The sequence below is a fragment of the Natator depressus genome, chromosome 2 (genome assembly GCF_965152275.1).
Source record: "Natator depressus isolate rNatDep1 chromosome 2, rNatDep2.hap1, whole genome shotgun sequence".
NCBI lineage: Eukaryota > Metazoa > Chordata > Testudines > Cheloniidae > Natator > Natator depressus.
Window position 1 is genome coordinate 113,421,941 of NC_134235.1, and position 72,089 is coordinate 113,494,029.

Here is a 72,089-nt window from a genome sequence, read left to right on the forward strand (position 1 = left end):
TACCTACAGATATAAGACAATGGGTGGCACCCTAATATGTCAGAGGGTAGTACCCTGATACGTCAAGGGTGATACGTAACTTGTTTGTATTGGTGTATAAAGATGTATCTCAGAAGGAGTGTCTTTGTCCAGCTGAAGGGGTAGTGGAAAGTCCCGCCACTGACTGAGCTGCATCCTTTGTCACGGGCATACATGTGCTAGTGTAATTGTAGACATTGATCCAGGGAGCTAGGACCGTGCATTGCTGACAATAAACCTGAACAATCACCTTCGCACCTTAACAGATTTTATGGTCATTGGGCGGTTTGCTCAAGGTCTGCTGTGCCAGCTGTCTGCGCAGAGCTGGGGCAGCACATGGAGAACACGCGGGCAGCTGAACATCTGACAATAACTCCCACTCCCAAAGGGCCAGTCACTTACCTCAGGTCAGTTGCACCTTAGATCTCCCACCAGATATAATGCTTGTAGCTAATACTATAATAAACTGTCTAAAGATTTATTAATTGGGAAAAGGGAATAAGTTATTTGCAAGGTTAAAGCAAGTAAACACATACACAGAAATGAGTTCCAGTTTTAAGTTTCAAAAGGTAATAGAAGCTTCTATAATAAGCTAGCACTATATGTCCTTTAGGGTTTACCCTGGCCAAGTACTGAGGATCTCTTGCTTATGCTTAGTAATCCTTGCCCCCCAGAGTCCAAGCAACACAAAGATAGTTAATCTTTGGTAGGGCCTTTTATTCCTTCCTCCCTTCTGCTTCAAGATGCAAGTTCAGCTGTTGGGAGGAATTCAGTTGCACCTTTCTTCATGAGGGGGGTGGGAGTGAGGGAGAAACAATCAACAGTCTTTTGTCCTCTGTTCCACAGTGGTTGTCTGGTGTTGATGGGCTGCCTTTTGTTGGGCAGGGGAGAAAAACCTATGTCAAATTAGTATTTCACACTTGTAATGCTTCTCTCCTGACTGGTGATTTACAGTTACAGAGCAAACACTTACATATTACCTTGTAACATGGGATACAAATATTTTAAGTGAGATTAATGTATGTATCAACTTACAAGCATTCCATAAAGTCTAAATGCATTTGTAGAACTCTAATACCAATTTTAACAATACTAACATATGTGAGCCAGACTGGTTCCACCTATGTATGTCAGTGTTCACTTGAGACCCAGGGGCCTTGACATGAGCTGGCACCTTGTCTGTCAGAATCACACGCACTATTATTTTTTCTACACATCTCCTAACCCTCACCTCCCTAAGGAATTTGAGACCAGTTATAGTCAAGAGTCTCCCTGGTGCAATCCCAGTGGAGCAAAACTACCAAGAATGCAGGATGAGGGGAGGCCTGAGGAACACGGTCCCAAGTGAATGTCTGGCATCCTGTAGATCCCCTAGGATCAGCAGTGGGCCCCTGTGGCCTTTTCGAAGTGGGAGGAAGCGGACTCCTACAGAATGATGTGGGGTGAACTGAGAGATCCTCACAGGGATTTGGAAAATTCCTCCTCTTGCTGATTTTATCACAGAACAGGATGATGAAGCTCATTATTAATTATAGGTGGCATAGTTTGCAACATCTATAACAAAGATTACACAGCACTTCCCAGTATAGGACCCTGTTTTCAATTGCTCAGAGCTTTGCCAAATTCAAACTGTTTGGGCTGAAATTATCCATGTTTGGATGTCTGCCTCTGGCTAATTTTTTTTAGGAAAGTTTCAGGTAAAATGGTTCATCCCTTTCCAAGAATAGAGTTAGGGAAAAATACATTGTATTTGCTCTTTTAAGAAAAATAATTCTTCCAACAGTTTAATTGGGAAACACTTAGCACTCCTATGGTTTGGATCAGGAACATGGAATTTGGCAGTGTTCTTCCTGCTGTCAGGGATGTGCCTGTCTTTTGCTATGTCTGAAAGAACTGCAGAAGAGGGGACAGACAGAAGATGCGATGGGAGCTAAATTCCTCTAAACTGTGCAGAGGCACAGCAGCCTATTAAGTGCCGCACAGGTGCTCAGGCTGTGGCGGGGAGAGATGCCTCTCCCCCCCCAGCCCCGGACCTGCCGCAGCTGTGGAAGAGCCAGCCCTGACCTGTCGGAGCTGGGGGAGACGCACGTCTCCCTGCCAGCCCAGGTGCTGCTGTGGGGGCAGAGAGCTGGGGGAGTCCTCTCTCCCTGCCGTAGCCCCAGGGCAGCCTGCACCCCAAACTCCTCATCCCCATCCCTAGCCCTGCCCCAGAGCCCCCAGCTCCAGCCAGAGCCCTCAGCCCCTCTGCACCCCAACCCTCTGCCCCAGCCCTGAGCCCCCTCCCACAATCCGAAGCTCTTGGCCCCACCCCTGCCACATTAATTTTATGTGCACCAATATGGGGGTGATGTGGAAAAAAGTACAGGGTGGAAACAGGAACAAGATGGGATTGGGGAGGAAGGGGCAGGACCCATAGAACATAGGAACAGGTGGGGGGATGGGGTCAGAAGCTGGGGTGGGGATAGGGAGAAACAGGACAGAAGTAGGAGCAGGGAGGGGGACTGAGTGGGGATGCCACTGTGGAAGAGAACAAAAAATGGGAAATGGGTGTAGAAGCTGGGGTATGGAGAGAAGGATATGAACAAAAGGGTCAGGGAGAGGCTGAGAGGAACCGGATTAGAAAGGTCTAACTACTTGAGCACATTCTCCTGTAAAACTTGGACTGGAACCCATTATTCCTGAGTCTCAACATTCTTTCACTGTCTTGCAAATAGCTGAGAAACCCCTCTAGTGGGTGGTCCACAAAGAAATCCGTGTTCTACTGCTACCAGTTATTCTGTTAGCTAAAGTGGTAGACAACTGTGTGGTGGATCTAAAGAGCCCAACCCTCCTAATAACCCATTTAGGGAGTCAGTGTGATTCCACATGATGGAAATGTTTACAAACTTAAAAAATTATTTAAAAAAAAAGAAAGGTTGCAAAAAGTCAAGCATTCAATAGTTAGGAAATGCCAGATGTAAAGATGCCCCTGTGACCTTAATTGAGCCCCTTTGTATACATGCATTATCACAGTCTTTAATTACATGACCACTTTTTTTTTCCACAGGACCCCTGCCTTACTCAGTGCATGGGACCGACCTGCTGTGGGGAATGAATCAGAGTTGTGTAGTGAAGACTGTTGTCTGTAGGACCCATTTCATTTGTTGCAGAAGTTGGAAGAGGTATAGTGAATAAGGCAGGGGAGAAGAGATAGTCTCATAGTTAAAGCAGTTGAATGCCACCCTGAAGAGTTGGATTCTATCTCTGCCTCTGTCACAGTCCTACATTATGCTGGGGGAGTGACTTACACCAACATTTTCACAGGTGGACACAGTTTTCCTCAATCTATATATATGCTCCCCATTACCATAGTATCTGAGCACCTCACAATCTTTGTGTATATCTTCACAACGCCTTTGTGAGGTAGGGATGTACTGTTGTCCCCATTTTGTAGTACTCAGCTTGAGACACCTAGGGTCTGACTGTAGAAGTGCTGAGCATGCACAACCGCCACTGAGGTCAGTGGGGGTTCTGCTCTAAACAAAATGCCATCAAATGCTAAGTACTCTGAAGAATCAAGCCTTGTGTTTTCAAACTGGAAGCACAATTAGTTGACTCTTCACCATTTCTGTGCCTGTTTCCCAAATGTAAAATGAGGATAATAATGCCACCTCACCTCAGAACTGAGACTATGATGAAAGCATTATAGAAAAGCTCACGAGGAAAAGAAATAACTTTGTATTTAGTGCAGAGTTTGGATGATATGGTGTAAATAATGCAGAGGGCCACATTGAATGCAGAGACTAAAACACAATATTGAATAGCTGTCCATTCAGTGAGCACTGTCCCTCCTCAGCACTAAATGAGGCAAGGGTCCTGTGAAAAAGAATAGTATGTGATCATGTATCATATTGCATGCACAAAAGGGGGCTGAAATAAGGTTGCATGGGCAATTCTGTCATTTCTAAACTTTTCAATGCTTGACTTTGCAATTTGGATGTTCTTTGGTATTTTAATGTAATTTATTATAAAGCACTAGTGTGCACAGTATTTATTTATATTTTTAGAACCCTAAAACAAATTCCTGCCGCAAGAATCTTCTTACTCAGGCAAAATTCCCATTGAAGTCTTTAAAGGAGTTTTACCTATTTCAGAAGTGCAGTATTGGGCCCTAACTCTGATTTTATATAAATAAAAATAGAACAGATGTAGTATAGTTGCCTTTGGCTGAAAGCCTACATACCAGATTGCTTTTTCTATTGAATTGCTAGTGTCTCCCTAGTACATTTCTCTTCCATAATCTACATCTGTTAATTCCCGATTATCCTAATATATTTGTCACCCAAACAATTTGGCTAAGTGGCATTCTTTCTTTATCATTCATGTAGGGATAAGAGCAAATATCAGTGAGATAAGAATGAAAAATGGTCAGTCATGGGAGCTGTAGGGGCAAGGTTGCAGAAGATTAGCAAAAAGCTAAGTGGTGGACTGAGTATGTAACTAAATGTAAGTAAAAAATGCAAGCAATTTCAATAAACTTTGTCCAACAAACCCTGCCAAAAAATATTGTAGCATAGGTCAGAATATTTTTGCCTGTAAACAAGTCAGTTTGTGTAATAAACATAAATCATACATGTAAAAATGTAACCGGCTGTTAATCCCATGTAACCCCAAAATAAGTGCAGAGAATATAGTGCCACAGAGGACTCCCCCCTGGCAAAGTCCTGCCTGGTCAGCTGTCCCAAACGGCCAGAGTCCCCTGCAGCCCCTCCACACGTGCTAGGGGCTCCCCGTGCAAATTGAAGCGTAAGTTCGTCCTTCCTTCAATAAAGCATAGTTTATTATTCTTTGGCCTAAGTGTCCTCCCTTCACTGGTATCTTCCCCCCCCCCAGCCCTTGCGGGCACAGGAGCGTGTTGCCAAAGTAGGGTGCTTTTTAAAAACCAAGCTAGAAAAATCAACACTGTGGGTTAGGATCCAGGAAAGTCTGAGTTTCCCCATGTAGACTTTCCTTAATATGCTCCCATCAGATGTGGGAGCGGTTTATACTGCAAAGGAGATGTGGGTGTAGGCCTTAACCAATAGATTCCAGGTTTCCGCAAAAACCTGACCCTCCAAATTACAGAACCTCTAGCCTGCTCTCCACCACACCGCATTTTGTGCTGGAGCCCCTTCACCCAGCTCACCCTATGACTAGAGCCCTGCCAAATTCAGGGGCCATTTTGGTCACTTTCACAGTCATAGGATTTTTAAAATTGTAAATTTCATGATTTCAAATATTTAAATCTGAAATTTCACAGTGTTGTAACTGAAAGGGACCTGACCCAAAAGGCAGGTCTGGGAGGGTCGCGGTACTGCCACCCTTGTTTCTGAGCGGCTGCTGGCAGCAGCTCTGCCTTCAGAATTAGGTGGCTGGAAAGCGGCAGTAGCTGTCTGGGAGCCCAGCTCTGAAGGCAGAGCTGCCACCAGCAGCAGCGCAGAGGTAAGGATGGCATGGTATGGTATTGCCACCCTTACTTCTGCGCTGCTGCCTTCAGAGCTGGGCCCTCAGTCAGCAGCTGCCACTCTCCAGCTGCCCAGCTCAGAAAGCAGCAATGCAGAAGTAAACATGGAGTGGTATGGTATTGCCACCCTTACTTCTGTGCTGCGGCTGGCAGGGTGCTGCCTTCAGAGCTGAGCACCTGGCCAGCAGCTGCTGCTTTCTGGCCACCCAACTTTGAAGGCAGCGCAGAAGTAAGGATGGCAATACCGCAATCCCCTACAATAACTTTGTGACACCCCCCCCCCCCCCCCGCACAACTCCCTTTTGGGTCAGGAAAGGCTGATCTCCCCCATGAAATCTATATAGTATAGGGTAAAAGTACACAAAAGATCAGATTTCACAGTCTGTGATGTGTTTTTCACGGCCATGAATTTGGTAGGGCCCTACCTATGACTGTCTAGTAGCAGCTGCAGAAACAAACCAGAGGAGTTAATGCTGCTTGGAGCAATATTAATGCCCATTCAGATATTTGGAGGAGAACATGCTACAGAATTGTGGCTCTTTTCCATCTCCATCCACTCTTATTCTGAAATTTCCCTGGATCCCCAAAGAGGCTTCCACATCATCTTGAACATCTTGACTGCATCGCATGGATCCAGCACTCTCCCACCATCCTACACCTTCCAACATGTGTTGTCGGTTTTAGTTCCTCTCAGCTAATAGAAATGGAGAAGATTCAACCATCATACTGAATAAAAGATTAAAAATATCACAAATATTACCAGAAAACTAATACAGTAAATAAAGGTGATTATGTATCATACTATTGCCACTCTGTCTTAAAAATGTGCCTAGAAATGTGGAATTAGAAGGGATTTAGTAAAGTGAACGTTATTCCCAATGGCTGGAAAGGCATTTGCTCAAGCAGCATATATTCTAACTTCAACATTACAAACACTGTTAAAATACTTGATTAATTTTATTCTCCACTTAGGATTTTTTTCAGAATGGAGTGAAAAAGGATGGGTTAGTAGTACTTTTTGCCTTAAGAAAAAGCTGATAGAATTAGATCATATTGATTTATTTTCTATATTTATTTATATTTTAGATTGTTAGAGGCAATTAGGCTTATAAGAGAATGTTGAGAAAACATGATGAATAGTGCAGCTTGGCTTTAAGGTTGTTTGGGGTGCATTTTTAAAGATAAAATTAACCTTCACATGATGTACAACTGATGCTTATTTATTAATGTAGATGATCTCTGTGAAGTTGACATTCTGATAATTCTGTAAAGAATGCAGATGGATAAATGCTCCTCTCTTTAAAGACAGTTACTCCTTGTCTTTCTGCTTCTGATTTGTAATAGTTCATTATACACTCACTAAACCTCAATAAAAGTGCTGTAGTTTTTCCTTTTCCCCTCCCCTTTCCCTTTCTTAAACTTCTGTTCACTTAAGGGTGCAATAAATATTGTGATGGTATTTTACTTTGTTTTGTTGCTTCACAAACTGATGATTATGATGATGACCATAATGATGTGATGAATTTATTTTCATAGCATTTCATGAACAATGACGCTCTTGTTTAATGCATCTCATCATTGCTTATTATTATTATTATTGCATAATTGTTTGATCCAATTTAGTCAAGGGCCTGACATGTTATGGTCTTTTAAGTATGTGCCTCTGGGATTTAAGGTTGCTGCCATATGATGTGATAGCACTGCACGAAAACCTTTCAATAATTGAATAATTCAGTAGAAGAATAAATGTGATCATTGTTAGTGTGCACTTAAACCTCCATTTATCGTGCTGACTTGACATACTGTACTTCTGATTCCCAGTGGACCAAAATCAGGCTGATGATCACCACTTTCAGACAAAGTTGAAATTAGTAACCAGATACCCCATTGGTATATTAGAAATACATAATTATATAAGATTTACTTCCTTAGTCTTTACATGTAATTTAATTTTTGTAGGGGTAGTCAGACCAGATCCTACTTTTGGGAGCCTCAAAACCTCTGAGTGAGGAGTTTCTTCATTCCAATCTATAGGCCAAACCAAATTAAACATGTGAATGTGTAATCTGTGTAGGGAAGGAAAGAAGAGACTTGAGGAGATGAGTGGGAAGGAGAGATGTGAGAGGATGGAGGACTCCACATAATTATGAAACCAGTCTAGGTTTTTTGTTCAGGAAACAGCATCGTCTAACAGTCATGACCACATTCACACAGACACAATGGTCATCAACAGGGATCAAAATATGGGTTCTTTGGCACCAAAGCATGAGCTAAGAAGAACTCAGTTGCTGTGTGTAAATAATAAACTGTCATAGTCACTGGGGCAGCAACTAGAGGGGCACATAATCTCAAGCATTAAGTCACAGTAGTGGTATAACATGCTCACTTTTCATGATTTCCTTCCTTCCTTCATCATTCTCCATTTTCTTTCTGTCGTGTTCCACCTCCCCAAGAGCCAGTAGCTATGTCAATGGGGGAGTTCTCCCATCAATCTAGCGCTGTCTACATTGGGGATTAGATGGGTTTAACTGCATCAGTCAGGAGTGTGCATTTTTCACATCTCTGAGCGATGAAGCTATACCAGAGGTGGGCAAACTACGGGCCACGGGCCACATCCGGCCCGCGGGACCATCCTGCCCGGTGCTTGAGCTCCTGGCCGGGGAGGCTAGCCCCTGGCCACTCCCCTGCTGTCCCCCCTGCCCCGCAGTTATGCCACCACGCGGGCAGCAGGGCTGTGAGCTCCTGCCACTCTGAGCAGCATGGTAAGTGGGCGGCGGCGGCGCGCACGCAGCAGTTAGGGGGTTGGGTATGGGGTCCCGGGGGGCAGTCAGGGGACAGGGAGCAGTTGGATGGGGCAGAGGTTCTGGGGCGGTTGAGGACGGAGAACGGGGGGGTTGGATGGCAGTCCGGGGGGGAGGGCCGTCAGGGGGCGGGGGGGTGGATAGGGGCCGGGAGGCAGTCAGGGGACAGAGAGATGGGGGGGTTTGGATAGGGGGTGGGATCCTGGGGGGGGCGGTTTGGGGTGGGGGCGGTCAGGGGACAAGGAGCAGGGAGGATTGGATGGGTCAGGGGTTCTGAGGGGGCCAGTCAGGAGGCGGGAAGTGGGAGGGGGCAGATAGGGGGTGGGGGCCAGGCTGTTTGGGGTGCACAGCCTTCCCTACCTGGCCCTCCATACAGTTTCGCACCCCGATGTGGCCCTTGGGCTAAAAAGTTTGCCCAACCCTGAGCTATACCAACCTAATTTCCTCGTGTAGACCTGGCCTCTGAAAGGAACAACATGCACAAAAGGGGCATGTAAGGAAGAGGGTTCTGGAACTGGGTCACTCCCCCTTGTCTTTGTCGAAAGGGTCTGCTCCCCACAGCTGCGAATTGCAAAAAAATAAGGCAAGTAACGCACAAGAGTGTTAGCAGAGAGAACTACCAGAGAAAGTTGGAAGTAGTCCCATAGATAATAATGATTGATAGGAAAGTCTTCAGATGCATCAAAGACTTCACCTAGGTCAGCCATCCCAGTTCAAAGGGGTCAAGTTATGTCTCTACCTATACAGGTCTCTGGGGCCACTAGCATCTTTTCTCTCCTCTGTGCTTTCCAGTTTCCTGCAGCTGAATTATGGTTATTTGCTGCATGGATGTGCTACTGGAAGGAGAGGGCTTGCTATGCCCTTCCCACAACTACATGTGCACTAGTCTGGCCATAATTTGTTCTTATACATGTGTATACGTAAACTAATAAGTAAATAAAATTGTGCTATTTTTTTGATACTGTTAAAATGAGACATAATGTATATACCTATTCATTTTCCCTTCTACTTTTCCATTTCATCATTTATTTATTTATTTTAAACTCAGGTATATTTCATGGTCTTTATCGACAATATAAAAGTTGTGGAGATGTGCCTGTTTGATAAATTAGTACACTCGTCTTTTGCCCCCAAAGACCAATATTTCTTAGCACCCACATTTAGCTCATCTTACTGCTTCTCTTCTGGAGATCTAAGTTTCATATTCTCCATACATCTGAGCACACTTCTATGTATTAGGCAATCTTCATTTTATTCTTGATTTATTGAAACTGAATTATACTCCTTTCCCTTCTTTGAGCTCAGGGTGAATTTTATTGCAATGGGCGTAAAGTTGCATCATGTATTTCCTGGCTGATTAAAGTTTTTGGATCTGCACAGGGGCTTCATGTCTTGTGTACTGGATTTATAACACTGTGGGTCCCACCTCTAGTGTAATAAACAGGGGTATCATAGCTAACAAAGAGAATTTGATTGTGCAGTAAAAATTACTTGTTGCTTCTGTGCTCACATTCCTGCAGACTTTGCCTTTATTTCATGTACTGGTAGTGACTATAATATTTCCTGTTGTTGCAGAACACAGCCAGGGTCATCTTTACTGTGCAGGGAGGAGGGAAGTTAGTATTTTTTTATTGTTACATCTTAAGGATTCCCCTTTCCCCTCCCACATTACCTTGGCCCCTTTAGGAAGATTTTGATCTATTAAACTTTCTCTTCTCTATTGGAAGAACTAATCTTTTTCAGCGTTTCCAGCCTGGTGATCTAATTTGACAGCTCGTCGGTGATGTCTATTCCACTTCAAAGAGGCAGGTAGCCTAAGGCTAGCCAGCTGTATTATGGATTCTGCAGATTTGGCTTGCTGTTCCTGCTGGGTGTCATCTGTCTTCTTAGTCTTACAGGGGATAATTTTTGTCCTCCCTAACATCATCTGCCTGAGCAGTTTCTGCCTGGCAGGCCTGTCTGTCCAGGTTGAGCATCAAATACAGTAGCCATACAGCTAATCTGACAAGGCACTACTCCAAACAGTACAGCCCCGGGCCTGCTTTGACCAGGATCAGCATCACGGCCCACAAACTTCCAACTATCATGACTGCAGTCTCAGTCTTCCATCACAGATGCAGCCCATGGACTTATTCTGCTCATATACAGTATGTCCCCCACCCCCTTCTCTTAAGGGATGTCATTTCAATTCCTTGTATCTCAGGAGAAGTCTGCCTCAACAGGTTTGGGTTTCCCTGCCTGTTGCCAGCATTTGACTTGGACACCGCCACTTGGATGAAACAATCCTTTAGTGCATTATTATTGCTAGACAGCCTGTGGGAAAAATGACAGGATTCAGCATGTTAATCTGAAGATTTTGTAATCCAGAATGCTGCTAACACTAATAGCAAATGGCACAATGATCCCTAAAAGAGAAAGCGGGTTCTATTGCAAGGCAAAAGTGACAGAGTTTGTATAGTAAATCTTCCAAAAAATACATGATGACTACATATGTTGATTTTCATGCTCCGAGCCATAGATATTTCCATATTTTTAAGACTTGATGACTACTTCTTATAAACTGACAGGTAATGGCTCCACAAATATTGTCTTTTTATAGTAATCACCTTCCGCAGTCTCCCTTAATTTTTTTAAATATGCTTTGCGAATAAGTTAGACAAGGCTGTCTGAGCAAGCCGGGAAAGGGGGAGGAGGAACCTGGAGCAGCAACTAAAGCATTTTTTAAGAAAAAAGCAAAACAAAGAACAGGGATAATTTCAGGATCGTAGCTCTGAAGATTTACGCACTTATCTGTCACCATATTTGCCTTTGGTTCAATCCTATAATTCAGAACCTGACATTGTTCATGATACAAAAATTCTGTCCTAGAAATTAAATGGTTCTAAACTCTTGGTCTTTCAACTACAGGATTTTCCCATTAGCAAATAAGGGGAAAGCTGGATTCTAATGCTTGGAAGCAAGGAGGGGCAGAATTTGCCTGGGACACACAGAATACATGTACACTGAAAACAAAAAAAACAACAACCCAAAAAACCCTGGAAAAGCGAGTCTCAGAGCCTGGGTCAACTGACTTGAGCTCACGGGACTTGGGCTATGGGGCTAAAAGTAGCAGTGTAAATACAAGAAGGGTGAGCGGGATGACCCCAGCAACTGGAGGCCCATCTCCCTCTGCTCCACGATGTACAAGCTCTATGCCAGCTGCCTGGCATCGAGGATCACGGAGTAGTTGGTGAGCGGGGAAGCCATCAGCTCCATCCAGAAAGGCTTCATGTCCTGCGAGGGCTGCTATGAACACAACTTTATCCTCCAAACCATCAGCGAAACGGCCAGAAGGGCGCAGAGGCAGAACACGGTAGCATGGCTTGACCTGGCTAACGCCTTTGGGTCCATGGCCCACCACCACATCTTTGCCATGCTCCAGGAGTTTGGGATGCCAGGGAATTTCCTCCATGTGATCCGAGAGGTGTACGAGGGATGCAGCACCACCATTCGCTTGGTCGAAGGGGAGACCGCCGAGATCCCGATCCGGAGCAGAGTTAAGCAGGGCTGTCTCCTCAGCCCCATCATCTTTAACCTCGCCATGGAGCCGTTGCTGCGAGCGATCTCAAATGGCACAGATGGCTTCAACCTCCACGGTGAGAGGGTGAGCGTCCTGGCTTACGCGGATGACCTGGTCCTGACCGCGGACGACCCAGAGAACCTCCAACGTATGCTAGATGCCACCGGTCGAGCTGCCGATTGGATGGGGCTGCGCTTCAATGCAAAGAAGTGCGCAACTCTCCACATCAAAGGCAGCAAAAGGGACTCGATGCAGACGACAAGGTTCCAGATCCAGGGCGAGCCCGTCATCCCCCTGGCAGAGGGGCAGGTGTACCAGCACCTCTGCATGCTGACGAGTTTTTGTGTCCGGCAGACACCCGAGGACACCATCCAGGAGATCTTGCAGGATGCCGCCAAGATCGACACCTCCCTGCTAGCACCGTGGCAGAAGATAAACACCCTGAACACCTTCCTGATCCCCCGCATCTCGTTCGTCCTAAGGAGATCTGCCGTGACGAAGGTACCCCTCAACAAGGCAGACAAGATCGTCCGGCAGCTGGTGAAGAAGTGACTGTTCCTTCCCCAGAGAGCCAGCAATGAGCTGGTCTATATGGCCCACAGGCATGGCGGTGCCAATGTCCCCCGCATGGGTGACCTGTGTGACATCACGTTGATCACCCACGCCTTCCGCCTGCTGACGTGTCCCGATGCCATGGTAAGGAACATTGCAGCAAACGCCCTCCATGACGCAACAAAGAAGCGGATCGGCAGAGCCCCCTCCAACCAAGACACCGCCAGCTTCCTGAGCGGTTCCCTGGCTGGCGAATTCGGACGGGACGGGTGCGACATCGCTTCACTGTGGTCCCGCGCTTGCAATGCCACACGTCGCCTGGGGAAGCGCATCAGCTGCCGCTGGGAGTGGTGTGAGGAGCGCCAGGAGCTGGGAGTCCTGGGGCCGCAGATCAGGTCCTACGACAACACCATCGTCACCCCGAGTGCCTGGGGCATGCTGGAGAGGACCCTGAACGCAGCCATCCACTCACTGTTCATAGAAACCCTGAAGCGTAAACCGGACCAGGGTAAAGCCTTCGAACTGACCAGCAAGTGGGATGCCAGCAACCACTTCCTTGCCGGGGGCGGCTTCACCCGTTTTGCAGACTGGCGGTTCATCCACCGCGCCCGGCTCAACTGCGTCCCGCTCAACGGAGCCGTCCGCCACGGGAACCAAGACAAGCGTTGCAGGAAGTGCGGCAACTCCAACGAGACCCTGCCCCAAGTCCTGTGCAGCTGCAAGCCCCACTCCAGAGCCTGGCAGCTGTGCCACAACGCCATCCAGAACCGCCTGGTGAAAGCCATCGCACTGCGCCTGGGGGAGGTCGCCGTGAACTGCGCCATCCCCGGTACTGACAGCCAGTTGCGACCTGACGTGGTAGTCACTGACGACATCTAGAAAAAGATCGTCCTTGTTGACATCACGGTCTCCTTCGAGAACACGACCCCAGCCTTCCACGAAGCCCGAGCTCGTAAGTGGGAAAAATACGCCCCCCTGGCCGACACCCTGAGAGCAAAGGGCTATGAGGTGCAGATGGATGCCCTGATCGTCAGAGCCCTGGGCGCTTGGGACCCCTGCAACGAGTGTGTGCTGCAGACCTGTGGGATCGGTCGATGTTACGCACGGCTCATGCGGCACCTCATGGTCTCGGACACCATCCGATGGTCCAGGGACATCTACATCTAACACATCACTGGCCACCGACAGTACCAGGAGGTGTGAGCCGGTACAACATCATGCATCAAATATGGGAAAGGGACTGAGAGACTTTTTCCATTGGACAATATGAACTGGAATCATAAACTCACTGAACATTAAATCCCACTAAATGAGGGTAGATCCATCCTCATCATCGTATCCACTCACTATACTCCACACCTGAACATAGCCATTATATGGACAACATACCCCCATATCTCAATGTCTGTACTTTGACCCGATAAACTTTTATCCCCAATTGGGGAGATCGCAGATTATGTATTCCTTACGCCACCCGTTCCTAAACCGAATTTTGCACTCCTTGGTAATCTGTACCTTATTCCCTGATAACCAGACACTTCTATGCTTAAACTCTGTACCGTTTTCTTTTTACTTCAACATTATCTTAATAAAATTTTTATTCCTGTTTGGGTTGACCACTGTCCCCAGGCTTTGAAACCGTGGGAGGGGAGAGGGTCTCAGAGCCTGGGCTCCAGACTGGGCAGGAATGTCAACACTGCTATTTTTAGCCCAGTAGTGTGAGCCCGAGTCACTTGACCTGGACTCTGAGACTTGCTGCCCTGGGGCTTTTTTGCAGTAGAGATGTAAAGAATGTGGAACCTTGAGATGATTTCTGCTAGGGTTGAGCAGGGAGAAAATCAGTTGAGCAGCTTTGTCCATTATCAGTAGAACAAATAGAATATCCTCTAGATGTTAATAATGCACTCACAATAATAATTTAATCAATTAATGATTGTAATGTGCTTTGGGATCTTTGGATGAAAGTGCAAAGTAGCAGTGGTTATTATTACTTGTGAAACCCCTGTAACTTCCTAGGACTTTAAGTGAGGAGAGATTTTTTGCTTATAATATTTTATCTCTGGCAAGAATAATCCGGCAATAGCCTTTGGCATATAATATTTATGGAGCATGCAATACTTAGAGAATAAAGAACAACATTTTTAAATTGCACATTATAGGAGAGCTTTTAAATTGCACATATTATAGGTGAGCACCACCTATCCTTAAGGTTGCCTGACCTTTCCAATTATAAGACCTTGTTTTTAGATGCTTATAACTTTGCCAAACTAACCATTCTGAATGAAACTTCCCATGCTGTCAATTGTCAACTGTCAATTTTTTTTGAAGTTTCAGCAAAAATATTTCAGCTACTTCTGAGAGCAAAACACAGAAAAAAAATGTTATTGTGCCCACGTTTACAAAAAAATTTCTTAAAAGCATTCCACTGGGAAGCTCTAACACCCCCATGCTTTGATGCAAGGACATGACATTTGGCAGGGTGACTTTTGTGTCAGGAATGTGCCTTCTGTTGTTCCTGTGAAAAACTACACAAATTTGACCAAGTTCCAAGTCTCTGGAAAATTGCAGTTACAATTCTGTATACAGAGTAGGATTTGATCACTGTACAGTAAATAAGGCGTGAAGCATCACATGGAACAATGAGGAGAAAACAAAATATTGCATAGCTGCTCATTAAATGAGCACTGGCCACCCTGGCCACAGAATGAGGCATGGTATGTGATCATGTAATTAAAGACTGTATATCATGATGCATACACACAAGGGGGCTGAATTAAGGTAATACAGGCATCCTTAATTCTGGCATCTAACTGTTGAGAGCTTGACTTTGCAACCATAACAATCTCTGAATGATTGTCCATATGCACATTCCATTTGTAGTGCACCCCACACTCATAAATTCAGAGTCTTTTAGCCAGCGATGTCTGTGGCAGCCACACATGGACCTTGAGTTTACTTGTGCCCCGTACAAGGGCATAAAAGGGCAGAGCGGACTAACTACCATTCAGTTCCTCTCACTGCTTCCTGGCTTCAAGATGGACCTGCTTGCTAACCATTGTTCAACAAACTGCTGGCTCTTTCTTCAATTTGTGAATAGTATAGTTAGTTGTTGCCCACTGGCATTTTGTTAATTTTTATTACAAATGGGTTTAATTTTATCAGAAATAGCTATTTGTTTCTGGTATTAGGATGACTTCTTCAAAATCCCCTTATGAGCACTTAAAATGTTTGCTTTGTTTGGGACAGTAGCACGTCCCTGGAAAATGTTCCATTTGAAAGTCCTAACTCATCTGATCCACAAATTAGGGAAGATCATCTCCAGATCTACTTAATGCACAAATCAATGAGGCCAGCTTTGGATCCTGGGTCATGTGACCATAGGTATGTGTTTGTTTGTTTGTTTGGAGGGTTTAATGTTCCTAAAAATGCTAATACTGGGTCTGTAACTTCCCAGGCCTCCTCAGGATCATCTCCTGCTTCAAAATCTGTCAGGTCAACAAGAAACTCTGCAAGAGAGACACAGAGCAAGGGAGAGTCCAGAGTAGGTCGCTGACTATGATCTCCTTGAAGACAAGGGTGGCTTCTGCACACCACTGTAAGACATCATGGTCTAGTATGGTTACTTCTGAAGTTTGACCTCAGCATGGTATCAAAGCTTAGGTACTACAGTTGTACTATTTACGGTCTTCTTTCACCAGAGACTGACCAACCCCCATCCCAAAACCAGGCAACATTTCCACAGGAAAAGACTGATGGCTTCTGTTGCTCGTTCTTTGCAATCTACGTCTGGACCAAAACACTCATTTTGATGGGACAGTTGAAATGTCAAGGCATTTCCAGGGATTCAGAAACCTCAGCCCTTCCTTTTAGGGACCATTTGACTTTCTTCCGGCACACATCGTCCTCCAATGTCCTCCCCCCTCAGACCATTGTGTTATGGACACAATTACTGTGGGATATTCTATCCAGTATAACACTGTGCCAAATCCCACCACCATTCCCCAAGCCTCTTCAAGGACCCATCTCCTAGGACCTACAACTCCAAGAAGTTTTCTTGCTTCTTTCCCCTAGAGCCCCAAAAAGGGTTCCCCCTCAGTACCAAGGAAAAGAATTTTACAACAAATACTTCCTGATCCCAAAAAGAAAGGAGGATGGGAGCCCATCTTGGACTTAAGAAGGCTCAACACCATCATGCACAGGTTGAAGTTCAGGATGGCCCTGCTAGCACCCATAATTCCCTATCTGGATCCCAGGGGCTGGTTTGCCTATCTCAGCCTTCAAGGATGGATGCCTAATTCTTGGGGTGGAGAGCTCACATGGATGGTCTACAGGCTCAGGATTTTTGGACCACATGGGAAGTACAGATGCACATTGCTCTGCTAGACATCAGGGCAGTGCTCAGAGCTTGCAAGTCCTTTCTCCATCACATCCAGAGCTATCTGTCTAAATAACAATGGACAACACACCACCCTGATTTATATCAACAAAGGGGGGAAGTGAGATCTTCCCCATTATGGCAAGGAACAGTCACGTTATGGAATTGGTGCATCAGGCATCAGATCTCCCTCTCAGCAGTACCCTTACTTGACCTGCAGAAAAGCCTGCTAGACAAACTGAGAAGGCTGTTCTTGAATCATGAGTTGGAGATCAAAGACTGGACCCTTCAGGATTTGTTTTCAGATTGGGGCCATCCTCTTGTGCCTATTCACAACTCACAAGTGTCAGGCTGTCTATCTGAGAGGCTAGCATGCCTTTTTAATCTCTTGATCGGGGAGCCCTCATCTATGCTTACGCACCAGTCTTAATGATTCCAAGAGTGCTGCACAAGATAACTGATATTGATAGCTCCAAAGAGGCCAGGGCAGTTCTGGTTCCTCAATATTCTGAACTTTTCAGTGTGCCAGTCAAAGACTTTGCTTCCACTTCCAGAATTGCTTTCACAGTTAGAAAGAAAGGTCTTTCATCCAGATCTGAAGTCTTTTCATATCATAGCTTGGCAACTGGATAGATGTTAAACTTAGAGAAGTCCTGCTCATCTCCTATGTGAACTATTGTATTAACCAGTAGGAAAGATTCTTCAAGACGGACTTGCCTGGTGAAATGGACAAGGTTTTCTTCCTGGTGTTTCCAGAGGTCTTTGAATCCACAAGAAACTTCTGTGCTTGATATTTTGGAATAACTACTTGATTTGAAACATTAAAACCTGTCGCTTAGCTCAGTCCGGGTTCATCTGACTGCTATTTCTGCACACCATCCTCCAGAGGTTGGACATTTTTTTCTCATCCAACTGTAGTGAGACATTTGAAGGGTCTTATTGAAGTGTTATCCCAGATAGAGAACTGATCTCTCCATGGGACCTCAATTTAGTGTTTTCTGCTCTACTGGGTCCAACCTTTGGATGGATGGCAACATGTTCATTATTACATTTGTGTATGAAAACATCATTTTTAGTCACCTTTCTGGACACAGTGTTTCTTAGGAACATCCTAAGTTCCTACTGAAAGTTCTCACAGACTTCCATCTGAATCAGCAGCTTCACTTGCCTATATTTTTCCATAACCCACATACTTCTAAAGCAAAGGCTTTGCTTCATACATTAGATGTCAGATGTGCTTTGGCATTTTATTTGCAAATAACAAAATCTTTACGATCTTCACCCAGATGTTTCATCTCCATTGGAGAGAGGATAAAAAGTGAACCGCTCTCATCTCAGAGACTGTCCAGATGGATATCTGACTGTGTGAGGACCTGTTATGAAGTGGCTAAAATGGACCTTCATGCTTCTCTCAGGGTTCACTCCGTCAGAGCTTAGGAAGCCTTGTCAACATTGTTGAGAAATGTTTCTGTTGCAGACATATGTAAAGCAACTACTTGAGGATCTATTCACACATTTATGAAGCACTACAGTATCAGTGAAACCTGGAGATCAGATGGTGTGTTTGGAAAGGCGGTTACAATCTATAATTTCTTAAGACTCCAAGCTCCCATCTTGATTACATTGGTCCACTGGCTGGGAGTCACCATAAATGGAATGTGCATGGACAGTCACTTGAAGGAGAAAGGAAAGTTACTTGTACAGTAACCTGAGTTCTTTGAGATGTTGTGCATATGCACATTCCACAACTTGCCCTCTATCCTCTTTATCTCAGTCCTACACCACCAACCAAGATTCTACAGTGGAGAGGAAACTGAGTGGCGGTTGGCCCATTCTACCTTTTTATGCTTTTGGTGTGGGGCATGAGGACACTCAGTGCTCATACACAGCTGGCCAAAAGACTCTTGAACTTAGAGTCATGGGGCACACATGCACTGTGAATGGAATGTGCATGAAGTAATCTTGCTTTCTTTTAATGTACTTTGCAGTCTGTAATATCTCAGAGTAGTTTTTGAAGATTTGAACTCTTATTTCATCTTTCTTCACTGTCAAAAATAGTTAAAAGGGGTTGTAATGGAAGGGGTAAAAATGGGCCTAAAATAATACTATTATATTTATTACCTTTTTGCCAGGCAGAGAGGGTGTTATTTGTGAAGCCACAAATTAATTTTCTAATGAGGGAACACAAAACCATTACGCTTCATCCCTCCGCTATTGTAACAGTAGCTGCTTCAGCTACTTTGACAGGTCTCTGGTGTTCCTAGTACAATTAGTGCTGCTGCTGGTGCTGCTCTGGCAGTGTTATGGGCTAGCTCTATAGAATACTGTATTTAGTTATTAATTTGGCATACTGTATGGTGTTTTATCTGGTGCAAATAACAAAAATGTATTATTATTTATTTGTACTGCCGTAGTATGTAAAAGCCCAAGCAGGGATTTCGGCCCATTCTACTAGCCACTGTACACACATGCAAAAAAGACAGTCTCTGAAAAAGTTAACAAGATACAAGTAGAATTAAACGTGAAAAAGTTTATTGAAAATAGTATCACACTGATAGTCTCAAATTGCTTTAAAATACCACAGTTGGAGACCTTTTCCTTTTGTTGTTTATTAAATGTCACCCACATTTTTATATATATAGCTACCGGATATGCCAGGGGTGGGCAAAATACAGTCCGCAGGCCGCATCCGGCCCCTCAGACCTTTTAATCCGGCCCTCGAGCTCCTGCCAGGCAGTGGGGTTGGGGGCTTGCCCCGCTCTGCACGGCTCCCAGAAGCAGCGGCATGTCCCCCCTCCGCTCCTATGCGTAGGGGTAGCCAGGGGGCTCCGAATGCTGCCCCCGCCACAAGCGCTGGCTCTTCAGCTCCCATTGGCTGGGAACCGCGGCCAATGGGAGCTGCAGGAACGGCACCCGCAGACAGGGCAGCGCGCAGAGCTGCCTGGCCACGCCTCCATGTTAGAGCCGGAGAGGGGATATGCTGCTGCTTCCAGGAGCTGCTTGAGGTAAGCACTGCCCGGAGCCTGTACCCCATCCTCCTCCCATGCCTCAACCCCTTTCCCCTGCCCAGAGCCCCCTCCTGCACCTTGAACCCCTCATTTCTGGCCCCACCCTGGAACTCACACCCCCAGCCCAGAGCCCATACCCCCTCCCACACCCCAACCCCCTGCCTCAGCCTGGAGCCCCCTCCTGCACCCTGAACTCCTCATCCCTGGCCCCACCCCAGAGCCTGCACTTCCAGCCGGAGCCCTCACCCTCTCCCACACCCCATCCCCCAATTTCGTTAGCCTTCATGGCCCACCATCAGTTTCCATACCCAGAAGTGGCCCACAGGCCAAAAAGTTTGCCCACCCCTGAGATACGCTTTCTGTTTTGCTAGACCATGCATCTACTTGTTTGTCGCTATGAGTGTTTCTGGAAAAATACTTCACATTGTATGAAAGCACTGATTATAGTCAAAAAAGAGATAATGTTAACACGACATTTTGAGATTCCATACTTAATTCTCTCACACTGTGAAATTCCCTGTTCAGTACTCCTCATCAAATTTACTTAGTTTACAAGTTAATTGACTGTTATTCTTTCTGCATAAGGTGTTATCGTATGGTAGAGTTGGGATTATTGGCTATTTTCTGTGCATTTTGACCATTGTTGTCTGTGAGGATCACAGAGCGAAAAGGGGGTGATATGCAGACTGTACCTCTCCCAAGAAACTCGTAGCTCACCTAAGAGGGTGTTCTTCATTCCTTTAGCGACTCAGGCAATGATATGGTATTGTAAAAAGGGGAAATTAGGACTTATTATAAAGGGATGTACGTAAAAACCCTGTGAACCTCATATAGACAAGTAACCATATATCTTATATCCATTTTCATTCACTTTTTGTCTGCATGGTGAATGAAGAGAAGATTTGTTTGAAAAAATATCGAAGTATGGATTTTGAAAATAGCTGGTATTCAACCTTCTAGGCTGTCTTTCTAGTAAGCGAACAAAGAAAGGGACAATCAGCAGAAAAATGGAAGTAAACAAATTCATTAAAGAAAAGAGAGGAGTAAGAGGATAGGGGAGCTCAGTGCCATCGAGTCACAATAGTGGGGGTGTTTACTCTCCATTGCTCTGCTAAATCCTACATGGTGATACTAATTACCATCGCACCATTGAGAGCTGCTCGCCGAATGTACAGACCATGGACCATGCAACGCAGGAGACCTAGATTCTATTCCTGTCTTTGCCATTGGCCTGCTGGGTGAGTCACTTTGCCTCTCCGTACCTCAGTTTCCCTATGTGTAAAATAAGGATAATGATACTGACCTCCATTGTAAAGCTCTTTGAGACCTACTGATGACAAGTGCTTTATAAGAGGTAGGTATTCTTATGTTTGTTTATTGTTGAAAGACAATACATAAAGAACCTATCAGCTGATTTATCTACACTTCCTCTTACCGAGGCAGGAAAAGCAGACATATTTCTGAGTACTTCTCAGAATAACTTCCTGAACCAGCACTCCTTCCTAAATAAGAGAAAATTCACCCAGTTGAGGGCTGTTTGTGAGTGGCACACCCATGGCACTATAGCACAAACCCAGTCAGCATGTTACACAGTATTAATTATTTTAGTTTCCTGACCTTCAAAAAGATGTATCAAAGTGAGAGGCTCAGAAGCTTTACACTTGTTTCCCTGAATCACCCTATCAAAAATGTGATGAGCAGCCTTCTATCCCATTTCATATCTGATGAAAATTGTCCCATTTTTTCCTTTAAAAAAACTACTCTTACCTTAATGTAAAATCATATGTATTTCCTTACAAGACTCCAGACTACTGCAACAGAGGCTATTTAGTAAACAGCACAATACAAAAAACCCTATATGTACTTTAAAAAAAAAAAAAACTCTGGCAGTGCCTGATAAAGGTCCATTTGTAATGCATAGGCGCAAGAAGGCAGAGTTAACGTTGGTGGGGGGAACTGTACGCTGAATTTCCTCATTTTGGTACAGTTTTCGATGGCCCTGTTTAAATTTCAAGCTGCACCCAGCTGTTGTACAGAAAAACCCTCTCGCCCTCGATTGGTCTGTGTCCGCTGCACGGAGCGGGTGAGGGACGATCCCCGCCGCCTGCAGGGAGTGAACTAGTCTGGGGTGGGAAAGCCTCGCCAGGAAGAGCAGCTGTTGTCAGCAGGCCCGGTTCCTGCCGGCGGCCGGGCTACAGGGCCTTGGGAGAGGCGTCACCTCCCGGCCAGCGCGGGACGGGGTTGGCCCGGCGGCGGGGCGCTGCTGTGGCACGGGGAGGACCAGGTGCTGGGGCCAGAAGCCGCAGCTCAGCACCAAGGGCCGCCGCGGTGGGATGCAGCGAGGGCGGGGCCTACGCAATCGTGCCCAGCTTAGCCACTGGGGTGCTGCCACCGTCACAGTCGTGGGGGCGTGTACTCTCCACGGCTCCGCCGCATCGAACAGGGTGACCACCGTAGCAGCGCGAGTCACCCCCCTCCTAACGAACTTCCAGCCCGAGAGCGGTGGCTCGGGTTTAAGTTCTGAGGCCAAAGTTCGGCGCAGCCCAGTGACGTTATACCGAGGCGTTGGGAAGGAGGCGGAAGCCAAGAACCAAAGCGGGCTGCAGAGAGCTACGTAAAACCGCCGGGACGCCGCAGCGCGAGAGCCGCGCTCCTGCTAAGCCCTCTGTCCGCGGCGCGCGCATGTGGTAGCTCGGTGGCCGCCGCCCGGGTGCGGCCGGAGCTGGAAGTGCGGCAACATGAGCAGCGGCCCCAACGCCCCGGGGAAAGCTGCGGGATCCGCGCTCCCCGCCGGCCGGAAACGGGATTCGGGCAGGGCGCCGGCCCACCCCATTATCAAGGGTAAGGAGGGGGCCCGGCCCCGCCCTCCCTGAGACCTCCCGCTCCAACGGTCCGAGCCCCGCCCCCGGCCCGGCCCGGCCCAGCCCAGGGCGGAGCCGCCGCGCTCAGCCTCTGCTGTCTCCCCCGGCCAGCGGGGCCGTGTGTGCCGCGCGCGGGCCCGCTGAGCGCCGCGCAACGGCCGCTGGGTGAGCGTGAGGGGCGGTGCCCGAGTGCCCCCGGCCACCCCCCGAGTAGCGCCTCGGACGCTGGCGGCGGGAGAGTCGCTCCGTCCCCTGTAGCCCAGTTCGCCGCTGGAGCTCGCGGCACGAGGTGGCGAGAGGCTGAGAGCTCAGCAAGATCGAGGGGAGGGTTGGAGGTGTGCGGCTAAAGCGCACTACGGGGGGGGGCGAGGGGCACGAATTTAACAGCGCTATATATACTCAGGTGTCAAGCCAGAAAGCCAGTGCTAATCGCCCGGTGTTAGGCAGAGCTTCCCTTACGGACAAGTCATTGCCTAACTTCTCAGTACAGCGTGTCTTGTACCTTCCTCTGGATTAGCTCATACTTGATTGGTGGTCATCTAGTCCTGTAGCCTGCCTCTTACAGCAGTGTAATCTGGGACGCCAGTTTTTATTTATTTTTTTTTTTATAACCTTTGTTTTCTACCTCTTCCTCCTGGTGTCACTCTCCATTTCTGAGGTTGTCCTAGCAAGAATAGCATTGTTAATCACTGGCTGGCAATGCTTTTCATTTCCTTTGTATCTTCTGCAGCTCAAATGCTACCAATTCATAGACCTGCTTCTTGCATAGTAGCAAAACCGCTGTGATGGATGGTCTGATCTGTGTCTGCTCTCACCTTCATGCCTTTCCTTGTATTGCTTTCACCACCTGAAATGACATCCTGTTTCTGTGTAGTAAAGCCAACGTTTTCAGATTTAGGAGTCTAACTTTAAAGCCCTTAATAGTTGTCCTGATCTTCAGAGGAGCTGGACACTCACATTTGCTTTGAGTAAGTCAATGGGAATCTTGGGAGCTCTACAATTGGAAAATTGAGCCACTTATTTAGACCCCTAACTTTAAGCACCCATATCTTCAAAATGTTTGACTTAGGGATCCTTGCTCCTCTTGTTTAAATTTCTCCTTGGAAGCCACTTACTTTGTCTTCCTCTACCATGCTGTCCACTATTCTGATTTTTGTTCTACTTCAATTTCTATTTAAAAATATCTGAACTTACATGAGTTGTTCAGTGATACTATTTAGCATTTTACCATACACTCTATTTGTTGCAAACTTTGTCCATCTTTTCCATTTTCTCAAACTTGAATTAATGTACTTATCTGTGGCAGGTAGGAAGTTTTTGTAGGTGAGTTCCATCAACTGCTGAATCTAAGCTTACATTTAAAAATATATATATTTTTAGGTATTATAGTTGCGAAGAAAACTTTCCAGACTAGTTCTAAACTGATCTAGTACTGTCTTCTAGAGTTGCGGATGTGCTTTCACTGACGCTTACAGCTTTCCCAAACTGTGGCCGAGTGGAAACTGACAAGAATCAAGTTAGTTTCACTCTGCTCTGCTTCTTGTCCCTTATAAGGAGCAGCAAAGGCAAATGCTGCTGCTGTCCTTTGGGGATGAGGCCTCCAATAGTGGGTGATAGGTGGGGGAATGGAACCCCTGCATGCACCCTCATAGGAGCCAGGAACCTCTGGGATGGCAGAATATTCTTTTTTTGTGGCATTTGTTTTAAGATGGTGGGTTTGTTGAATTAGCCAGGAAGGCCATCTGATACTATCGTAGCATTAGTCTTTTTACTTTTCCTCCTTTTGAAATACTCTATGCTTCACTGTGTTGTTTTTTCCTAGGATGGATTGTGTCTTTAGAAAATTAAAACTTTGGATTTCATTACTCTTCTAGACATTGGAGAAATTCATTCCCGACTGCTGGATCACAGGCCAGTTATTCAAGGAGAAATACGTTACTTTATTAAGGAATTTGAAGTAAGTATTTGTTTTAAAAGAGAAGATCTAGTATAATTATGAAACTTCATTTAACATGCTTTTATATTACCTGTGGCCTGTTTTATTTTTACACACACTGAGATTTGAAACAGTTTTAGCGCATTCTTAGAGAATCTTGTTTAACATGCATTTCCTGCCCAGAATAGATGTATCCTACTACTTCGAGTGATGTCCCTATGGGTGCACCACTTTTAGGTACGGCAGCACCCCTTGCACCTGGGATCAGCGATCTTCATCAGCAGTGCCTGTCAAACTGCACATGCACATCTCCCTGCTTTTGCACTGTGAGCAGGACGTATATAGAGAGCTGTGTGGTCCAGCTGCCCTCACTTGCTTCTCTACCGCCTTTGGTCTGGGATGGAATCCACAGCCGAGCCCACTTTTCCTGTTCCCTCAGTAAATAGTGCCTTAGCTGTTAGTTGTAGCATAGTTAGTATTTTCTTCTCGTTTTCCTTTCTTCTCTCTTAAAAAGAAAATGTTTTTGTATGTATGTTTGTTTTTGTTTTTTTTAACTTTACCTTTACAATTATTTCATAGCTTAGTTTTTTCTTTCCCCCTCTTCGTGCCCTTCCAGACCGAGAAGCTATTTTCCCGTCACCCTTATGCTCAGATCCCCTGGGTTTAAGAGGTGCATCTCTCGTGGGCCACCTTGCTGGTAATGGATGGCTACTCGCAGTGTATTCACTGTCTGGGAGAAGGACACGTCCCACAAAAGTGTTCCCACTGCCACGGCCTGACAGCCAGAGCCAGAAAAGACCGGGACAGTGGGTTAAAATTTCTCCTCATGGGGAAATCATTATGACCTGCATCGGACCTGAGCCTGGACTCTCCTCCTGTGAGTCCCTCATGCTCTGCCAGGTTGTCTGCCAATCCTCATTCCCCGCATCCCTTGAAGAGAAAGTCCTTTCTTTCTCACTAGGACTAAAAGAAACGGACTCCCTCCTCAAACTTTGAGGCACAGCCCGTCAGAACATAATTCCCTGCAAGGTCAGTAGCCTCAGCATCAGGAGGACAGGAGACATAGCTCCAAGACCCGTCCAAGTACTACAGGTAGTGATACGAAGAAGTTGTCCAAAGACCATTACTGGGCAGACCTACGGTTTCAGCCCTGTTTCTCAGCTCTGGCCGACTTCAGGAGCTGTGGCACTGCCAAAATTGCCGGCACTGGCGTCCTTTTTGACACCGGCCAATTCCTCAGGACCGGCCACATTGGCGCCGACCAAATCTCTTGTTCCATCTACTGTATTTGTTGCTATATAAAGAACAAAATAACTTAATTTTCAGACACCTGCAAATGTAAAAGTGTATTAGAGGGTATTATAGGTGAAGTACAAATATTTTATTTATTTGGAAACGTACACTGGCACTTATCACCAATGCATCTTGGTCACTTATATCAATACAAGCAATCAATTAAAAATGAACAAAATATAATAACTGCTTGTTTACAAACACGCACTTTCACTGTTATTACAAAGGTTTCTCAAAAGCTTTGGCTGGAGTACAGTGCAGTAATCTAGTTTAATGTTACAAAGTTACTGATGTGAATGAATCATCAGAGGAATGGTTGCAGCCTCCTGGTTGGCTGTAGATGGAAAGGCTCTGTATTGCAGCAAATATCTGCGATTTCAGGAGAGCAGTGGATCCATACTGACTCTGAATGCTGTAAATGAAGAACTTTTTTTAAGATCCAGAAAGTGTGTAGCAAATATATACAGTACTATCATGTTTATCTGAAACTTTTGGATAACTGGGCATTCAGATAAATAGAAGTACTACACTGGACCCTCGCTAGAACGCGCATCTATATAGCGCGAATTCGCATATAACGTGGTCATGGCCATGGATCCCAAATTTAATTACTTTAATTGGAATTCATTTTAATACAGTCCCTGTGTTAACATAGTACTGCACATGGATCCCAAATCCCGCGTTCTAGTGAGGGTCCAGTGTATTTTGAGCTGGGTTCTAGCTGTAGGCTGGGAGGCAGTAAACTGTTGGGAGTGGCAGCCTGAAAAATCACTTGGGCTTTGCTTTACCCTCAGTGATGACTGCAACATCAGTGACATCCCCACTGCACTTTTTACTCGGAAGGGCCATGACCCAGGCTGCAAGGCTCTGTGATGGAAGAGGAACACTGACTGGAGATGCAGTTGTGGATACAGCTGGTTACAGGGGCTGTGCTTTGAACTGCACACAATTTTTTGTCATGGAACCACTTTGTGAGTGGATACATTGTTATACTGGTGTAGCATGAATTACACATCATGTTTTCTTTAAACGGAAAGATATGTATATCTATCCTTAAGAATGTATTGCTTGTGATTGATAGTGATACATGGAGGACACGTGGATTCGGATAACTAGGCTTTTCGGATAAAGGGAATTCAGGTAACTGGGAGTGTAGCGTACCTGTTTAAAAAATGTGATTAGTTCTTCTTTCTCTTCCGTCACCCCCCCCCCCCCCAAAAAAAAAAAAAGTTTTGAGAGAGTTGGTGAGTGAATCAGTGAGTTTTCCTTGATAGTTTGTGCTCACAACTCCCAAACAAACTTAAAGCAATCAAATATTATTTGGCAGATAAAGGGCTATTCTCTTAATGTGTGTGTCAAGGTTCCTTCCCCACTCTGAACTCTAGGGTAAAGATGTGGGGACCTGCATGAAAACCTCCTAAGCTTACTTTTACCAGCTTAGGTTAAAACTTCCCCAAGGTACAAACTATTTTACCCTTTGCCTTTGGACTTCCACTGCCACCACCAAACGTTTATCTGGGTTTATTGGGAAAACGTTGTTTGGAAACATCTTTCCCCCCCAAAAATCCTCCCAACCCTTGCACCTCACTTCCTGGGGAAGGTTTGGTAAAAATCCTCACCAGTTTGCATAGGTGATCACAGACCCAAACCCTTGGATCTTAGAACAATGAAAAAAGCTTTCAGTTCTTGAAAAGAAACATTTTAATAGAAGAAACAGTAAAAAGAATCACCTCTGTAAAATCAGGATGGTAAATACCTTACAGGGTAATTAGATTCAAAACATAGAGAATCCCTCTAGGCAAAACCTTAAGTTACAAAAAGACACACAGACAGGAATATTCATTATGTTCAGCACAACTTAATTTCTCAGCCATTTAAAGAAATCATAATCTAACACATATCTAGCTAGATTACTTACTAAGTTCTAAGACTCCATTCCTGTTCTGTCCCCGGCAAAAGCATCACACAAGCAGACACAGACCCTTTGTTTTTCTCCCTCCTCCCAGCTTTTGAAAGTATCTTGTCTCCTCATTGGTCATTTTGGTCAGGTGCCAGCGAGGTTATCCTAGCTTCTTAACCCTTTACAGGTGACAGGATTTTTCCTCTGACCAGGAGGAATTTTAAAGGTGTTTACCCTTCCCTTTATATTTGACAGTGTGTATCTACTTATGTGCTGATTACATCCACCTAGTTATTCATTTGGTGTAATGGCTATTTAAAAATATCTTTGCACTGGAGTGTGCTATAGTTAACCTATGCATAACCCGTCATGCTGTTGTCTTACTGGATCTCAAGCGAAGCAGGGTCTGACTGGGTCATTAGTTCAATGGGAGAGACATCAGTGAATGTATTGCTAGATAAGATGCAGTATACAACAACCTTATTCATAGCATAATTTTATAGGGATCATTATGAGAACTGAGGTGTTGAGCCTTAAAAATAACATGAGCATTTGTGGATATAAGTGCTACAGGATCTTTCAATATTGATGAAGGTGTTAGCCCAAGTATCCTGGCGGAAGTCCAACCTGGTTAACTGCTTCTGTACACATATTAAACTTACCCTGCAGTTTTCAAAGAGTACAGTATTCTTTACTTCCAATCATATTCTGTTGTATAGGTGCTGATGGTTGTTTTTAAACAGCTACTAGTTTCATTGGTGGGTGACATTATCTTGGTTATACTAAGACTTATTTTGCAACTGGATCTTTGTGGGAGGATCTCTGCATCTATTGGGGCTATGTGCTTGTGTGGAGCCCTGTTGGCGTCAGTGGAGCTCTCCATGAGTGCAGGGGTCTCTCTGTATGGAGCAGTTTGCAGGTTCAGTGCATGAATATATTTATGAATCTTTCATCATGAAGGATTCCTGACATGCTTTACAGATGTATTGTGTGTGGAAACTGGAACAGAGTCCTGCCTGAATTATGACATTCTAACCAGGGCTTTTAGTCATAATTTGACTGGCCATCAAATTTATCTGCATTTAAAAGAAGAATCTGTTGAAGAATGTATATTTATTTATTTGCTTTATGGATGTCCACAATATGATTAACTTCTTGCAGAATATTCAGTTGTTGATCTTTTATATTTTACAAAAGGTAAGAGAACAGTTAAAGAATGATGAATGGTATCCAAATGACTAAGAACAAGGTTGATATATTGGTGAAGGAGAAAATTTTAGACAAGCTCAATTTTGAATGAGTGAAAAATAATTGCCACAAGATGGCAGCAAAATTTAAGAAAAGTAAATAGTATTCTGTATTTCTAAAAGATTAATTCTAAGAATAATTGTTTTCACATACATTTACATTTTGAAGGAAAAGAGTATGGCATTGAAAGCTTAAGATCAACATCTGATCAGGCTGATATAATATGCAGACTTTCTTTAATATTTTTGCTCAATTTTTCTTTTTACAAACATTGTTTAATACAATAATGAGGTTGTCAAGCTGTCTAGAGTAGCTCACAAGCGTAAGTGCCACCCTCAGGGGAGACTGTCAAGGATCAGGGCACAAACCCCAAACTGGTTGTGTATGTTCTATAATTAGATTTCTCCAACCAGTTAACAAGTGTGAACTCATGCACTATAACAGCCTTAACGTGGAGTCACAGACAGTCCCCTTTGGCAGTCCAGTCTATCTTGCCACCCACGCAAGCCTACCTTTGTGATAGATGGTCAAAAATCCCAACAATATTAAGGTTGCTTCCAGTCCCAAAGGACCAGTCACTTGCCCCAGGTCAACTGAACTTCAGATCTCAAATCAAAGACAAGGTTTGTAGACAACCCTATAATATTAACTAAAGATGTATTGAAAAAGAAATGAGTTATTTTACTTCTGGGGTAATTCTATGCCAAAAAATTAAAAATTCTGTGCACGATATTTTAAAATTCTGCAAATTTTATTTGTCAAAATAACACTACGTAATCGTGCCAGTTTCAATTATTTTGGTAATTTATTTCAGAATATCTGTCAGCAAGTATGTTTGTAATAATACAGAGACACACACAAATTCCACCAGGAGTGGAGAATTAAAACAAACCCCTGTGACAACTCAGTTCCTGTTTCTCTACCCCACCACCCCTCCAAGCCCAGCCAGGGGACCAGACACCCACACCCCCTTCTCCCCAGAGCCCAGCCTTGCCCCGCCCCCCACCCCAACCCACATACCTGTGCGCACACACCTAGAGCCCAGCTGCAGGGCTTCCCCTTGCCCAGATACCTGCATCCCTTCACCCCGCAGAGCCCAGGGATCCAGAGACAGAAACAGCCTGAAACTTGGTCCCAGGCTTGTGTGGAGTTTCCTGCGCACCACCATCTCCTTCCCTCAGGGTGTACGGAACTGCAGCTGCCAGGAACCCTCTAGCTGTCTCCCCTGGCAGTGTCTTCTATGTTTGAGCTGGGCTCTGCCAGGTCCAGCAGCTGTTAGTGGTGGCCAGCAGCACTGCAGCCCATTTCCGTGGGGGAAAGGAAATTCTGTGCGCACAACATTTTCTGCAAAATCCTGCATTGAGCAGTGGTGCAGAATTCCTGCAGGAGTATTATTTAAACAGTCGAAGCAGGTAAACATACACACAAATGAGATACAGTCTTAGGTTCTAAAGGGCAACAGTAGCTGCCATAATATGCAAGCTCTGTATGTCCTTTAGGGCTAACCCAAGCCAAGCAGCTTGGGGATCTCTTTCTTATATTTAAAAATATTACCCTCTCCAAATTCTTAGCAGTACAGGGATGAAAAATTATCTCCTTCCCATAGACCTCAAACTGATGTGACTAGGGTTTATGCACATCTCCACTTCCTGGGGCGGGGGGGGGCGGCAAATCAGCCTTTTTTTTTTTTTGTCCACTGATGTTCCACAATACCTTGTCTGATGTCTATTGGCCTTCTTTTGTTGGGGAGGAGATGATACCTCTTGTGATAAACAAGTATTTCATACTTGGTAATGCTTCTCCCCTGACTGTATGGTTTTACAGTTTTTGCAAACTTTCATAGTTACAAAGCAAACATGGAAATATTACCTTATAACATAGGATACAGATATTATAAGTAAGACTAATATATGCAGCATCCTACAAGCATTTCATAAAGTCTAAACATGTTCTTATAACTCCAATATCTATTTTAGAATACTAAAACAAATGCGAGGGAGACTGGTTTCCAGCTATGCCTTTGTCAATGTTCAGTGAAGTTGAGGGGCCTTGGCATGAGCTGGCACCTGGTCTGCCAGCATCACAGAGGTGGTATGCCCTTTAACTTTTATACTCTTAAATTCTAATAGAAAAAGTAGCTATAAATCTAAACACGCAGGATGCAGATCTGATGGGAAAAACAAGGTGCCATTTTTTAGTTACATTTTAAGTGGATTTAATTTGTCTCCATGCTAGTTTGACCAGATAAATCTAGAAATGTATATCCATTTTTCCTGCCAGGAGAAGCCCACTTTGCTCCATACACACATTTTAAAATTGCTTTTCACCAAAGTTAACTAATAACTGTTGTGTCTAATACATAAATGTCCTGTGTAGCTCTTCAGAGGATTTATCACTTCAATTTAAGTTAGGGACTACAAGGATAGGGTGGACTTTCCAGCTTTAGGGTTTGGTCAGAAGCAGAGTAAATTAACATAGCTGTCAGATTACATCTAAGGTTTAATTGTGCTAATTTCAAGTATCCTTAAATTCTTGCTGGAAAGCTGATTTTCCATCATTCTTATCCTTCTAGTAAGAACCACCCTTTCTTTTATCAAAGCAAAGGATAGTTTACACTTTCACTTTTACTTAAAGCAGAAAGGCTTGGACGTAGGCTATGTCTACACTAGCTCTTTTGTTGGTATAAGTTATGTCGCTCAGGTGTAAAAAAACCATACCCCTGAGTGACCTAAATTTTGCCAGCATAAGCACCGGTGTGGACCGTGCTGTATCGGTAGGAGATGCTTTTCCGCTGACATAGCTACTGCTGCTCGTTGAGGTAGTTTAAGTATGTCAACGGGAGAGCTCTCTCTCATCAGCATAGAGCGGCTACATGAGTGAGTTTACAACTGCGCAGCTGCATTGCTACAGCTGTGCCGCTGTAAATTCACTAGTGTAAACATGGCCTTAGTTTAGAGTTTCTCCTCAAAAGCTGACTCTTATCTCTAGTTTGCGGAGTGGTCTAGTGCTTCAGGTGTGAGGGGTGTTTTCTTTAAGTGATAAACTAGCATACATTAAATAGTGACCTTTGGTGAGAACACTAACATCCCTCACTGATAAGAGCTTCATATTTGGAGGGATTGTAATCTATTGAATATTGGACTAAAGATTAGGAAATCTGGTTTCTATTCTATTCTACACACAGATGGAATACAAGCTGTCAGGAACAGTATACCTGATGATGCCACAGCACAACTGGTTGCTGAACTATGTGACTTTATCCTCAAGCACAATTACTTCAAATTTGGTGACAATATTTACCTCCAGACCAGTGGCACCGCTATGGGCACCTGCATGGCCCCACAATATGCCAACATTTTATGGCTGACCTGGAACAACGCTTCCTCAGCAATCGTCCACTCACGCCCCTTCTCCGCCTACGCTGCATTGATGACATCTTCATCATCTGGACCCATGGGAAGGAAACCCTGGAAGAATTCCACCAAGATTTCAACAGCTTCCAACCCACCATCAACCTCAGCCTGGATCAGTCTACATGGGAGGTCCACTTCCTAGATACCACAGTGCAAATAAGTGATGGTCACGTTAACACCACCCTATACCGAAAACCCACCGACCGCTATGCCTATCTTCATGCCTCCAGCTTCCATCCCAGACACACCATACGATCCATTGTCTACAGCCAAGCGCTGAGGTACACCCGCATTTGCTCCAACCCCTCAGACAGACCAACACCTACAAGATCTTCACCAAGCATTCTCAAAACTATGATACTCACATGAGGAAATAAGGAAATAGATCAACAGAGCCAGACGTGTACCCAGAAACCTCCTGCTGTGAGACAAGCCCAAGAAAGAAACCAACAGAACTCCACTGGCCATCGCATACAGTCCTCAGCTAAAACCTCTCCAACGCATCATCAGTGATCTACAACCCATCCTGGACAATGATCACTCACTTTCACAGGCCTTGGGAGGCAGGCCAGTCCTTGCCCACAGACAACCCGCCAACCTGAAGCATATTTTCACCACCAACAACACACCGCACCATAGTAACTCTAACTCAGGAACCAATCGATGCAACAAACCTCGATGCCAGCTCTGCCCACATATGTACACCAGCGACACCATCACAGGACCTAATCAGATCAGCCACACCATCACCGGTTCATTCACCTGCATGTCCACCAATGTAATACGCCATCATGTGCCAGCAATGCCCCTCTGCTATGTACATCGGCCAAACTGGACAGTCCCTATGTAAAAGGATAAATGGACACAAATCAGATATTAGGAATGGCAATATACAAAAACGTGTAGGAGAACACTTCAATCTCCCTGGACGCACAATAGCAGATTTAAAGGTAGCCATCCTGCAGCAAAAAAACTTCAGGACCAGACTTCAAAGAGAAACTGCTGAGCTTCCGTTCATTTGCAAATTTGACACCATCAGCTCAGGATTAAGCAAAGACTGTGAATGGCTAGCCATCTACAAAATCAGTTTCTCCTCTCTTGGTGTTCACACCTCTACTGCTAGAAAAGGGCCTCATCCTCCCTGATTGAGCTAACCTCGTTATCCCTAGCCTGCTACTTGCTTGCATATTTATACCTGCCTCTGGAAATTTCCACTACATGCACCTGACGAAATGGGTATTCACCCACGAAAGCTTATGCTCCAATACGTCTGTTAGTCTATAAGGTGCCACGGGACTCTTTGCTGGTTTCTATTTGTGACTCTTAAAGCAAGTCATGTAACTTGTCTGCATTTCTGCTTCCCCATCTTTAAAATGGTAATAATGATGCTTGACCACATTTATGAAGTATTATGTAAGAGTATTATTAGTTACTGTATTATACGTTATTGTATAGGCTGGCGATTGGCAAATTACAATACAGGAATGGTTACTTGCAGCTCTACCTGCCAAAATGTAAAGACCAACCCAGAACAAAATCCAGGATAACTTTATGTATTTTTGATTTCTTGGGATAGTCCTGTGTTGCAGATCAAGCATAATTAAAAAGAGCAAAATGCCATTGGAAACACAAGGTGATAGGATGCTTTGTTTCCGGAAGCTTTATTTTAAAAAGCCTAAGCAGTAGAGCCTAGGCAGCTCCTCTAGTAAAATGCCACTAGCACTGGGTTTGCTGATCAGCAATGAGTTCAGAAGGGATGCTACCTGTTTAGTTATTAGCATTACGTTATCCTTTAGTTTTGATTTCATCACTATACTTCCATGTAAAAATCTTATTTGCCTTGATTTTGGCCCTGGATCTTTGTCAGTTCATGTATGCTGCCAGTATTATCATATTGCTATAGTAAAAGTGAAAGCTATCAAAAGGTAGAACTATTATCATTTAATTGGTCTGTAATCTTTTATTAATCAAATCCATAAGAGTATGATGATTTCAGTTCTCGTGCCCTTATCTTGTCATTCCCAACCCTTATTATAAATCTCAGATATCTAAATTACTCTGTTTTCTCAATCCATCATATGTTATGTTATAAATAACTTCAACGTTTTTCACAGAGAACAGCAGTGTTGCTACATTGCACAAGAAAGAAGGGGACTTTCATGTTTGTTAATAAAGCTTGTTTCATCTGTAATATAACAGTGGTAAATAAGCAGATGTGATGTTTTAAGTGGCAGTGATCTCTTCCATTCACTGGGATGAACTGTGTTCAACTTAATAGTTTATTAACCTGGGAACCACATTATACCTACAAAATGGATTTTCATATTAACCCATGATTGCCCCTTAATTATCCATTTGATTCCTGTTTGTTAAGCTAGTGTGGTCTCCAGCTGTTGTTTACTCCCAGTAGATAAAATGTTTGAGACATATTATAGCTATTTAAGAACAGTGTGATATGTTGTTACAAACCTTAAAAAGCCCCATTAGAGCTAAATAATTACAGATGGGTATGAGTACAGTATCAGCTAATGAAAACATATGTAACACATGAAGAACTTTCTTTTTTCACTTTCCTAACAGGAAAAACGTGGCCTCCGAGAAGTGAGAGTTCTTGAAAACCTAAACACCATGATCTACGAGACAAATGACCAAACTCTCCCTAAATGTGAGCAGGTGATGCATGACGATCTGAATGAAGTGTTGAAGAGATGTAAGCAAGAAGCTATTGGTTTTTTTTGTGATGCAGTATTTTTAAAGGAATAATTTCAAATAATTTGGACTCAAAATATGATCCTTGCTAAAATTGCTATCGTCTAATAAGTCTTATACATCCAAATGTTTAATTCTCAACTCTGTGCAACTTTAAAAAAGGCTGACAGAATATGTATTTCTGCTCTACTTTGACCTTATCAAATTCCTGTTAATGTTACTTTATAGCCTTTCTGTTGATTTAAGTGGGAGTTTTCAGATCCTAAAGGTGCAGCCCAACTTACTATGTAAATGGGAGGCAGTGTTGCCTGGTAGCTAGAACACTGGACTGGAACTTCAGTGCTGTGAGTTCAATTCCAGGCTCTGACATCCTGTGGGATGATCATAGGAAGTCACTTCACTTTTTTGTGGCTCATTTTTTCAGTCTTTAAAATTTGAGATAATGATCTCCTTTGTAAAACAGCACTGTGTGTGTATGGCTATTTAAAAAAACAAACAAAAAAAACTCTTAGAGCACTTTTCATCCATAGATCTCAAGGTGTGCTTTTACAAAGGAGATCATTATCTCCATTTTAAAGATTGAGAAATGGAGGTTCAGAGAGGTGAAGTGACTTTCCCATGGTAACCCCACAGGATAATGTTAGACCCTGGAATTGAACCCAGGACAGTCCTCCAGTATTCTATCTACCAAAGCTACAGTGTCTCCCATTTGTACAGTAAGTTTGGCTGCATTTTTAAGGTCTGAAAACTCCCACTGAAGTCAATGGAAGGGCTTTAAAGTAACATTAACAGGAATTGGATAGGGCCAAAATAGAGCAAAAATGCACTTTCTGTTTGGAACTTGTTTAAGTTGCATACAGATGTGCGTGCGCTCGCGCTCTCTCTCTCTCTCTAGTCATCTAATTATGACAGAAGATCATTCTTGTATATGGATACAGTGCTAGTTTGATCGTTATAACCATCCAATTATATCTTTTATGGCGTACACTTTATGAAATATGCTCTCTTCTAAGGTCTGTATTTTTCTAGCTTTGTCAGTGCCATTGTATTTTATACTTTCATTTTAGCCAGCAGCACAGCCTTTCTTAGACACAAAGTGGGATTAGGTAATTAACTACAAAATTCAATCTAGCTGTAAAATTAAGTAGTTTATATATGTCAATAATATTTCACTTTGTTATAATCAACTTGTAATATGTATAAGCACGGTCTCTGGCATACATTGAGTAGTACACAGAAGGAGATACTACACATGTGTAGTAAAGATTGTAGAAAAATATTTAGACTTTGCATACTCCTCCTCCTCAAAGAATGCAGTCATGTAAGTAAAGCCTGTATCCAAATATATACACACTAGGGGGCATAGCAACCTTGAAATGGCAATTACCTGACTTTTGAGTGCTTAGCTGTACAATCTATTCCGCTATATGGCAGTATTGTTGCTTTAATGATTATAAGAATAAATGAGTGACTGATATAAATACTACAGGAAACTAAGTTCTGTGTTCTTGAATGCAAGACACCCGTTGAGGGGAAAAATGAGTCTGTTCCATTGTGCACAGCATGTATAGAATATGATGTCAAACAAGTCTGAAACTGGCTAAAAATACAGTTACCACTGTTGCTAACACATTTTCATAGAGCTAGAATCACAATGTAGAGGAGACAAGCTCCAATTTAAAAATGTTCTCCTTGTATAGTCTTTTACTACATCAATTATATTTGGAAAAAAATAAGTAACAAAGAAACAACCAAAACTTATTGTTCACCCCATCAAGTTCTAGTTATTGGTTTACAAGACTTTTAGATCTTTTCTGTGGTGCTGAGTAGTGCACAGTAACTTGTCAGCAATATTATGGAGTATGGGTACAGGAGGACTTGGCTGCCTTTCCTGTCTGGTTTCTGGAAAGCACAAGGGTGCAACTTAGTGCTCTATGTCCACATAGTTAGCATTGTAGAGTGCTTCCTACAAATACTGGCAAAACTTTTCAATGCAAAGGTAAGTGATCCCAGTGGGCAAAACCCACAGTCTTTCTGTGTACAGTGATAGTCTCCCAGTAGCCTCATGGATTTTAAGCCTCTCTCAGTCAGGCTTCTCTTTGAGCTAGGGTAGCTGATTAATAGACTGCAATTTGTTCGTTTCAGTGCAAGCGGCCAACCATAGGATCCTCAGACTCCAGCAGAGGGAGCAGGAAGAAAGAAAGGTAAAGACAGATGGGTGGATTTATACTGTAACCTAAATATAAGACTCTCAAACTCATCCACAGCAAATCTGCTTGCTACCTAAAAATTCTTCAGTAAAACATGATTTAGGAACACATTTTAACTGTCATTTGCTAAAAATGCAACTTCCTTTGGAATGACTTCTGCAGATATAAGAAGGAGCTGAGTAAAGCAGCCAGCAGTCTGTGTTATAGGAGCAAAAGACTTAATAGAATCACCAGCTCCTCCCTCACTCTCCAAATGTATGGAAATGTCTTAAAAATTTCCTTTTCAGTATTTTCCTCCTCTTTGCTCGGAGTGTGGTATTTGTCACATATGGGAGAAATTTAAAAAAAACCAAAAAACGTTATTTTCTGTGGAACAAAAAACACTCACGAATCTACCAGAATGGAAATGTAAAGCTTTCCTGGTTAGCTGAAAACATTGAGTATGTTATTGCTTGTTGAAAAGGAAGCATTTCATGCTTGTGCACTGGTTACTTAATGAAAGGCCATATTATAGGAATATGTGAATCATTGGAATCCCTCAATGGGCCGCACGTTGCTTGTTTGAATTACATCTACTCTAAACCTCAAATTTGGAAAATTGTACAACAAATTAGTTTCCTATGGTACTTCTGCATTTTTCCATTTCACCTTTCATGATTGTATTTCAAAATGGTACTTCATAATTATGTGGAGATGCAGAAAATGCCAGAGCTGCCATTCTGGCCTAGTCACATGAACTAAGACGTGCAGTTATGTGTATCGGCAGGTGTTCAGAATTGTCCTTGCAATATGTCATGCTTTTCATGATCAGCAGAGATGGCTAATCTACTGCAGTAGAGTACTGGCACTGTGTGAATAGTATCATGTCATGGGCCCTGCCAACATTTAGATTCATTGTACCTAACACTCAAATGTAGATAGGAAACTAGATGAACCCTACTGCCTCTTGTAGTTCTGCTATTCTTTCTGAAGTGAAATTGAAAAAGGTGGCTTGCTCTGTTTCAGAATGTTCATATTACTATATCTTCCCACTCAAGTATCAAGTTTATAGGTGGAGCACTAATCACAGCTACAGTTAAGGTTGTGTGCATGTTTCTTTTAAGGTGTGGTAAAACTTTAACTTCCTGGGTTGAAACTTCCCAAGTCTGGTCACTATCAGGGAGGGTGATTTTTATTTATTTCATTTAATTTGAATGAAATGATTCAGCCACTTTAGAGAGAGAGAGAGAGGAGAATGGGACAAAATGCTTTCCCTTATTGCATGTTTTTTTGTTAGTTTGTTTGTTTTTAAAACCAAACAAACTGTTTTGGCTTTTTTTCTATCACGCTAATGTCAAAATGGCTGGTGTTAGCAACTTGAAAGTAGTTGGGGAAATACTTCTCATTGAGGAGGGAAGTGCACTTTGAGTGTTCCAATGAAAACTGATCTTGTGTTTGTGGTATTAGAGTTTGAAAACACTCTCTCCACTTGTACAATTCCACTTAGCTACTATTATGAAACTTCTAAATGAAAGAGTGCTTGTACTGTGCATACATATCTGGTTAATTTAGGTGTAGAGCAATTTTTTGTGTGTCTCCAAAGGTGTCCATTGAATGAGGTAGCACTCTATGGGCTCTCATCCACCACTGAGTGGTCTAGTCATATAGTTCCAGGTTGTGGAATATTTTTTTTTTCTTTCTATCTTTGAGGATAGGTAGGAAACCATAAAAATATCCATTAAAAAGTTTTGAGAACATGCCTGTGTATTGCATGTGTTCTTTTTTCTTTCTAAAAAAATTTTCTGTATGAGGCGGAGCAGTGTCTGTAGATAAAGTTACCTAACATTTCCAAGTATAAATCCCCATTTTCAATTGCTTTTAATTTTAAACATTGGGGTGAAATTTTCCATGTTTGGTCTCTGCCTAAGTTTGAATCTTTTTAATAGTTTCAACGAAAATAGCTCAACTGTTTCGAAGAGCGAGGTTAGGGGATAATGGGTATCTTTGCCAAAGTGTGGGGTTTTTGGTTTGTTTTTGGTTTTGAGTTTTTCATGTGGTGGGGGTTTTTGGGTTTTGTTTTTTTGGCATAGCCATTGACTTCATTATGAGAAAACGTAACACATTCAGAACAGGTATCACATGTCTCAATAGTACACTAGAAGATCTCGATTTTGCTACTGACCTAGCTTTCAATGACAGTTCAGTCAATATGCAAGTAAAGACTGGAAGACTGTCCAGCATCACAAAAAAGACAGGTTTAATACTTCCTTATGAAAAGTAAATCTGAGAAACCCAGCAACCCCCAACTCAAGTATTTGATTTAAGAGGCAAAGGAATACAAGAAGTGAGTCAATTTGCATACCTTGATAGTAAAATGCAAGTCAGTGGCAATGCCCACAAGGAAATAACATCACAAATTGGCATGGTGGAAGCTGTGTTCAACAGTTTAAACAAGATTTGGTCATCAAAAATCTACAACTTAAAGAACAAACTGAATCTTCAACTCTTCAAATCTTCAAAAATAACTTTTGAAGTGGTAAGAGAGTGGCCCATTACAGACAGTTGACAAGAAGGTGTGAGTAACAGCATGGGCCACTCTCTTACCACTTCAGAAGTTATTTTTCCTCCCTTGGTATCTTGCTGTTAATTGATTTATCTCGTTAGACTGACCTCACACTTGATAAAGCAACCCCCCATCCTTTCATGTATTTATACCTGCTCCTGTATTTTCACTCCATGCATCCGATGAAGTGGGTTCTAGCCCACAAAAGCTTATGCCTAAATAAATGTGTTAGTCTCTAAGGTGCCACAAGGACTCCTCCTTCTTTTTTACCATGTCATGTGTGCTATTGGACAGCTGGAAGATTATGCAGAAGGGGTTGACCAAAGGAATGCCTCCAAACACCACTCATAGGGAACCTTATGGGACTGAATGACAGAGGACATGCAAAGAGCGAGTCAAGATAGACAGAAATGGCAGAGCCCTGTTTGTCCACTAAGCAACATTTGATAGTGCTGGAAGGATTCAGAATTTTTAATAATTAAGTGTTTTTTGCAATGTAGAGCAAAAACTTGAAATTTCATAGGGGGATAGTGCCTTTTGCTGTCCCTGTGAAAATCAGTCCAGATTCTGCCAAATTAATTAACAGCCAGGAGAAATTGCCATTTGCACAGCATAGTAGAACGTGTTCAACCTGGGTGAAATTCTATGGCCTGTATTATGCAAGAGGTCAGACTAGATGATGGTCCCTTCTGGCCTTAAAATCTATTAAAGTATCACTTTCTTCTCTAATGGGTGGTCCACATTGAAGATAACAACCTATTACTGCTGTCAGAGAAGTTACTCCTTTAGTTTAAGTGGATAGAGGTCTGTGGTGTTGGTCTTGAAGTCCTCTGAACCCTGATGATGAATATGTGAGGGCTATTATGATTGCACACAATAGAAATTCTGAGGTTTTTCAAGTTATTTTAATAAAATAAAACTAAGAATCAGGCAAGGGTCCTGCAAACAGCCTCATTGACTATGCAACCCTGCATCAGGAACAGGCAATCTTAATTCTAGAATTTCTTGTCTTCTGAGTGCTTGGCTTTACAAACTTAATGTTTTTAAAGTATTTATTTTATATGGAAAAGAGATATAGACACAATCTCCGTTATCCCATTCATTGCAAACTTTTAGAATATGATTTATATATTCCTCTTTATTATTATTTTTAAATTTTTTTTTATTGGATTATTATGCCATACCTGTCACTATGGTACCCGATCATCTTAAAACCCGTAATATCGTGTATGTACAAGGAGGCGTAGTGGAGTTGCATATATAACCTTAGCTCTGATCTATCTTGACTTCTGAGTTTCTAACAGTGCAACCTTCCCACGCTCTTAATGTAGCTTTGCTTATGGAATATCTTTTTCACGTGCCAATATAGTTGCATTGGTGTGGCTTAATTCACTTCAGGTTCAGAATTTAACAAAGGTAATAACATGGCTTTCTATTTTTAAATGTCGTCTCTTTCCTGCCACTGTCTCTTAGAAACTGCAAATGGTGCTAATCCAACTGTTTTGGAACATTTAAAAGACAGTTGAGGATGATTTTATTTTAAAAAAATTGGACTTGAAAATTCTTTCTTCTTCAATCTGTGTGTAAACTAAATACATCTATATTGTATTCTTCCCATGAGTGTCATTAATTTTTCTGCAGTGTGATGTCACAGAATGTATATAAAATGTTTTATTTTTAATGTTTTCTTTTTAAATGGCTTTTTTCAATTTTTTTATATTTTTGCCAGTACCGCATTGCCATGAAATGCTGTGGACCTATTTGAACAGCAGGAAATTTTTGGCTTGTCTAATACTTAAGACTCAGATTCTTACTTATAGCTAACCAAGGAGTTAAAATATGACTTTGCCTAATGATTCCTGGCTACATATCCTAGTAGAATTGTACAATACTATGAATTATTTAAGACTTCTGTTCTGATTAGGTGTAGTTGTATGTGCATATGTGAACTTGCACTTCAGTTCTTCCACAGATAGGGAGTGTGATACAGCATGGCCAGAAGGCAGCAGGAGAGTGATATAGGAGAGATATGTAAGTCCCAGGTTGAGGAGAAGCCTTATTCCCTGTATAGGGAAGAAAGGTTTTTATAGATTAATTAAAAGCACCTGAAGCCAATTAGAGCACCTGAAGCTAGTCACCTGATAAAACCCCCCTGCTTCAGAGAGCAGTTTGAAGGAGTTGAAGTAGAGGAGAGTTTGGAGAAGTGCCGTGGCTGGCTAGAAGACCAAGACCCTAGGTAAAGAGACACCTGACTTGTGCAGAGAGAGAGGGCAGGAAGCCCCACAAGCTGAAGAGCAGGAGCGGGAAGTAGCCCAAAGGAAGGAAGCACTAGTTCAAGTGGTTTACCACTATCCCTAGGGCCCCTGGGCTGGGACCCGAAGTAGCGGGTGGGCCCGGGTCCCTCCCTCTCCACTACCCTTCTCTGGGTTACTAGTGGGACAGTAGATACCCTAGTTCAGGGGCAGAAAACTGCGCCCTGAACCCCCCCTCCCTCTTCAAGAAGAGGAAGCGCGGGACCCATCATAATCGTACCAGCAATTTGCCACAGGAGGCATTGGCATGTCATGTAGTATTGTATCCTTGTGTCTAAGATGTCAACACACAACAATTTCGGTCAGGATGCAACTTATTACATATATGAAGATGCATTATACTGTGGCCAAATAATATCTGTAAAGAAAATCATGGGGCTTCTTGTGTGTGGATTCTTTGATCGTTGGATTGCGATTAGTAGGTAGTGCTGTCTTATATTTACTTAGGTCTGACTTATTTGCTTTTTTGGAAAACTAGAATGTGCATTAAAAATTGGCAAGCGCTCTATTTTAACTTGCATTTTGGGAACTAAGGATTTAAATTATAGAACTTTCAAAAAGTTTTTTCTATACAGTGAAAGACTTTCTGTACAGGCAGTCTCATGTTGAATTAGGATTGCACAAATGACAGTACAGAAGTGAAGAGTTAAAATTAGATTATACTTTGAAAAGCTACTCTGTAAAAACACATTACAGTGAGTTTATTCTTTGTGTCTCTTATCCCATGTCAAACGTTGTCAGTTTACAAGTTAAAATGTCTTTTCTGACTGGAAGCCCTATAAACTTATGGTGAGATTTGAAAATCAAGTTGGTTATTTCTGGTTTATTCATCATTATCTGCAGTCCAGAATCTGCAATTGGAAGTTTTTAAAACTTTTCTCTAAAAATACCCCCACTCTCCTGGGGGCGGGGAGGGGAGTTTATTCTGCTGGTTGTGTCTGGGCAAGAATATAATCACACTCACGTTCCAATAGCTGCATTGGTTCCACAATGCTAACAGAAATAAAAAGTAGTAAAAGCTTATAGAAAAGTAAATAGTTGTTATAAGGAACAAATCTGAGGAGAAAAGGTGCTGTTTTCATAGTCACTTTTATTACTATAACTGCACTTTAAAAATGTATGCATCATTTATAACTTTGCAGTCGTAAAGGCTTTGAATTTAGGAAGTCAGAAGGAATTTTCTAGATGTGCTGACATTTTTTTGAAGATTACAGAAAGTCTAATCCTTCTAGCTCCTAGTACGTGAATATTAATTTATTCAAAGTGCTTGATGCATTTTTAGTTTTAGTTTTGTTATTTATAATAGATGCTTCACAGCTGGAGTACCGATATTGTAAAGAAACTTCAAGTTAACAATATCTTAAGTTTTATATGCTTAGGAATATGCCACTAATTATCTAATATCTAGTATTCTAATTATCTGTGGAAGTTCCCTGCATTATTATAGAAAGGGGTGACTTCCAAAAAGCTAACCTCCCATGCTACATATAATTCCTTGACCTGGTGAATATAGATATTGCAGAAACTACATGACACAGTAACATTACACACCTCAGTTGGGGAAATAATGACAAACTAATATATATATAAGTGTCAACAGAATATGATGTATTTGCTTTCTCATTTACTTCCCCTCCCCTCCAGTACCCATAGTGATTAACTACTAAATCTAATAATTTCACTGCTTAGTAAATCAGTCTGCTGTATATTAAGATCTTCAGGTACTTTACCTATATAAAGCCAGTATTTTTATAGTATATGTTCATATTAACATTTTAGAACACTAGTAGATTTTCATTTTTAATTTATTTCCCTTTCCTTTCAGAATATATAGGCAGTGGAAGCACAGCTTCCCACAAAGGTTGTAGTATTTACATGTTAAGCCTGCTCTGTTTTATTATGCTGTGTCCAGAGGTAGCTGAATTTCCATCCAGATCTCCCAGTCTTCAAATATTTATTATCCCTTAAGACAGGAAGAATAAGCTTTGGAAAACATTGGTTCTCATTTGGGCAGTGTGTATTTACACATGTGCAGAATTCCATAAAGATCTTTTGGTTTGGTTGTCACTTGAATTTAAATATCGACAGAAAAATATCAAACGCTTGGGTTAAATATTTTTTTTGCTTCTGTGGCTCATTAGATAGATTTATAATCTGTTCTAAATTTAACTTTGGCTTTGTAGGGGAGTCAAAAAAATAAAATTTGAAAATTCTGGAAATAAAGTATTCAGGATATTTCTTGCTGGCATTGCTGAAATTACAAATTAACATTGTAAGGCTCCCACTCCAGTACCCCAGTTGTCCTAAGCCAGAGGTCCCAAAACTGTGGGGTGCGCCCTCCCAGGGGAGCACAGAGGAACATTTGGGGAGCGCATGGTGGTGCCCAGGCCAGCCCCCATTGGGTCAGGGAGGGAGCGCCACACTTCCAGACCGGCTCCACCCCCAGCCTTGCTCCTCCCTCAACCCTTTTCAGACCCCAGTCCTGCTCTGCCTCCAAGCCTGGGCCAGCCCCCAAGGGGCTGGGGAAGGAGCACAACGCTCTGACTCCAGTCCAGCTCTGCCCTCATTCTCTCTCTCTCTCTCTCTGCCCCCCGCCCAGCTCTACCTCTAGACCCAGCTCCTCCCCCATCCCCCGTTCCACCCCCAGCTCCACCCTCAGCCCAAGCTCCACTGCTGAGGAATCTTGGCTGTGCAGTAATGGAGGGGGGCGCAGACAGATTCTGTTACTTGTAGGGGGGTAGGAGGAGTGCAACTGGAAAAGTTTGAGCACCACTGCCCTATGGCATCCACAAACTTCAAAGAGTTGATTACCACAGATATAAACCAGATTAGTTGAAAGAGTGCTGTGAAGCACTCCAGCACATGAAGAATCTAAGATTGCTATCTTTACAGCGGTTCTAGCTCCTGCTGACCCGAAATGCCTGGCCACCAGACTGCTAGGCTAACGTTACTCCTTTAAAAAAAAAAAAAAAATGCAGAGACTTTTCAGTCAATATTAGCATTGGAACTGTGATGCACATGAGCTTTCCTTCCATAAAATCCAGGTTATACCACCATGTTAACAGTACAGGCTGATTAGCAGGAGTACTCAGCACATAAATGTGTCCTTAACTGGGTGGGCATCTTGTATTCTGTTTCAGGGCTAGGTCCACAGATCCTCAGTGTAGCCTGTCTGTAGATGTAGGGGTTAGAATCAAAGCTGATTGGACAGTTGATGAGGGACTAGCCCCTGCTTTCCAAAGACCCCCTCAATTTTGTTCTGCCTCCTGTAGGTACTGGCAGGGAAGTGGAATCCAGCACCAACTATAAGAGCGAGACAGCTTTTGTTAATTAGTAATCTTTGGTCTAGTTTGGATGTATTGGTCAGCTGCTGGACATCAAGAAATCTTCCACAAGATATTTCTACTCTACGAAGTATTTCTGCATCTGGGCAAGATAAAGGTTCTGGTCCTCACCAGTCTTTCGTGTTCTTTATTCCATACTGCCTTCATCTCAGACAATCATTTCTCTCCCTCAGCTCTGTAAAGAGTTTTCTTGGCTGCAATCTCAGCCTTTTATCCTTCAGTTCAGGAATTAATGTATTTTCTCATGTGTTACAGTGCCAGGATTCCTAAAATGCCTGCTTCATGTGTTGTCTTCCGTCTGGGAGCTAATGCTATCTTGGGACTTAAATGTGCTTGCCAAACTAATAGAACCCACCCCTTGACATGTGGCTTGATTGCTCTCTGTACCATATCTTACTAGAGACTGTTCTTAATGATAATCACATTGGTCCAAAGAGCTTATGAGATGCAGATGCTAATGGTTGACCTACCACATACCATGTTCTCTCTCACCTGAAGTTCCCTTTTTTAAGTGACTCTTGATTTCCACTTAAATCAGTCTGTTAACATGCTTGTGGTGAACCTCTGCTTTCACCTGTTTCCCAGCTACATGTGGGAACGCTAGGTTGCGTTGTCTAAATGTCAAGAAGACTCTGAATTCTTATCTGAGTAAGTCACCCAGAGTCTGTATAGCACATGGAGACTACGCCAGGGGCCAGTGAACTTCCACTCCAAGACTGTCAAATTGGATCAGACTCTGCATCCACACCTGAGTAAGCAGGGATGCTAATGCCAGCTGGTCTGAGGATGTATTCCTCCATGTCCAAGGTGGTCTGTACTGCATGTCTCAAACGTCTCCAACATATAGGGTATATGCAAAGCTGCTACCTGGAATTCTATCCATATTTTACAGCATTACTCACTGGAGTTAGCATTTAGATTTGTAGACTCAACTTGGGAGAGTTAGACTTATAATCTCTTTGAAGCAGTCCTCAGACCCCCCCTCATTGTAGTCTAGGAAGCTGCTACTTGCACACATTTTCAAAGAAGGAAAAAATAGATACTTACCATACTAACTGGTTCTTTAAGAAAATTGACTGCCTGGGTCCACAATTCCCATCCTCCTTCCCCACTATTTCAGAGTTTTACAATAGATTCTTTAGTGAATGGAAGAAACTGAGTAGCATTTGGTGCTATGCTGGTATATCCTCAAATGAGGAAGCATAAAGACATAAATACATGGATACCCAGCTCCAGTGGACACTGCTGTTGGAAAATTTTGAAATTGCATGTTTGGGTGTACATATTCCTACACCATGGAACTGTGCAGGTAGGAACTACAGTCATGCTGGTAAGTAACCATCTTGTATCCTCTGTAGTATATTCTTGTTTTAATTGTAGTTTTCTTTATTTTAAACAAACTAGGCTAGTTTTCCTTTGTTGGCCATTTATTTCTGGTCACAAACAGTGGGGTATTTCTTCAACACATGGATCTACGTACAAGTAACAATATTCATTGACAAAGGACACCATCTATTCGAGGGACACCATCACAGGACCTAATCACATCAGCCACACCATCAGGGGCTTGTTCGCCTACACATGTACCAATGTGATATATGCCATCATGTGCCAGCAATGCCCCTCTCCCATGTACATTGGCCAAACCGGACTGTCTCTACGCAAAAGAATAAATGGACACAAATCTGACATCAGGAATCATAACATTCAAAAACCAGTAGGAAAACACTTCAATCTCCCTGGTCACTCAATAACAGACCTAAAAGTGGCAATTCTTCAACAAAAAAAACTTTAAAAACAGACTCCAACGTGAACCTGCAGAACTGGAATTAATTTGCAAACTGGACACCATCAGATTAGGCCTGAATAAAGACTGGGAGTCATTACAAAACGTAAACCTAATTTCCCCAATACTAATTTCCCCCTACTGTTACTCACACCTTCTTGTCAACTGTCTGAAATGGGCCACTCTCATTACCACTTCAAAAGTTATTTTTCCTCCCTTGGTATCCTGCTGTTAATTGATTTGTCTCATTAGGCTGACCTCACACTTGGTAAGGCAACTCACATCTTTTCACGTAGTTATACCTGCTCCTATATTTTTCCACTCCATGCATCGGATGAAGTGGGTTCTAACCCACGAAAGCATATGCCCAAATAAATTGGTTAGTCTCTAAGGTGCCACAAGGACTCCTCATTGTTTTGACAAAGGATAGTTCGCTTGAGCTGTCTTTATCCTTTCTACAGTGAGATCTTTTCTTAACTAGTTTTCCAGCTGACATGACTGAAGAACAGGGAAGTGGTGATGTATTCAGGTTGCACAGTGAGCTAGTAAACGTTTCCTGAATGCCAGACTTCCTGGTATTTCTGAGAACCTATAGCAATTGCAGAATGAAACATTAAAACTTCTAACATTTTTGTTCATCACAGTTCTTGTTTTAACTCATAAGAGAACTCAAGTAAGTGCTCATATAAACAAACTGAGGTGATTTACAAATAGAAAAAGAGTACCTGTGGCACGTTAGAGACTAACCAATTTATTTGAGCATAAGCTTTTGTGAGCTACAGCTCACTTCATTGGATGCATACAACTGCTCAAATAAATTGGTTAGTCTCTAAGGTGCCACAAGTACTCTTTTTCTTTTTGCGAATACAGACTAACACGGCTGCTACTCTGAAACCTGAGGTGATTTAAACCTCTGGGCATAAAGTTTGGCTGCCTGATATCATACCTGTGTCAATAAACTCTAGTATACAAACGCTCAAACTTTTTTTTTTAATTTTTAGCTTACATTAGCAATAGGAGAGGCTGTATTTGTCAGTGAGATTATTGCATATCTTGAGTGATCAGTCACATTTTAATGATATGCACTGTAAAATGCTTGTGCTGTGTCACTTACTCAGCATGATGTGAAAATCAACTAATGCTTCACAACAGGGAGTCTTAATTGTCAGCACTAAGAGTTTAGTACTTTGTCTAGCTTATAAATTAATACATATGATTAAGGTTATGCCCTAGGCTTGCAAGTGGTTTGACTTTGAGGTGTGAGAAATATAAAGTGAAGGTGTGGGGTATGGAAGGTTCCCAAGGAAGAGAATATCTCAGTTGGAAATAACATTCCTTTAAGATGAAAATAACTTTGTACTTTTCCACAATCTTACAAAATTGTCATGAAAATTTGCCAGGCCAGGCACAAAACTGACTTGTGCTGGGCTATTAACACAAAAATAAAAATTTTTGATGGCCACAAAAATATAACTTGCCTTAAATCTTAAAATATGGTAATGATGAATTGTATAATGTTTTGTTGTACCTAGAATTCATGATATCACCTAATAACAGTGACTTGTGAAAATTCACCTATTTATTCTAAGAGCCACTCAAGTATACCTTAAGAAGAAAAGGAGTACTTGTGGCACCTTAGAGACTAACAAATTTATTTGAGCATAAGCTTTCATGAGCTACAGCTCACTTCATTGGATGCAAATAAATTTGTTAGTCTCTAAGGTGCCACAAGTCCTCATTTTCTTTTTGCGGATACAGACTAATGCGGCTGCTACTCTGAAACCTGTCAAGTATGCCTTGTAGATCAGATAATTGGAGGTGGTTTGGGTGTGGGGCAGTATATTTTTGAAGAAAATTCATGTGTATATCTCTAGTATAGTGTATGATTGATAATGTCTGTGATTGATAATGTCTGTGTCGAAAAGCTTTTAAATCTCTCTGGTCACTTAAGGATGTTGTTGGAAAGTCTGAAGTGGATTTTCACATTTTAATAAACTACTTTACTTGCTGTTTCCCTCCTTTGGGGATTAGGTGTTTTTAATGGTAATGTACTTAAGTATTTTGTTTAAAGATGATATAGGGAATAATATAACCCTTATCTGCAAGTTAATATTTTTTGCATGTAGTACAGTACTAAAGGGAGCTCATGTACTAATCCCTCTAGGTTGTTAGTATAGAATGTATCATGTTGTTTCTGAATTTTACTGAGGGAGCCTCCTAGTGTGTGTTATCTGTGCAGTGACTAAATCGTGTTTAGTGAAAGATGCTTTCTCCCTTCTGGTTCTTTTGAAACATAGTGTTAGTTACCAAGACTGGAAAATTTCCATAAAACCATTAAGGGGAGAATAAACTCCCAGCATCTTTGCACGATATGCGAGATAAAAGGCATCTTGTTGTATGATCATTTTTTTTGTTGCTTCAGTTGGTATATGAACAGAGTAGTTTCAAGTTTCTGTATGTGACTTATAGTATACCTTAAGGTTGTACAGTTCTTTGGATTTTTCACCGTAGGTGAATATCAATTTACCAAACAAAATTAAGTCAAGTACTAGAGAACCTTCTGCTTATTGCTCATGCTGTCATTCTTAAAGACCCGTTGCATAGACAAGAAGCTTCCTGTAAAGGCTTAGTAATTTACATAGTCCTGTTGTGTTCTTATGTTGAGAATAATGTTGAATTTCCTGGCCAGAAGTGAGAGTATTAATGACAGAGCTAGCAGTTGGGTAAATTAGAATATCATTTTGTAAGTGCATTGATGGGGATATTTTGGGTGTCAGTGAATAAAATGACAGGCTTCAGAGTAGCAGCCATGTTAGTCTGTATTCGCAAAAAGAAAAGGAGGACTTGTGGCACCTTAGAGACTAACAAATTTATTTGAGCATAAGCTTTCGTGAGCTACAGCTCACTTCATTGGATTCTTCCACTGAATGCATCCGATGAAGTGAGCTGTAGCTCACAAAAGCTTATGCTCAAATAAATTTGTTAGTCTCTAAGGTGCCACAAGTCCTCCTTTTTCTTTTAGTGAATAAAATGTTAGAATTAAGGCTGAGGGAGTCTTGGTAATGCAGACATTTGCAGGGGAGGGAACTCCCTGAGACAGTAGGAGAGAATATGGGCTATATACTTTTTTTAAATTGTAGCATGTCTCAAATGTAGAGGACTGACAGCCCTGGAGACCCAAATCCTCCATTCACAGGAGGGAGCAGTGCAAGCTTCTGCATACATCCCCACCTTGTGTGCCTGGGCCTTCAAATAGAGCGTAAAGAGGATAGTTCACTCTTCGTGTCCAGGCCTTCCATTTTTACCTGCTGAGACTGCCAAAGGTATGCCAAGGCAGTGTTCTTTGTCATATGGGTACCTGTCCTCTTGAGACCATAAACTCATTTTATACAGGTCACTCAACAGCCATCAAATAGCAGTGATTTAGGGGTTTTACTGAGTTAGGCCAGTGCTTGAACCTGTGATCTAGAAGTGAAAGGCTCAGTGTCCCAAACCACTGAGTCTTTTTTTGGGTTGAAATTTCCACATCACTATATGGATGGAGAGAATGAACACACTACTGTGTACTGTCTGTCACCCGATCATTCCTGCTTGTTTGCTCTGGCATAGGCTAGTTTTAATGTCATCTTTTGCTTTCTGATTTTTAAAATGTACAGTATTCATATCTTCATATCTTCAAGTCTCCATTTATATTACAGATCAGTTTACAACCCTTCAGACTCATTTTTATTTTGTGCATAAAATCATTACTTTATGGAACTTAGGACAATTCTGTTAAGATACGTTTACTTTCTCATAAGTACACTGCCTGTATTTATTTAAAGGGTAAAAATTATAGTAGTTGTTTTTCAGCATTAAATTGTTTAATCCTATTTGATCATATTTTTGAGGAACCCAAAGAGCCTGGCTGTTACTATTACTTTGTCAATGTCTTTCTTTTGGGCCAAGACAAACTAGAAAGACTGTTTTGGAGAAGAAGGAAAAAGGGTGGGGAAGGAAGCAATCTTTTGACCAGTGATTTTTAGTATCCTAAATCATTTGGGGAGCCTTAGATATAATAGACATCTAATGCTCCCCAAGTGTCCAGTGGTTTTATCAGCTCAATTACTTTATACGTGAATGGAAATGGTACTCCAGAACATGGTAATACTTGCTGTTTTCCTGCAAACCATGTTGTCAGGGGTGCAGTCTAGTCCAATCTGAACTGTGGTTACTTACAGGTAGGCACTCTATAATCATTCAGATACATTATTAATAACTGCATAAACAATTCATTAACACTTCAAAAATTGAAAAGGTATAGAAATACCAGCTCTCTGATGGGACTGTAGGTACGTATTTTTTTAACAGCTGCTCTGTTTTGTATAGAAGATATGCAGAACTTTTCAATGAGTGATAGTGCAACGGTACTTTGAGTGCTATGTGGTAAAATTAGCATGTTGACACCATGATTTATTTTTGCATGAAAAAGCTAAATACATAATGTGGAGGAATAAAAACAAGCTAGACATCATGTAGTGTAAATCCATCTTAATTTGCTAAAATATTGGATGAATATATGAATTTGCACAATTGTACTACTCCTTTGCTGAACTACTCTATATAGAAAATAGTAGCTGATGGTTAGAAAATGCTGATGTACCGTCACCCATGAAAGATCAACAGAACCGATGTAAAAACAGCTGTACAGAGTTATTGCGATTTCTCTGTTCTTGGAATAAAACACTAGAAGGTCAGACTATTACTTAAAAATATTGGGTAAAAGCTCATCTTTTAATGTCTGTTCACCTTTCTTTAGAACTGTCTTTCTTTCAAGACAAGGGGGTGAACAGAATCCTATTTACCAGAAACAATGAGTAATGTGGAAGCTTGAGGAAAAATTACCAATGATAAATATGTATAAAAACCATTAGGCACAGTGAAAACTTCTTGGCTGAATGAGAAACACAATCTACCAATTCCCAAAAGTCAAAATATGAAAATAAGAACTACAAAGATGGTCTGTCTTTTTTCCTTTGGCCTTAGAGGCTCCTTCATCAAGTCTTGTTTCTGGTGGTAATATTGAACCTTACCATTATAGTGTTTTGGACATTTGTTTTGTTACTAGTTTAAAAATATCCATTGAGATATTTAAACATGTTCTTGTTTCAATTAACAAAACGCTAATTTTTATACTGAGGTTGATGTGTAAGGTGTGACCAACAGAAAAATAGAACTAACACAATGAAAGGTGGACTGACATATACTACATGTACAGTAGTACACACTGTTTTGTTACCCATCTTTGTCTGTTTCACTAAATTTTGAGGCACTCTATATTTATAGTTGTGATGGGATTTCAGCCATTACAAGAGGCAACCGTTTTGCACCTGTCCTTGTGATGTTTGAAGAACCACCTCTCTTTAGGCTCCAGTGCAGGAAGTCAGGAATCCTCAGTGCAAATACACACACTAAATGAACACATTTGACTCCCTAAAATTGTACTTTATTTCTCTCTCACAGATGTGAAATATAGTGGGCACAATATTTTCCAATATCAGCCTTTTGTAACACAGACTAGATGTATTTTGAAAGCATAGTTAAACCATAGAATCACCTCTTTGTCTTTGCTGTGCCAGGCATAGCTCCCTGGCTGGTCAGAAAGAACTAGGCTAAGATGTTTTTTAAAAAATGAGCTAGAGCTTATTTAAACAATTCCCCTTCTAATCTCTAAGCCATCCTGAAATAGCCAAAAATTCTTGCTTAAATGATGAATTTCCCTGTCTGAGGGTCTAGCCAGTTTCTTTCAAAATGAACAAGGTAACAAACACTGTGTCCATTTCCACTCTAGGTATCTGTAGTGTACATAACCCAGATGGAGACTACAAACAATAAATAGCATATTCCTATGATCAAAAGTGCTTTTTTAAAACAAAATGTGGGCAAGTGGGATAGGCCATACTAAGATCAGGAGTAGTGTTAGGAATAGTACTTCCAATATCAGATAACAGAAATTACGTGGATTGTAGCCGAATGGAAGTGTTAGCTTTAGAGTTTGATTTTTTTTTTTTTTTTTTTTTTTTTTTGTGGCTAGTCTAGAATAGAGGCAAGTTGCCATTTAATTATGTGATGAGGCTGCATGGTTACAACTTTCCTTTTGATTTGTGCAGTGTGACTAGATGAATATAACTTTTACTTTCTGATGCTGGAATGAAAGCTGGTCTCTTTAATATGTTTTGCTTTTGTAAGGTCATCAAATCTGCATTAACCCACTGTCTTCATCTAGAAACAGTTTCTATAACTTCCCTTTCTCCTCTCAGCTTCAGACTGACACGCTAATGGCTGGTGAAAAGCAGCGTCTAGCCCATTGGGAAATGTTCATGAAAGACCAACACAACAAACGAGCAGAAGTGGATGAAGAGCACAGAAAAGCTATGGAGCGCCTTAAAGAACAATATGCTGAGATGGAGAAGGACCTGGCTAAATTTTCTTCTTTTTAAGACCTTTTTCATTGTTGTTGGGGTTTTTTGTGCCAGTACGCTTTTGCTTCAGACTTATCAGAACAACACTGAGGTTCTTTCAGAAAGCCTAATCAAAATAGGGGTAAAAAAAACCCCCACATCCTGTTGTAACTATAACAAAAGTTTGATTTAAGAAGAAGGGTTTTGCATACCTCCAACTTTAAGTGCCTCTACAAGCTTGTTTTGTTCAAGGTGATTGGTGTTATTACTATCTTAGTTTGTAGGACAGGCAGGTCTAGAAATGGAGTTCTGCCTTTATACCATGGCTACATCAATTTAGGGAGTTGCAAACTAGAATTTCTTGGCTTGTGAAGACAGCCTTGTCTGCGGGGAAGAAAGCTTAATTTAGTTTTTATTATCTCTGTATAAGGCCACAGCCCTGCCATAGAGAGCAGGTATTATAAATGCAAGCCATGCTTGGCTGAAATCAGGATGTGTACACACTCATTAACAGTTATTTTGAGAAAACCAGCATGTCTTGCAAAACAGTGGATTCTGAAAGGCTAGAATGTGTTACTCAGATACAGTTACAGCTGCATTGTTATGAAGTCGAGTTGAGATATTGATTGCCCTCTAAAATAGGCACCACAAGAGTGGCTGTGAGGGCACAGGAAACAATGTTTTTTCTCTCTGTGTAACTGGCTCATGGCTTTCTTGTAGCTTTACACTCCTAAGAATCTTTTCCACCCCATCCCTGCCCAAACCACCTAAAAGTAACTTTTAAAAGTATATCCGTCCTTCCATTAGCATTTTATCAGGTACAGTATTTACGTTAAGTATTTGTCCTGCCATTGGTGCACTCAGTAGGATGAGCAATGCCCACCTTATTGGGACTTATTACCTAAATCTGTTGTGATAAACTTAATACAGTTGAGGAAAGATCTTTGTTTTTGTCAGAGTGGCAAGCAGGTAAGTGGCATTAAAAGTGAAGCATCCTGCAGTATTAATTTGTGTTCTGATTAACAGGAGTATTTGCAAGCTCCTGTCATCACCATGATCATTTCTTTTGATTTAAAATCTTCATGTAATAGCAATATAACTGAATAACTTAGCTTAATTATCCTTTTATAAACCAAGTGAAATTAAATGCAATAACAGAATGAAACTTGATGCAAGCTAATCTGAGGGACAGGAAGATCTTTCAAATATTATTTTAAGTACTATGTAATATAAAATAAAAACAGGTAAAAATAAACAGAACTTGCTCATTATCTGTGTTGGAATTGCACTATGCAGACAATGGTTGCCTGTGTAAATTTATGGCTTGGTGTCAAGGCTCCATTCTTGGCAGCATGTTGATAATGTGATTAAAGTTAGCAAAGGAGATGGAATAAGTATTTGAGATTTCTTTCAATAACATTGAATTCCTGCCAAACTGCTCTATCCGCTACTGTAAGCCTGACAGCTTCATCAATCATCATCAGGTACCTGGACTGAAAAGAGCACTTGCTGACACTGAAGCATGGTGGAATGTTGTTAATTCTGTTGTGGATGGAAAAAACATAGATGGTTCCAAAGTATTCCACATATAAAAAGTGAGGAGAACCTACTAACGAAAACCTCTATTGAATGGAAGGTGATTTCTGGAATATCTCTAAGCTTAAGTACCCACTCATGAATGGATGCTGTAACTAAGAGCCCGATTTACGTGCTTCATCAGAAAAATAGAAGATACTGTTGCCTGTCTTTAAGGTCCAGAGTCTCAATAGCATTTGTTCATTTTAAGGATTAAACTGAAAACACTCTGTCTTCCACAAAATGTTTTAATAATGAATGTTCTCAAAACCAAAATAACTTTTTGACAAATGTACTTTAAGTCTCATTTGGTACTGAGTGAGTTTGATTTGTATCTTATTCCTATAAAATAATACATAATATCAGATCCACTTGGTTTTGAACAAAAATAAACCTACTGTGTCTCTGATATGTCCCACTTGAGGGCTGATAAAAATGATGTAGATGTTGCAAGACTGGTGTATGCTGAACATCTGCACAAGAGTAAGAATTTTAAGCCTAGGGGACTGCACTTCATTGGCCAAGAAAGCCTAAAATAGATTAAATGAATGATAATACCTAAGGTTAACTATTTTCAAAAGCCAGTGGTACTTTGTGTTTTGAAAATTCCCCCTCAATACTCGTTTTGTGAATTTATGCATTTAGGAAATATTTCGAAGAAAAGTGCTTAAAGTTGATCTTTAACATACGACGAACATCAATCTGTTTGTTGGCCCACTTCATTGGGAGACTACAAGAAAAATATTTATCACTATTAAGTTATTCAATAGTCTTATTTTTTTTAAATATATATTGTGCTGTAGCTCTTGAAATAAATTAACAGAACATACAACTTGACTTTACAGTGGTTTAGCAAGGTGGATGAAAAAATGCTTTGTTCTAAAACTTAAAGGAAAACTGTAGTGCTTAGTTATAGCTTAGATAGCTAAATAAGAGCATCATGTATGTATGTATGATTTTATTTACCTGTCACTCTTTCAGTATTTGTTTAGTGAATGAGGCTGTGGGTTTATCACGAGGCTAATGATATTTCTCAGCAGGGGCTCTATTGGAAAATGATAGTATAGAATTTGAAATATCTGTTTCACTCATTTGAAGAAAAATGCATATGAAGGGAGTTTCAAAGTTGGGTGGTAAACTACATAAAAGAAATTAAATGTTTAGCCTGGCTTAAAATGTTTAAATTCTTAAGAATTAAACTTTCCAAAATCACTTTGAGTACTGATAAAACTCCCATTAAAGTTGGTTTTAAAAAAAATTCCACTGGACTCTACTGGGAGTTGGATCAGGCCTTTGACTTTTGCTACATTTGAATGATGAAGCTGATGTTTGCAGTCCTGCTTTGTATCAGACTAAGGTGGTAGCTTTCTGCTTGATTGTTAACACTTCTCTATATTTAGTAGTCGGAGTCTAAACAATATTGATTTATTCTTCTATGTAACTAGAAGTAGTGGATAGAATATCCTATACTCACTGGAATTGTCCTTAAATTTTAAGATGAGCTTTCTGTTTTGACACCTACACAGCAAGAAAGCAATACTTCTACTTGAAGGATGTTGAAAAAACTGCTTCTGCAGTGTTAATAGCCTGCTTAAAAGTATTACTTAGACCATTAGTAGAATAGTCATGATACTTTTTATTTTTGTAATATTAATCAACGCCTTGTTTAAAAAATAAAATTTAAAAATCCTCTGTTCAGCTGTTCTGGGCCTCTAATCTCTTCGATGCTTAAGCAGACCTTTTATTTTTAGCAGGGGGAAGAGGAAGTGAGACTCACATAGATTCTGCTCCCACCTATACCAACCCTAGATGATACCTCTTAAGAGAAACTCCCCATCCAATGACTTGTGGTTGGAATATCACATTTTCACTGACTTTTATTTATGAAATATATTTTTAAAAAAAATTTCCTTGACCAAATTTTGTCTCTCTCAAATAACTTATATTAAAATGGAGAAAATAAGTGAAAACATTATCACCCATGATTCATTTCATTCAGAGGAGTTAATTCTCCAGTTGAAAAGGGTGTTTTAGCTCTCTACACACCCTGGACTCTGAAATTTGCAGGTACTCGGCGGTAGATGGCAATGTGAGTATGACTGCTTTCAAAAAGAGAGGCAAACGTTCCTTAATCATACTAGCACGCTCACATGGATAAGCTAGAGGATGATATATAATTGGATCCCAAAATAACTATATGGTAGCTTTTGTACCAGTAAGTAGTGAGACGTGTGTTGGACCAAACTACAGATATTCTAGCCAAAAAGCTATACTTCTTACCTGCAGTATTTTGCCTTCTTTTTTGAGGACCAGTAGTGCTACAAGTGCTTCTTGCTACTATGATGATACATCTGATAAATTCTAAGAAGAGTTGGTGCCATTGTAGATTTTGTTTAAATAAAAGTTAGCCTAAATGTGTTTCCGAAGTGGAGGCTGACATCACTAACTGCCTCATAGGTGCGTTTTTCGCTGCCACCACCGTATAAACAGTGGATCAAGTTGTCTGAAATGGCTTGAATTAAAGCAGTGGACTCTTGACAGAGGACGCCTCTGACCCTTTTAATTATACCATAGCGATAGCACATACTGGAACTAGCACAAACCAGATTGCTATACAATGCTACACAATATTTAATCAAAACATAAAAGTGATCTTTTAAAAGCATTTCAACATTAGAGTTGAGTGGTAGAGAAAAAGCTTGGTATTTGTGTTCTTTTTGAAACCCATCACTCCCATTGCCATATATGTGCTATAGAAAATTGTAATAGTCATTGGAAAAAAATTATTTTAACCATAGTAGCATTTTAAATAAATGCCTTTTAAAAGGAAAGTATCATTTATTTAAAGAAGAAAAAGCATAAAATATTGTATTTGGTGCTATTAGTCCTTCCTACATTAAGGCACTTCCAGGTACAGTAGCAGCTGCTTAGATTTTTTGCTCCCATTCATCTGGGCTGTCCTTTATTTTCAGCAGTCTCTCTGCAGTCCTGTCCTGCTTCCTTGTTCCACACGAGAGAGGCTGTGTGAGGTCTGAGGGAGCTAGAGCCAGCTCTGATGATTAAGTATGGCGTGGAAATCTATGGGTTTGGGACATTACCCAATGCCATGGACCTCCAAAACCCTGCCCTGGGAAGGATTGCTTCTTACAAAATTCAGTGAGGTGAACCTTAGGAAAGATCCTGGTAATTTTGTCAATTTTTCTGTAGAAGGGGAAGGTCCAGTGTGGCTATCTGAGCAGGAGAAAGGGTAGTCAATTCTAGTAAGATTCAGACTTGTGGTCCTGGGAATCTATGCATTTCAAACTGGATGTTTTGGCAACTCACCCATTCCATCTCACAAATAACTGTGTGAATGTGTGTCCAGTGGAGAGGAACTGCAAATAAGAGAGACTTGCACCACCAGTATGACCTAATGGAGCAAACAGTTGAAAGTGGGTGGATAATATTATGCTTTGAATTCCTGCAAACTTGCATTTACTAGTCTACTGGAATTCACAACCTGAGCCCACAGAGTATCAATCTTTTTAAAATGACATATTTAAATAAATAGAGTGGGAAAGAACCAGATTACCCTCTGGCATTATTTTAAGAGATGCATCTAACTCCCACCTTCCAAACAGAGCTAATACTTTGTGAAAGGTATGGACTAGAAACCATTTTCCAGTCTGTTGTGACATATGAGCTCCCATTCTGTGATCTAAAGAATAAATTATTATTGTTTGAGCAAATCTACATATTCCTACTTATGGGTACTGCACTGCCTTGTGGTAAAACCTCTCTCTAGCAGTGTCAGGTAGAACACTCATGTGCTCCTCTGCCTCTCCCCTCACCATCACAATGCACTGAGAGCAATGCTATAAAGGTGGCAGAGCACCCTCCCCAACCCAGTTCCTTCCAACTGGATGCATGTGAATCACTCCAGTTTCTTTGAAGCCATAGTTTCTTTCTGCTTAGAAATAGTGTTAAGCTCGTTCAGTAGTTAGTATACACGGTTTTTCCTGGTTCTGGGTTATGGAGCTACTTAAATCCCAGCTTCCTTTGCTTCTCCAGAAGTGCTCTTCCTCCCAGCATTCAGTGACCACATGTGCCTGGGAGAAAAATGCTCCTGGGGAGACTCACTTGCAGCTCTTCCTTCCAAAGGAAGGCCTTGAGGCTGAACCCTCTGGACCCAATCAGGCTTCAGATCATCGGTCTAAGAGACCAGGCTCTGCCCCTATGGCTACTAGCACCAACTGGCTCTAAGATTCCAAGAAGCTGCAACCCTGTTGTGGTCTAATTCAGTTCCTATGGCTCCTCAGTCAAGCCCCCGAGGCTACGCATGTTCAAACCAAGGGTAATGTGGTGGTCAGATACAATTGTCCTAGTCCTAGAAGAGTGGTCGACAGAGTTTGGGCCACCCTCACCAGTGCCGTACCTTGTTCCTCCCAGTTATCTGACCCTGATGAAACCCCTGCAGCTGCAGGACTAGGGCCAGTTCTGACTTCCACTTCCGAATCCAGGAAGATGGATTTGATTGATGTATCGGAATCTGGGCCATCAGTGCCTTTGGTTCTGTCTGTCACGGCATAGAGACAAAATGGCTGCTGTTAGCAGTGCTGGTTCATGTGCATCAATACTATCAGATCTGTTCAATTCTGACAAGACTGCTACAGCTCTGAAATGGAGATCCATCTTTGGTAGCAAAAGAAATGGATTTCTGTTAAACTTTGGATCCGATGTCACTTCTTTGGATCCATTGTTCCCAGGTCAGTTCCAGCTACATCCTTGGTTCTGGAGAGCTCTGTCACCGTAGCAGCTCAGGTTCACCTTCTGGCTCCACTTGCTTCATTGCTTCTAAGTGGGGAAACAGGGTTTCTAAAAGGAGACATTTTCCCCTGGTCCCAAGGTCATCTTCCTTGTCCCCTGTTAAAGAAGTAGAGGCCAGAAAATACTGTGGGTCTTTTCCTGTAACACTCTTTGCTTCCTCTTCCTAAACCCCTATACGGGGTCTCCACAAAGCGCCAGATCCCCATTCTTCCCTTTGGTTCCATTGCTATCACCATTATACTCTATCTTTGATCCAGACCTGGATCCTTGCTAGGAGGAAGACACAGAAAGCACACAGAGAGCTGTGGCTCACTTTGTAACATCCTATGGTCTGCCTCCTGCATGTTGCCAAACTCTAGTTGCTGGGGAAACTAGCAATCCTGGGGCCCATGGCCTTATTGGAGGCCACATCAGGAATTTTTTAATTACTCTCCCAGTGGATGAAGAGGTAACATTTCATCCGTTAAGGATCTGGCAATCCAGAGATAGTCAGATCTGACTCCTCTGAATCCACTGTCATTACTTACTGTGATGCCTGAAATGTCTGAGGAACATGTGGAAACTGACTATGAACCAGATTTATCACTGGATGGTCATATGGTCGTGCTGGTTTCAGTCTCCTCCTGAGGATGCTACACAGTTCCATGAGTTGATGGACCAAGTGTCCACTTTAAATCTTCCTGCAGTGTCTGTGGAAGAGATTTCTCACCGGGTATTTGATATTCTTGGGGATATTTGGAGGAACAGAGTATCCCAACCCATTTTAGATGGTTTGCTACAGCCAGCCAAATCCATATGAGCCATGTCTGTTTCTTGTCAATCTGTTGCTAAGAAAGATGACAATTATTACTCTGCTCTCCTGTGTGAGGAGAAAAGTCTATGGGATTGGTGTATTTGTCACAACATCTGTCCTGTGGCTCTGTATCTGGGGGGGAAAACAATGTAGATGCAGCCCATCTCAGCAGAGACAGCTCTCAGATGCACCAATGGTCCCTAAAGGATCAGTTCGTTCAGACTATATTCTCTGGCTGGGTCAACTGGAGGTGGACCTATTTGCAATGAGTGACAACAAAGTGTCTCCTCTTCTGTTCCAGAGTGAGCAAGGACAGTCACTCCCTGTCAGATGCCTTCCTTTTGCACTGGGGAAAGGGCTTTTTAAAATCTGTGCTGCTTGTTCAAAAAATCTCAAATTGATCTCAAAATGATTTCAAGTTAATCCCACCGCTGTGCCACCATGTCAAGTTCCTTCCCCCCCCCCCGAACTCTAGGGTACAGATGTGGGGACCTGCATGAAAACCCCCTAAGCTTATTTTTACCAGCTTAGGTTAAAACTTCCCCAAGGTACAAACTATTTTACCTTTTGCCCTTGGACTTTATTGCTGCCACCACCAAGCGCCTAACAAATATATAACAGGGAAAGAGCCTGCTTGGAAATGTCTTCCCCTCCCCCCCCCAATCCTCCCCAAACCCTACACCCCCTTTCCTGGAGAAGGCTTGATAAAAATCCTCACCAATTTGCACAGGTGAACACAAACCCTTGGATCTTAACACTGAAAAAGCAATCAGGTTCTTAAAAGAAGAATTGTAATTGAAGAAAAAAGTAAAAGAATCACCTCCGTAAAATCAGGATTGTAAATACCTTACAGGGTAGTCAGATTCAAAACATAGAGAATCCCTCTAGGCAAAACCTTAAGTTACAAAAAGACACAAAAACAGGAATATACATTCCATTCAGCACAGCTTATTTTATCAGCCATTTAAACAAAACAGAATCTAACGCATATCTAGCTAGATTACTTACTAAGTTCTAAGACTTCATTCCTTTTCTGTTCCTGGCAAAAACAACACACAGACAGAGAGAGCCTTTGTTCCCCCCCCCCCCCCAGCTTTGAAAGTATCTTGTCTCCTCATTGGTCATTTTGGTCAGGTGCCAGCGAGGTTATCCTAGCTTCTTAACCCTTTACAGGTGAAAGGGTTTTTCCTCTGGCCAGGAGGGATTTTAAAGGTGTTTACCCTTCCCTTTATATTTATGACAGAGCTTGATGTACACTTCCCCCCACTTTCCATTAGACTCATCGGGACAGGGTAAGGATGATACTCATTGCCCCAGCTTGGCCACATCAGCAGTGGTTTACTGATCTCCTTCAACTGTCTGGTGAAGTCTTTGTCTTCCTCTGTCCCCAGACCCCCTATCCCAACAGGAGGGCAGGATCGCTCAAACTCTTCACCTGATGGTGTGGGTGATAGGACTCTGACTGTATGTGCTCTTGAGCAGTCATGTTCTGAGTCTGTGCAGGATACTAATTAACTCTTGAAAACAATCTACTAGAAACTGTTACCATCTGAAGTGGTCCAGATTTCAGATTTAAATGAAAGGACAATCTGATTCTCCTGTATCTGCTTCCATTCCTTGTGTTCTGGAATGTGTAATGTACTTAGAGAATTAGGGGTTATCTAACTCGTTAAAAGTTAATTTGACAGCCATCTTCGCATATCACGTTCTAGTTGATGGAAGATTGCTGTTTGTTCAGTTAAAAGATTGAAAGTGTTATCAAATGTGTATCCCTCAGCTAGGGATCCTGTCTCTTCTTGGGACCTCAGCTTGATGTTGGCCACACTGGTAAAATTACCCTTTGTGGCCCTTGGCTGACTGTTCTCTCTACCATTTATCTAGCAAGATGACTTTCATTATTGCCATCACATTGTCCAAGAGAGTGAGTGAATTGAATGCCCTATTGGCTGACCCACCTTTCACTTCATTTCATAAGGACAAGGTAGTTCTCAGGCATGATCCTAGATTTTTACTTAAGGTAGTATCTTATTGGTGTGGAAATCAGATGATTAATTGGTCGTTCCCCCACCACCACCCTTAAGTCGCACTCTAATAAGGGGAAATCCGTTCTACACCCTTTTTGGATGTTAGAAGGGCTACTACCCTGACAGGACTAAGTTTTCATAAATCATCTAAGTTGTTTGTGTCTTGTACTCAGTGTGGTTCTTGGGATATGGTTTCATCCCAGACTATTTCCCAGTGGATTAAACAGTGTATTGTTGAATGCTACATGCTGGCAAAAGTCCCTGTACCTGTTGTAATTTGACTCTATTCCACTAGAGCTGTGGCAACTTCCTTTGCCTGTCTTAGGCAGATGCCAGGTGCTGAAGTTCACAAAGCTGTAACCTGGACTTTGGTGCATACCTTCTCTAAGTACTGTGCTCTGAACTTTGCTTGTAGGGCAAATGCTGGATTTGGCAGAGTGGTGTTTCGGTCTCTATTCAGCTGTGACTCTGTTCCCTCCTCCAGGTTAGCTTCAGCACTGCAGATCAGTCTATCCCATAAGTGGGAAGATGTAGAGCCACTGAAAGAATAAATTAAGGTTATTTATTTGTAACCAGAGTTCTTCTAGACAGCTCTGTATATTTACACTTCCCAGCTGTCTTCCCCTCTCTGTCAGCATCTTTGTTGTTCTGTGTCTCTGGCTTCAGAGTGGAAGGAATTTAGGTGGTGAGAATGTTCTACCCCCTTTATAGTCTCAGTGCATTGTGATGCTGGGGGAGGTTGGGTGGAAGCACTCTAGCTGACACTGCTAGAAGAGTTTTTTACCATAAGGTGTCACAAGGCGGCGCAGTACCCATAAGTGTAAATATGCAGAGCCATCTTAAAGAACTCCAGTTACAGGTAAGTAACAATAATTTTCATTCTTCTGTGAGCTGAAACATTCGTTGTGGGACCAGAAGAGCATTTTTTGTTGTTTCTCTAAATTAGATTATGAAGAAATTTTTCAACTTTGCTTTGTAGTGCTAGAGTACTCTACAGCCTAGACAGTTCATTGAGCAAGGATAGATAGGCGGTAAGACATTGGTGGTGGTTATACACATTCCTAAAGTGCCCATCACCACAGTGTTTGTTCCAGATTGTTTTGAAAAATTAGTTCTGGATTACTCAAGGTCATAGGAAGACCTTTGAGTGGAACAGGTTTGTCCTTTTCAGATGATGATGGCTTTCAGTAAATTGATTCCAGTTCCTGAAAATCCCCTCTCCATATGGTTCAAAAACCTGTTCCAATATTTACTGTGTCCTCTAGAAAAGCTTCTACATTGAATTATATAGATAGGAACAGAAATATTGCACGTTCCTCCAATGTATTGATTGAAAAGAGCATTGCAAAAAGCTCCAGCTTGTTATAAAAACTTGTGAAAAAATATTACAATAATACATATTTTTGGCAGCAAAATATCAATCAATAATCAAAACCAGTTTGATTTCTTAACAGCTAATAACTAGTGTCTGGAATGTTAAGAACCAGTTTCCCACTGGATTCCCAAAACATCCAGAAGAGTCAAAAAAGATGATCTAGAGAATAAACTGCAAAATAATAATACAACAATGCAATTGCTTTCTGTGATCAAGAACCACTCAGGAGGTTTTACTATAAAATCTTTTGCTACAGATGCAGTTTCCTATGGAACAACCATTTAAAATGAATGGAATAGGTACATATTTATACAATAAAGTTATGTTTTACTGGATATTAAAGTAAGGAGGAAATTGATGATGCAGTCTTTTACATTGGGCCCCATAGCACAGTAAGGCAGCCACCACCAAGAGAAGGCTCAGAAAATATGAAGTTTTTCTTAATTTTTTTTTGCAAATATAGGTGCTTGAGAAAGGTGCCAGAGCTGTCACTGTGGCACCTTTATTCATAGGAAAGTCACAGGCGAGGTAGTGCAAGCTTCATCAAACTACCCCTCAGTCCTTGCATAGATACCTAAGGCTGCCAACATGGGCTCCAGGTAGCGCCAGTTATAGTGGCGATTTTTGCACTGTAGATGCCTGTCCCCTAGGAATCATACTGAGACCACCTAACTTTCTTCATAGAGGCCATCCAACGGCTATTGAATGGTTGCTACTTTAGGTCATCATCATCCTGGACTCCCTTTGAAATGGTTGCCTTAAGGAGAAATCTTAACAGAAAACTATTTCCAAATACATTTAATATAATAATAAATTATTCTTAACAGACTGATTTCTTACACGCCCCTCCCTGTGCCCTTAAGTTCCCAGGCTAGTTTGTCCACTGTGATCAAATAAATAAGTTTAACTTCCCCAGGGGCCTTTTCTGGTCATGTTTGATATCACTTAACATAATGAGGGGTTTACTGCCACATCATAAAGGGTTTTGTTGTAGGTTTCTTTTTTCCTGAAAACATAATGGTGCTTACATACCTTCCCAAGAATGCTTTCAGTTATGTGAAACGTGGACAAGTTGTCTGGGGCCAACCTCTTATCTAGACCAGATTCAGAAAGTCTGGATTCAATGCAGTGACTAGACTGCATGTTTTTGTTGTGGTTTGGTTTTTTTTGTTTCTTTTAAAAATATATATGTATGCTTCTTGCTAAAAAACACTGCTGCCCCCATCTAGGAACAATGCAACACTCACATAATTTCCTGAAAGGGTAGAGTTGGAAGGCAATTATCTACTCACCAAACACGCTAAAAAAACAGTTCCTGATATTCTTCTCAAATATTTCAACTTCCCAGGAATCCGGAAAAAATAGTTCCATGAGACGGTGTTATGAATGAAGGTATGACATTTCAGTTTCCTCCACTTGGAATCCAACATCCAGAGGTAATAAATTACTGTGCACTTGGCACTGCTGAGAGGGGGGTCTGGCTGTGACAAATTGTTTTTCTTCGGAGCAGGAACAATGAACTGCTTTTATATCCTCTTTTGTATGGTGACAGGCATGGTTTCTTTCTCAATGGGCTTTCAGCAGCAATCACAAGAAACAGAAACCTGACAGCAAAGTATTTTAAACCTGACTTGTTTCATGGTTAGAAAGCTATAATAGGAACAGTCAGTCTCCTGGCCGTTTTACCTCTGCACACTTAAATCAGTAAAATAGGTTGTGAACTGCACTCCTAGGGGAAAAATAATGAAATAAAAGAGAGATCAGAAGTGAGAAAGCATGTTCAGTACCTTTTTTTTGTTTTCTTTTTGAGGGAATACTGCTTTTCCCATCAATAGCTTGGTCTCATTCCAACCTGCTGTCAGGTATAGCACCATGCACTGCCTTGGTGAACTTGTGGCACTTTTTGGTAAGCATAAGGAAAGAGTAATAGAATATATTGAGGAAGAGTCAGATATCATTTCCACAGATTCACTTGTGATTCTAATCACCATCTTTACTTGTTCGTTAACTACTTCTCATTTGTAAAAGCAGCAGAGTCCTGTGGCACCTTATAGACTAACAGACGTATTGGAGCATAAGCTTTCGTGGGTGAATACCCACTTCGTCAGGTGCATGTAGTGGAAATTTCCAGAGGCAGGTATAAATATGCAAGCAAGAAGCAGGCTAGGGATAACGAGGTTAGCTCAATCAGGGAGGATGAGGCCCTCTTCTAGCAGTTGAGGTGTGAACACCAAGAGAGGAGAAACTGCTTTTGTAGTTGGCTAGCCATTCACAGTCTTTGTTTGATCCTGAGCTGATGGTGTCAAATTTGCAAATGAACTGAAGCTCAGCAGTTTCTCTTTGAAGTCTGGTCCTGAAGTTTTTTTGCTGCAGGATGGCTACCTTTAAATCTGCTATTGTGCGTCCAGGGAGATTGAAGTGTTCTCCTACACGTTTTTGTATATTGCCATTCCTAATATCTGATTTGTGTCCATTTATCCTTTTACATAGGGACTGTCCAGTTTGGCCGATGTACATAGCAGAGGGGCATTGCTGGCACATGATGGCGTATTACATTGGTGGACATGCAGGTGAATGAACCGGTGATGGTGTGGCTGATCTGATTAGGTCCTGTGATGGTGTCGCTGGTGTACATACGTGGCCAGAGTTGGCATCGAGGTTTGTTGCATTGATTGGTTCCTGAGTTAGAGTTACTATGGTGCGGTTTGTTGTTGGTGGTGAAAATATGCTTCAGGTTGGCGGGTTGTCTGTGGGCGAGGACTGGCCTGTCTCCCAAGGCCTGTGAAAGTGAGTGATCATTGTCCAGGATGGGTTGTAGATCACTGATGATGCGTTGGAGAGGTTTTAGCTGAGGACTGTATGCGATGGCCAGTGGAGTTCTGTTGGTTTCTTTCTTGGGCTTGTCTCGCAGCAAGAGGCTTCTGGGTACACATCTGGCTCTGTTGATCTGTTTCCTTATTTCCTCATGTGGGTCTCGTAGTTTTGAGAATGCTTGGTGAAGATCTTGTAGGTGTTGGTCTGTCTGAGGGGTTGGAGCAAATGCGGTTGTACCTCAGCTCTTGGCTGTAGACAATGGATCGTGTGGTGTGTCTGGGATGGAAGCTGGAGGCATGAAGGTAGGCATAGCGGTCGGTGGTTTTTCGGTATAGGGTGGTGTTAACGTGACCATCACTTATTTGCACCGTGGTGTCTAGGAAGTGGACCTCCCATGTAGATTGGTCCAGGCTGAGGTTGATGGTGGGATGGAAGCTGTTGAAATCATGGTGGAATTCTTCCAGGGTTTCCTTCCCATGGGTCCAGATGATGATGTCGTCAGTGCAGTGTAGGTAGAGAAGGGGCATGAGTGGACAATTGCTGAGGAAGCGTTGTTCCAGGTCAGCCATAAAAATGTTGACATATTGTGGGGCCATGCAGGTGCCCATAGCGGTGCCACTGGTCTGGAGGTAAATATTGTCACCAAATTTGAAGTAATTGTGCTTGAGGATAAAGTCACAGAGCTCAGCAACCAGTTGTGCTGTGGCATCATCAGGGATACTGTTCCTGACAGCTTGTATTCCATCTGTGTGTGGGATGTTCGTGTAGAGAGCCTCTACATCCATGGTGGCTAGGATGATGGTTTCTGGAAGATCACCAATGCATTGTAGTTTTCTCAGGAAATCAGTGGTGTCACAGAGATAGCTGGGAGTGCTGGTGGCGTAGGGTCTGAGTAGAGAGTCCATATATCCGGACAGTCCTTCAGTGAGAGTGCCAATGCCCGAGACGATGGGGCGTCCAGGATTTCCAGGTTTGTGGCTCTTGGGTAGTAGATAGAATAGCCCTGGTTGGGGCTGTAACATTTGTGCATTTGTTCCTGTGTTAGTATAGGGAGTGTCCTGAGTAGATGGTGCAGTTTCTTAGTGTATTCCTCAGTGGGATCTGAGGAAAGTGGCCTGTAGAATTTGGTATTGGAGAGTTGTCTGGCAGCTTCCTTTTGGTAGTCAGACCTGTTCATGATGATAACAGCACCTCCTTTGTTAGCCTCTTTGATTATAATGTCAGGCTTGTTTCTAAGGCTGTGGGATGGCATTGTGTTCTGCACGACTTAAGTTCTGAGGCAAGCGATGTTGTTTTTCCACAATTTCTGCCTGTGCACATCAGCATCTGACGAAGTGGGTATTCACCACGAAAGCTTATGCTCCAATACGTCTTAGTCTATAAGGTGCCACAGGACTCTTTGCCGCTTTTACAGACCCAGACTAACACAGCTACCCTTCTGATATTTCTCATTTGAATAGTTTTTAAATGGTACTATGACTTTCAATCAGATGTGATGTATTAAATAGGAACATAGGAAATAAAAATGTGCAAAGGAAGAAAGACTGACTTGGACTGAGCTACTCAGTTTTCTAGCAATTAACCCCCTTTCCCCCCTTTAACCTAGCATGACATAAAGCTCTATAGTTGAACTACCTATAAATTGGAGGTTTGCATTTTGTCTGGATCAGCAGTGGACAAATGTTGTTTAGTGGCTTTTGTGACTTGATTTTAGTGATCTTGACTTAAAGCTTTGTGAACACGGTGACTACATCACAAAATATACCACTGCATGCTAGCAATCTTGGTAGAAAGGCCTGGGATTTGGTGGGCAGAAAGATTGTAAATACCATCTTTTTTTTCCTAGAGATAATTTCTTCAGGTCAGGGTTAAGGCACACTGGTGAGGCAGCACGGGGAAGCTTTCACTACTGATGCTTTATACTGCATCTGTTCTGTGAATTGATAATTTCAGTTTCCAGGGCAGTCAGTCCACCTGTAGAAATACTAAGTTTACCTCAATTAAAAAGCAAATCTTAAAACCTCCAGCCTTATAAGGCCAACAGCAAATCACTGTATATCAAAAACATATCCCAGCTTCCCAGTACCCCTTAATCAGACCAGCACTCATCCTTGCCTCTGGTTAAAACTTGAAGAACAAGATAGAGATAATATACAAAATACTTTAAAAACCCATGCAGAAAAGAGACTACACTGATTTAATTAATAGACTTACGTATCATAGCCATTCTTAGGGCTAGGCTTTCCAATTGTTAGTCATGTTGGTAATCACTTACCTGAGTCATCCTGTTACCTTCATTGAGACTCCTAGTGTAAATATGTACGAAAGTGAGTAAGGACTGTACAATCTACTTCTTTATTCGGACTCATTTTTAAGAATTAGATTGATCATTTACAAGGGATCACTTGGCCAGCAGGAACCTAACTCTGGAGTTGTATCTACATATATCCTCAGTCCATTCCATTTGTGCCATGATAAACACCAAGGGTGAAATTCTGGTCCCATTGAAATCAATGGCAAAATTCCCATTGACGTCAGTGGAGCCAGGATTTCACCCGCGTCTATAAAATCAACGGGGCTGAAAGAAAACCTCTTAAAGGGTAAAGATGAAACAGTATTCTATAAACATTGGGCACTTTGGAAGTCAAAAATGTATTCTGATTGACTTGTAGTTTTATCATTATGTAGGATTGGTATTTCTAACTTTCACACCCAAACTCATTTAGAGATTTAAAAATGGATTTATTTTTTAAAGTTAAAAAAAATCTGTCATTTCTGAGTTATGGAATAGTGCAAAAATACATTTTTTATTTGCTACACTAAACTGTAAGTGTTTCATCACATAACTCAGAACTGGCTTGTTTCAAGACTTCACAGTTGCCACACGCTCCATCTGTAATGAGGACAAGTGCCTTTGACATATTTTACAGTTCATAAATAAATATACCCATGTTTGAAGCAAATATCAAAGAACATAGCAGTAGTCTAAAAGTTTAAAGTTTGGTTCTGTTCTAAAAAGTGATGCTGCAAAAATAGTATTGTAGGTTTCCATTGTCCTCTATCAATTATTTCTGAGTTAAATATGTTCTGTTTACTAGTTTAAAAATTTTTTCCCCCAGCTGCCAGCCCTGCAAACTCAATCTGGAATCTAAAAGTTAAGATATTCTTGCATTCCTTCTGGCTTGTGTACCATCACTTTTGATAAAGATGCTACATGCCAAATACTGTCCATAGTTACATTTATGCAACCTAACAGCGTTCAGTAAAAGATCATTGTTTTCAGAGGGTCTCAGTTGTGATGGACAACAAGATTTGACTCTACAATGGAAGTTTATGGCCTGGTTTTCAAAGATACTGAGCACCTGTATTGTCTCATTGACTTCTTTTCATCTATGTTGACTATATAATCCAGAGGTGGGCAAACTACAGCCCGTGGGACTGTCCTGCCCGGCCCTTGAGCTCCTAGCCGGGGAGGCTAGCCCCCAACCCCACCCCTGCTGTCCCCCCTCCCCCATAGTTACGCCGCCGCACGGGAAGCGCAGCTGGCTCTGTCAGGGCAGCGGGGCTGCAAGCTCCTGCTGCTCTGAGCTGCATGGTAAGGGGGCAGCAGGGTTGGGTAGAGGGTCATGTGGGCACTCAGGAGACGGGGAGCAGGGGGCAGTTGGATGGGGCGGAGGTTCTGGGGAGCAGGGGGGGTTGGAAAGGGCGTGGGAGTCCCAGGGAGCCTGTCAGGGAACAGGGATGTGGGTACGGGTTGGGGCAATCGGGACAGGGAGCAGGGGGGGTTGGATGGGGGTGGGGTCCCGGGGGGGGGGAGTTAGGGATGGGGGTTGCTGGGAGGGGGCAGTCAGGGGACAAGGAGCGGGGGAGGGGGGGTTGGATGGGTCAGAGGTTCTGAGGGGGGCAGTTGGGGCAGGAAGTGGGTGGGGGTGGATAGGAGGGCGGGGGCCAGGCTGTTTGGGGGCACAGCCTTCCCTACCTGGCCCTCCATACGGTTTTGCACCCCAATGTGGCCCTCGGCCCAAAAAGTTTGCCCACCCTGTTATAATCGTAAAGGAGTAAAAAGTAGTAAAAACTATTAAAGTAATCAAATACACACAGGGATGGTGTCTGTGTAGTTATGAGGTGCCATATTTATTCGCTTTACAGAGCAGAACTTCATTTCAGGGACCAAAGTTTCAAATGTGTGTGTTTGCATGTGCCTATCAACTGCACTTGGAATACCGTGTGTGTGCATGCGCGCAGATCAGGGATTGGCGAGCCTACTTCCTAACTGAAAATCAGATCCTAAATCTCTGACAGTGCATAGGATTACATAGAGTTGAAAATTTAAAATGACACAAAACATAGCAATTGTTCCAATAGTTCAGATTCTCCATCCTTGCATTCCAGGGTATCCATATCTACTGCAGCTTTATTAAGCCTTTTGATTAGAAAACACTGGACCTTTGTGGTGATGGTAATCTAAATATCAGATGAGCATGTTGAACCTACACCTTAGTTGAGTATGTTATTACATAGGATATTTAGCTCTGAAGTCCTAGATATCTACTTTCATTCCTGATAAAGGCCAACATTTTCAATAGAACAGCAGGGATTATAGTCTGTTTTATCCAGGCCATTAAGGTAACCTAATTAGAGTTATCATGGCTTCTTGCACTGCATGGCTGGTCATGATGCTCCAAAACTTAAAGTATCCTCTGAAAATATGAAAGAAAAAGAGTAAATTCAGAAATGGCATCTCCTTCCACTAAGTAGCTGAAGTGTTCATACAAACAACCCATTCTTATCTCACACCTAGGATTGTCTAAATTTTGTATCCTCTCTTACTTCCTCTAGGGCAGTCTCCTTTGTAGTCTTACATATTGTCTGCAAGAAAGGGTGCTGTGCTGCACAAAGAATACAGAGCAGAC

At 42.1% G+C, this 72,089-nt stretch overlaps 1 protein-coding gene across 3 annotated transcripts; it reads left to right on the forward strand.

Annotated features, from left to right (window-relative positions):
• Nucleotides 1-22,028: 22,028 nt before the first annotated feature.
• Nucleotides 22,029-56,934, forward strand: BLOC1S5 (biogenesis of lysosomal organelles complex 1 subunit 5). Of its 3 annotated transcripts, none has more exons than XM_074944902.1 (5): nucleotides 22,029-22,636; nucleotides 24,531-24,613; nucleotides 35,027-35,111; nucleotides 37,301-37,359; nucleotides 53,649-56,934. In XM_074944902.1, exons 1-5 carry the CDS (start codon nucleotides 22,534-22,536, stop codon nucleotides 53,826-53,828), a joined length of 510 nt encoding a protein of 169 aa, XP_074801003.1. In that variant the 5' UTR covers nucleotides 22,029-22,533; the 3' UTR covers nucleotides 53,829-56,934. The 3 variants fall into 3 exon arrangements, with proteins under 3 accessions (XP_074801003.1, XP_074801002.1, XP_074801004.1); XM_074944901.1 differs by having other exon boundaries at nucleotides 22,044-22,636; nucleotides 35,027-35,156; nucleotides 53,649-56,928; XM_074944903.1 differs by lacking the exons at nucleotides 22,029-22,636; nucleotides 24,531-24,613 and adding an exon at nucleotides 33,684-33,822 and having other exon boundaries at nucleotides 35,027-35,156; nucleotides 53,649-56,930.
• The last annotated feature ends 15,155 nt before the right edge of the window (nucleotides 56,935-72,089 follow it).

Coding starts and splice junctions, on each gene's coding strand:
- BLOC1S5 (XM_074944901.1), top strand. CDS start 22,534: ATGAGCAGCGGCCCCAACGCCCCGGGGAAAGCTGCGGGATCCGCGCTC. Junction 24,614..35,026: donor ACTTTATTAAGGAATTTGAA/GTAAGTATTTGT, acceptor CTTTCCTAACAG/GAAAAACGTGGCCTCCGAGA. Junction 37,360..53,648: donor GGGAGCAGGAAGAAAGAAAG/GTAAAGACAGAT, acceptor TTCTCCTCTCAG/CTTCAGACTGACACGCTAAT.